Here is a 60,948-nt window from a genome sequence, read left to right on the forward strand (position 1 = left end):
TTTAAAATAAATAAATAAATAAATAAAAATAAAGAGCTTGATTCTGTTTTTAGATGAGTTGGACACCAGCCCACCTGCAATAACAAAAAGGAAGAAAAGTATCCTCTTCTATAGTGATGACATGGTTTTATATCATGAGCTAAGAACAACCACAAGAAGCAATAAAATACTTTGGCTAATTACTGTCAGACAGAACAGTTTAACATCAACTCCACTGAATCTAAATTGTTGTCTTTGGCAGGAGTTCTCAGGTGTAAAAATGGACACTACTAAATAACTCTATCCTGCAAGTCAAGTCATCTTACTTAAGAGTGTACTTTGTAGCCAACTCCTCCTGGTGGGCCAATCAGCTGGTAGCACCACTTAACATCAGGAGCAATTCCGATCTAACACTGAGTTTCTCTTATGGAGAAGACATGTGCGCTTTCATAATATTTTAGGTACAAATAAATTATCTTACACAGAGAACTCTGTGCTATCTAAATTGTCATCCAAACTAGTATGTTAAAATCTCTTTCTTAAGGAAAACATTGTGGATTCATAGAATGACCCTCCTTCCATGAGGGTGCACATCAGACTCCAAAAGTGCACAAGGGAGGCATGGTGTTGCTTTCTGATGTTTGAATGTCTCATGGGGATGGACCTTGGTGCATCTAAAATTTAAATATCTAAATATCTAAATATCTAAAATTTAATCACTGAGTGTGGAATTCAGTCTCAGGTCCTCTAAAATATGTTACAGGAGGCCAACATCTCTGAACTCTCTTAGCTTGACTTCCCTTAATGATGCCTTTCTTGTGATTAATGTTTTGCCCTAATTTTTATCAAAAGTTAACATAAAGAATAATCACCCGAAAAATAATTACTGGCCTTTGGCAAAATCATTGTTGATAGTATTGTCTATCCTATTGCTTACTTAGTGTATCTCTATATAAGATATAGACATTATACTATATATGTATTATATTGTCACTTTAATGAGAATTCACATGATAAGTCCCTCCATGAGTTTAATGTTAGGGAAGAATCTCAACAAATGATCACGTGTGCTTCCATTGAGAGGAAACAGGGACAATATTATCCTTCTTGCTGGGAATTTGAGAGGTAAAGTGTTAAGATGGAGTTCCTAGGCTTCTAGTTTCCTGATAAGATTGACTTTAGAGTCTCTTAACGGCCTGAATTCCCTCTCCATCCTCCTTCAACATCCTCACCCCAGCCTTTCTGCCAATGCACTGATCTCTCTATCCTTACAAAGACATCATATGCATGCCTCTTCTGGCATGTTGCTGATGAGAAATACCCCATGCTTTTAGCTTTTCTGGCAGTTTTTCTGATCATTCTGCTTTGTTGTCAATGCACCCCTACCCCCAATTTTATCCAACCTCAGTCTAATGTTCAGAAGTCACCAAAGTGAACACTTCTCTTGGCCAGATCATCTCATAATGCTTCCTACCATCACTCCTAGCATTGCCCCCACCTGCAGTGCCCTTTAGTGTCTCTGTGACTGGACAAATCCTACCCATATTTTAGGCTCAGCTCAATTCTGACCTTTGTCTACTTCCCTAATCTCACTAAGATCCCCCTCCTTTGATGTTCTATAGCATTTATCTGGAATTTGTAATATTCTGCTTAACTAAGGTTGTAAGTTTTTTCATGATAGTCTCTAGTATAAGCAAAGTAAATGAAGCACGCAAAGCTTAACCGATGATTATAACTGGTTCGAGTGAACTACAATAATTCCTCAAGTTGTGTCATTAATAGCAGCCAAAAGATCTTTATTCTTCCATGAGAGTGGTCTTTTCCTCGTTCCACACTCCATTCCCGGTGCACAGTTGGCATATGGTAGATAGTCAGTAACTATCTGTTGAATGAAAGAAAATTTTCAAGAGCTCCATACTCCTTAGATGAGTTGTCCCCAATCCTTAGCAGACGTAATAATAACTTTTGTATGTTAAAACCTGAGACTCCAGGGGCGCCTGGGTGGCTCAGTTGGTTAAGCGACTGCCTTCGGCTCAGGTCATGACCCTGGAGTCCCGGGATCGAGTCCCGCATCAGGCTCCCTGCTCGGCGGGGAGTCTGCTTCTCCCTCTGACCCTCCCCCCTCTCATGTGCTCTCTCTCTATCTCATTCTCTCTCAAATAAATAAATAAAATCTTTAAAAAAAAAAAAAAAAACTGAGACTCCAGAATACCAACCCAGAGTTACTGGCTTAGTACTTAAGATGCAGTGTAAGGGTCTATGAATATGATTGTTTAAGAAGCATTCCAGGAGATTCTAATAGTTGAAGAAAGACTACCCTAGAAAATAAAGTTTAAGTCCCTTTCCTTTAGGCAAACTCTTCCAAACTTACTACTTAGATCTTATTTTTAACTGTTCCCTCTTCATATGAAATACACTAAACAAATAGAATCATGTATTATTGTATGTGCAGGACCATTTTAGCACTAAAACTCAAACTCCTTTGAACCTCAAACTCCTCCCTCCCCATACTCGGTTTCTTACCCTTAGAGGCCAAATCAAATACTGCCTCTTCCAGGAAGCCTTCTCTCATTACCTCCCTGCGCCTCCTCCCTGGCACCAATGGGTTTGCTCCCCAGTGACCCTGAGTCTTTCTGCTTAGTGCCAAAGTTGTTAATACATCTGATTGCTTTCTCTATTTGGTTTTTTTTTTCTATTTAAAACCTAAAGACAGGTTTTATATCTAATTCATCTTTGATCCCCTGATGTGCTTATCATATTAGATCTGTAAAGCTGTTGCTTAATAAATATTGAGCGAATTAATCAAAAAGCAAGTAGTTCCTGATGTTACTGCACAGCTTCTTTTTACTTCAACACTTTTCTCTCCTCTCTGTGCCCCAGACAGTGACTTTCTGCCCCAGATGATTTGGGGTATGAAGTGGTTAAGCAATAACATCTCACTCCTCTTTCTTCAGAAGCATGTTAATGTTACATAGGAAATGACAGGGCGCCCCTGGAGGGGAGAGCTGTTTTGAGTTGTCTCCAACAAGGAAGCGTTTTCTTCCACCCTGGAGATCAGCTCACTTCTTCCTTTCAACTTCCTTGTAGGAGAAAGAACACAGACATAGAGCAGGCTGGAGAGAGAGTTGCAGGACCAACTTAAGAGACAAAAATCACTTTCTCAGTTAACAAGTAAAGGCAGGCAGCCAGCTTTTTTTGAACGTTTTGGAAAGGAGCAAGACTTCCTTAACGACTGAATTTGAGGTTCACTTTGAGCATTTGCACTGCAAAGACTAAGAAGCTCAAACCAAATGGTACATAGGAGTGAGGTCAGGGGAAAGCCGAGAAAACAATCAAAACAATCAGCCTAACAGCCAGAGAAGTCAGATCAGAGGCGGATTAGCAGTCTTCAGGAGATGCCCAATGAGGAGAAGATAAAGGTCAACAGCAGAACTTCCCAGCATATATTTTGAAATTATTACATATATTTATGTTTAAATAATATAGGCATTAAAATGTACTATGCTCGGGCGCCTGGGTGGCTCAGTTGGTTAAGCGACTGCCTTCGGCTCAGGTCATGATCCTGGAGTCCCGGGATCGAGTCCCACATCGGGCTCCCTGCTCGGCGGGGAGTCTGCTTCTCCCTCTAACCCTTCCCCCTCTTGCGCTCTCTCTCTCACTCTCTCTCTCTCTAATAAATAAATTAAAAAAAAAAATCTTAAAATGTACTATTCTCTTTAAAAGCCTCTTTAGGGGTTGTATTAAATCCAGAACTATTGGCCCCTGGAATATAAGAACAGGACACAAAAGACATTATGGAAATATCATAATGAAGTTTCTGATTGCCCAGACAGCGCAAACTAAGTCAGGAGCACCCTTAGACCATGTTGTCTAAAGAATACTGCATTAGGTTTTTGGTTTTTTTTTTTTTAAGATTTTATTTATTATTTGAGGGCGGAGGAGGAGCAGAGGCAGAGGGAGAGGGAGAGAATATCAAGCAGACTCCCCGCTGAGCACAGAGCCCAACGCGGGCTCGATCTCACAACCCTGAGATCATGACCTGAGCCGAAATCAAGAAGCTGACGCTTAACCGACTGTATCATCCAGGGCCCCAGAATATTGCATTAGGTTTAAGACCGCTTAGTTCAACTCTTGCTTAGCTGAATTTTTTACCAAGATGGGTGACCCTGATAAACACCAAACCTGCTAAACGATAATAAATGTTCAAACATTTTTTTTTCCTTTTTGATACACTATCATTTAACTTTTCATTTTCTTGATAATTCTTATTCTTTTTTATTTCATAAGGTAAAATAAGCAGTAAACCTAGTAAGCCAAAAAAAAAAAAAAAAAAAAAAAAACCTAGTAAGCCAACTCTGGGCCACATTTCAATTGCTTTGAACTTACACACGAATAGACAGAATTTCTCTGACACAGACTTTCCGACGTCTCTTCCCACCACTGAGGCACTGCTTATATTCGATCAGCAGAGTGTAAGCTTTCACATATTAACATCAACCATGTATCATTTCTTTTTTTCCAAGTGCTAAGGCACCGGCTGGAAAATTTAATGAAACACTCACCCTGGCACTGCTACCTGCCTTTTGTCACTTTGAGCCGATAATGCAACATAAACGTTTTCTTACCACCTCTGCATCTGTGGGCTTTAGCAGCCACTGCTGGGAACTTACTGCGAGTGTAAGTAGCTTTAGAAGCCTTGCTGCCTTGGTGTTAACTTTCAATAACTGGAACTGAGACAAGAGCTCCCATATTCCTCCAATGCAAATGCTGAGAAATTTCCCTTATATTCATGCACTCAGAGTCTTGTTGATAAATAACACTAGGGCTCAAGCAAGCCTTATCCACAATAATCTACAGTATGACAAAATGAAGGCTGCAGAATCATTGAGATATTAAATATGAAAGACCTCTAGGATTTCTTTTCAGCATTCCGCAGAAGAGATTTATTAGTAAGTCCTACCTTTATGGTAAATGATGTATAAATGATGGTAAAGGTGGATAAGGAAAATATATGAAAACTCATACATAGAGCATAAATTGGGCGAGAGCCAGATATTCTAAGGGTGAGTGGTTCTGCTCACTTGTTTAGAGTATATCCACCCATGATGGATGCAAAGCTGCACATTTTAGAATGCTATTTGCTACAAGGCAAAGGAAGAGGCTGGTTCTCTACAGAGCTTCTGGTTTTTATATGCCAAAGGATATCCTTTTTCTATTTCAAGGAGGGAGTGCTCAGTCAAGGGCCCCCACTGGGGTTCATGGTTTTTGCCTATGAAGATTGAACTCATTTAAGTCCAAAGGGAATACTTCCTTCCCCAAATCCCACAGCCTTTGCATTGTTTTTGTAAAGAGGAATGTCAATTCCAAGTAATTTTAGAAATAGTCATAAAAATAATAATTTTGTGATCAGAAAAAGTATATCAGCCAAACATCTACAGGCCTCCTACTTCTTCCTGTACTATGCTTTTATGCTGTTTCCAGGGGTTTGAATAGAAATTCAGGAAAACATGTCACTTCTTCAGAGACAGAAAGGCCTTTTCTGATGAAGCCCCCTGTAGATCATCTGTTCACTGGAGGTGATGTCTGCAGCTTGACAAGGACTTGTGACATTACAAAGCAGGATGAGGAGTGGCTTGCAACCAGCAGGATGAATGCTGAGCTGCACATACTGAAAAGTCATTTCCCTGTTTGTCCTTTTTTTTTTTTTTCTACAGTGTCTTTTTCCTTTGTCATTATTTCCATAATATACAATTTTGTTTTCTGCTTGTAATTTTCTGCTGTGGTGATTTCAAAGTTTCAGGATAATCAATTATTGCAAGGGTGATACAAGATATATATTTGAGCTGGCTTATTTGCAAGTTATGAGAAGTTTTCCTTCATATGACTCAGCCTCAAAAATCTGACTAACCGGAAAAGCAAGATGCTCTAGCCTGGCCTTCACAGAGCTCCACCTTCCTCATACTGGGCCTCCTTGCTGGTTTGATCCAGGTCTGAAGAAATTTGCATTTAAAACAATTCAATAATTGATCAATTGATCTCAATCATTTCCCATTATGGCTAAGATGCTAGGGAAAAACCAACTAGTTATTGCCTTCATGACTTGAGAGAGAAAATGGTTTTATTTTATTAAATGTAAGACAAACTTGAATGTAGTTTTCAATAATAACTCTCAAAGCTGGTATTAAGTACCTGAACAGATAGGACAATGATAAGGTCAAGAAAAAGGATATTTAAACATCTGTAGGCTTTTTTTTTTTCTTGCTTCTTTTTTCTATTTAAACTTAAGCTTTTAAATCTTGAAAGTTCATGTCCGGTGCCTTGATCAGAAATGATAAATGAACTACTGAATTGGAAGAAGATGCTGCTATTATTTTAACCAGTAAACTAACTCAGGGTTAATCTGGGTGTTATTTAACCTATTGAAAGTGTTTTGAGTGAACATATGGTTTCTATTGTGAAATCAAGGCACAGTTTTAACTATGAATATAGATAATTATCCTTTAGACTTTAAACATTTATATGTGTCACGTTGTGTCAGAGCATTTTTCATGGTCAATAGGTTGAAAGGTTATAAAGTTGAAAATGAAAATCAGTACTTTCAAGTAAAACTATATAGCCAGCACAAATAACGCAATTCACTACTGCTCTCTCTTGGAAAGAGCTAGTAATAACACTCAAGAAAATAATCACTACACTAACAATAGCATGGATCACAACTGCAAAACGTGATCTCAGTTAAAAACCTAATCTTTAAGTTTAGAAATTCAGCATATTAATATATATAAATTTCATGGATATTTCAATGATTATTTAATCAACTGAATTATAAATGATGGATGTTTTTCCCTTGGTGTAGTGGAAAGAAAGAACATTTAGAATTATTTTCAAACTTCATATAAAATGTGTCTACTTCAACTTTGATTTGAACATTGAATAGAAATGAAAGTTTTGAACAAATATTGAACTTTTACAGCAGGGAAGGTACACATTTTGTAAATTGCTCAGCATGACCTCAATCCATTAGGCCTAAGCACACAACTCCTTGAAATAGAATCAGACAGTCTCACAAATATTCGTAGGTCTTCTGAGTAGATTGATGCCATATATTCTCAAAGTAGCATCCCTCCCTTTGTAACGTAATAACTCCAAATTTTCAAACTTATAGGAGAGAGAGATTGATATGCTTTGGGGCAGGTCTATTTTAAAATTCATGCCACCACTGTGACTAAATATTAAAGAACTGTTTTATCAACAGGACTGAATTGACAGAATGTAGCTATAAACATAGAGCTTATTCTCAAAGTAGCATTTCCGAAGTAGCATTGCACTTCAGAGCTACAGCTCCCATTTTGCCCTGGCTGGTGACTTGCTATGAACAAGAAAAGGCTAAGACAGTGACTCCTTCTAGGCTCTTACCTTTCAAATGGCACATTGGAGGGGGCAGAGAGACAGTGTGTTGCATGCCTTTGGTTTTATTAGAAAGGGAAGGTGCATACATTGCGACGTGAGCTTTGTTGCTCAACTTGTTTGGAACCATTGATATCAGATGTCTTTGTCTTTTTGAAGATCTCATACCCAAAGTTTGGCAAGATGGTATTCCTGTGCTGTAAGATGACAAAAGACAAATCCAACTAATGATGAAGGTCTTTGGAAAATAAGAGCAGATGACAACAATGTAAACAGAGTTTACATGATGCTAGACTGACAGCCAATTCAGGGACAAGTGCAGTCTTTTTTGAGAAACATATTGGCTTTCACTTTCTAACAATAAACACCATGTAAGCCTGTAAGTGCTGATTTGTTTATAGCCTGTTGTATGTGTATGTTATCTCCATCTTTAAAATTAAAGGATTGAAGTTTTTGATTCCCACATCCATTACCATGGTAATCAGAGTGTTTTCCAGAGCTAAGACTATTCTTCCTCCAAGAAAACCATGATTTTGGTCAGACCAATTCCACACTGAAAGGTGAATGACTGAACTTGAAAAGACTGTGATAGTGTCTGAATAATTACCCAAATCTTTCTTTAAACCTCTCCACAGTGAGAAGAAATGTGAGAAGTATACCTCCTCTTATAATTCAGGTCACCATTAAATTGGTCTTAACAGATAGAAGTGAAAGAAAGATGGGAGTGGGGTCAGGGAATAGAATCAGGCTCTTGCACAATATTGTCCACAGTGGATGAGTGGGTAAAACAGCAGGTTATAAGAAACCAATGATTTCCAAAAGAACATTCATGGTTCTCCCAGCCAAAAATTGTTTGCTGCTCCCCCCCACCAATACACTTTTAAAATGGACTGTTTATTAGCCACCCCTTACAGGCAATTATAGACTGAGGGGATAATATGCTTTGAAACACTGGCTTTTTAAAAAAGAGCTCCATAATTAACAATTTGCAAGCCACTAAATGCACTACACATTAAAGAGAAAAATGCGTATGTCACACTGCTAACATGAGGTTGAACCATTTTATGCAACATATTTTTGTGATTTTGAAAATAATATATTTAAATAGGAAAAAGATTTTGGATGCTTGCATAATAAAAGCTATAGAATATGAGAATATAACTATTCTACTCAACTGTTTATATGATAGGTCTTCTCATACTTTTAGAATTTGCATTTTTCTTATTCATATAAATTCTATTTTCCCCCAATAATCTTATCATATCCCCCACCTGCCTTAAAACTGTCAATCTCTTATACATGGAAGTATTTAAAGAGGATGCATCTAAAATTTACATTATTGTCTATGATAATAATACATACAGGTATTTTTAAGTAAATATAGCAAGTAATTTTTCCATGATTTGATCTTTTAATGTTCTTTATGTTTTTATAGAAATAATGTTTATATTAAGTTCCCACAGTGCCTAAGTTTTTTCTTACATTCATGAGATATTTGAAGTATTATTACCCCAATATTTTTCAATTTCCACTCTTGAAAGAGCAACAGGATGAAAAGAACACAAAGGGGGGCACCTGGATGACTCAGTCAGTTAAGCATCCGACTCTTGGTTTTGGCTCAGGTGATGATCTCAGGGTGTGAGGAGAGCCCCATGATGGCCTCTGGGCTCAGCACAGAGTCTGCTTGAGATTCTTTCCTCCTCCCTTTCCCTTCCCCTTTGTTCCTCCCTCCACTCACGTTCTCTCTCTCTCTCTCTCAAATAAATAAATAAAATAAAATCTTTAAAAAGAGAGAGAGAACACAAAGTGTTTAGTTAGCTCAGGCAGAAGGAAACATTTCCTAACAAAATTGTTAACAATTTGAATTATTATAAGAAAAATGATTTAAATATTCTTTCCTTCCATTTATTGTCATTGTTAATGATTTATTAGCCCCTGGTAATTAAATGAAGGTATGTGCACAATTTTCATAGAATGGTGCTTGGAACACAGTGTATCGTCATATGTCTTGTCATTATTTATTCATTAATTCATGTATTCAATAAACATTAATAGAGTGCGCACTTTGGTATTTGATGGTAAACTAGATTAACACTATCTCCCCTCACAGATTTTGCAATCTAATCTGTATTGTAAACTTTGTCTTCACCGATTTTTTTTAAGACTGGTTATATTTCTGGGATAGCTCAGAAGTAGTGTTGCAAAGTAATGGAGCAATGTGTTTAATGGCCTCTCCAAGACACTTCCATTCACAAAAGTCTTCATATGTTCTAATAAACCACTTTCAAAGTAAAATCAGAAGTAGCTGGACAGCTACTCATCACAACCTTGAACTCAATATTGTGCTCTTTAAATAAGCCAAGGCTCAACGTTGGAGTTCAGAAGGGAAACACCCAGAAGTTGGTCTCAAGCAGCAGTTGAAATATTTTATCCTATCCTACTTTTGAGAGATGGTAAAGTCATCTGAGGTCATTTCCATAAAGTTTATAAGCTTCTTGGAAATACAATGATGGACAGAAACCAGATATTATAAGAATTATTCTAGTATTTTAAGATCTATTTATAAGGTTGACCCCATTATCTAGGCTGAGAGGGCCAGTTACCTGATATTCCCAGTGCTTGCTCTCCTTGGGACGGGAAATGACAAAACTGACTTTTAAAATAGTCCTTATTACTATTTTAATGAATATTGAAACATTTATTAAGAATTCATAAAAAACATTAACTAATCTTAAGAAAATTCCTGAAAAAGACTTACACCTGTGAAAACACATAAAGAACCCATGACTGTGGTTCACACTCAGCATTTTATTTTACCACTTTTAATAACATTTGCTGCACTGTATTACATCATAATCTGCCTGTGGCTTGTCTCATGAGGCCAAGCATGAAAATAAAGAAATGGGACCATGTTAAGGGCATTACAAAAAAAAAAATCATGATTAATACTGGAATACTGTTGGGCGCCTGGGTGGCTCAGTTGGCTGGGGGACTGCCTACGGCTAGGGTCATGATCTCAGAGTACTGGGATCGGGTCCCACATCCGGCTCCCTGCTCAGCGGGGAGTCTGCTTCTCCCTCTGACCCTCCCCCCTCTCATGCTCTCTCACTCTTTTTCTCTCTCTCTAAAATAAATAAATAAAATCTTTAAAAAAAATACTGGAATACTGGTAAACTTCTAAAAAAAAAGAAACATTTTTCTGGATTTCTCAAAAGTTCTGGAAATCATCACAGTAATGTTAGAAACATTTCTGGAGAAAAAGAAATGAACAGTATTGATGTTATGTTAGCGTTAAGATATTATTATTATTTATTTATTTTGAAATAAAACCAAAGTGGATGTAATTAGAGTCATTATTATAGAAGACGTTTTCAAAATTGAACCATCAGGGGTGTCTTTCCTATGACACCATTATTATACCTATGAGAAATCTTCCATTTCTTCCAATTCATTTCTTCTTCTTTAAATGTATTAGAGATTGATAGGAAGTGATACACATTAATAATTAATACAGACATGATTTCAACCTATCACATCTCCAAAAATAATATTTATGTACACTGTGACCCATTACTAAAACATCTTTAATAGGGGCACCTGGGTGGCTCAGTCGGTTAAACATCTACCGTCAGCTCAGGTTATGATCTCAGGGTCCTGGATTGAGCCCCACATAGGGCTCTCTGCTCAGCGGGGAGTGTGCTTCTTCCTCCTCCTTTCCCTGTGTGTTTGCTCTCTCTCTCTCAAATAAGTAAGTTAAAAAATCTTAAAAAAAATAAAAAATCTCCAATAGCACACGAGTATGCCACTTAACAGGAGTAAGGTTTGATGCTTATCTGTAAAGTCCCTACACATTCCTAGTACTAAGTATTGAAAGTCCTAAAAATAATATGAGATCACCTTGTTAATCTAATCCCTAATTTATTCATAAAGGGGAAAGTTGCCTTTAAAAAATGTTGAAACAACTTGGGTTTAAACAACAAATTGGGTTTAAAAAATGCTGAAACAACTCTCACATAATATGTAAATTTTCAAAATATTTTGAAGTTCTTTAATATTCTGGTGGATGGAAAAGTGATGACATCAACCGCTTGCCTAGGTTTGAATTCCAATGCTAAATGTCCAATGCTATGTATCCTTAGGCAAATGACTTCACCTCTCTGATCTTCCATTATTTCTTTGTGAAATGGTGATAAGACAATCTCTCACACAGGCGTGATGGATGGTATTGCATGTAACCATCCCATCACGTCTGTTTAAACAATTGTATTACCCCCATTTTTATAGGAATTGTAGTATCACTGTGTAGCAGGGTACATGGCACAACATACCTAGTGTTCAACAAAATGCTAAAGTGTTTTTTTCAGTTTTTATATTCAAAAAATGCTTTCACATATTATCTGCTTAAGTTAAATAAAACATTCTATTCAAGATAGCCTGAAATTAGGGTGCCTGGGTGGCTCAGTCGTTAAGCGTCTGCCTTCGGCTCAGGTCATGATCCCAGGGTCCTGGGATCGAGTCCCGCATCGGGCTCCCTGCTCCGCGGGAAGCCTGCTTCTCCCTCTCCCACTCCCCCTGTTTGTGTTCCTGCTCTCGCTATCTCTCTCTCTGTCAAATAAATAAATAAAATCTTAAAAAAAAAAAGATAGCCTGAAATTAGTTTACAACATCAAATTTAAGCTCTAAGGTGTATTTTAAATGTGTCAATAGCCATCCCATGTGTCCATCACTACTTTTACCCATTTGGATGTCTTGCCTGGTTACTTTAGTCGAAATTGAAAAAGTATTCATGACACTGTTAAATTAAAATCAGTAATGTGGAGGGCATGTGATGTAATGAGCATTGGGTATTATATAAGACTGATGAATCACTGACTTCTACCTCTGAAACCAGTAATATATGTTAATTAATTTAATTTAATTTAAATAAATAAGATATTCATGATCAACAAAATGATCATTAAGGTAATATTGGATCTCAGCCTGAGGTCTGGAAAATCTGTTAGGTTAGAAAAATCATTCGTGGATGAAGAAGAACTGAGTGTACTCCCAATACCTTCATCATTTCAAGTGGACTCCTGTAAAGCATATAGCTCTCTCTTCTTGTCATCCTAAAGCCATAAACCCTCATTGAACTTCATCCTCATATTGACAGTATCTCAATAAAAGTTAAACTGTAAAAAAAAAAATAAAATCAGGAATGCAGTCATGTAAACTGGTCTGCAAATTATATAAAACACATTGTCGTTTTTATCTCAAAAATGTGCTCACTCTATAAAGGATAGTGGCCTTTCACCCTAAACTGTTTCCAAAGTGAATGAAAAGAACAAGGTTTATACCACATAATAGCTGCTAAATTATACTGTTTTTAGCGAGGGAACATCTCTCACAAAGGAACTTCTAACTAGAAGAAACTAAAAAATATAGGCTAAAAGAGCACATGAGGTATATATTAGTCTCTAATTATAATAATTTTAATCCAAGCTCTAAAAAATGTTCTTAAAATTTATTTTTTTGCAATTATTGAAGAAGAGTGTCTCTACAAAAAGTACATAGCTAGTGCCTAAATGCCCAATTTATTTCTATTACTGCCAGAAATGTACATATAAACTAATTTTGCAGGTGGGCTCATTGCACCTGTTTTTCAAATGATAGTCTTTAATGAACTGTCTTCTTCAGAAATATGTGCAGGAATAAATATGTAGGCTTTGTGTCAATATCAAGACACTGGCCGTGTCCTGTTCAAATATTAAAGTATGAGATTTAGGTATTCTTCGTATGTCTCCAATATAATGTAAGTAATCTGTCAGAATTTAATGACAGCAATGATAGCCTGTTTTTTAAAAAAAAATCTTCACAAATGTATCTTCTTTCCCTTTGCTCTAAGAATTCTGCAAGAGACAGGTGATTGGGATAAATTAATATTCATCTCAATTTCTATTATTCAGATACCCAGAATCCACAAAGCTTAGAATTTAACTCTATTAAATTCTCCTCTACTTATTGTCCCATTGCTTTATGTTTTGCAGGTTTCCTAGAAAAATTGAGTGATTCTACACCACACAAATGGTGACTCACGTGCACTCAAATCTCTATACACATCCAGGCCAGTTTTCTGGTTTTTGTTTTTCTGGGTTTTTATTTTGTTTTGTTTTGTTTTAACTAAAACAGTAGATTCACCTAGCAAGAAGTTTGGCTGTGAATTTCTTCTTCTTTAATAAGAAAAGGATTCCCTATGTTTTAATAAGATTTCCTAATTGATAATAATTTTTATATTCTTCCTCAGAAATTTAATTCATAAGATATGCTTCTGTATGCTGTGAAGAAACATATTTTTAGAAATGTGTGCCACTTAATTCCTGTTAATTTTCCATAACAGATGGTATAGGTATTTGATTTATGTGCTCACCTTCATGTGGCCTGCTGACTATTAGCTTTTTGTTTTTATCTGAGGACACTTTTTTGTTCATCACTGAAACCTTGCCTACCTTTTCCACTGCATAAGGTATTATTTCTAGGGAGAAAAAATGAGAGAGAAATTTTCATGTTATTGAAATTGAGCACAATTTGGTGATTAATTGCATTGTTCTCATTACGTTCTCCGCCTGATGTTCAGGGCTCATTACTACAGTGTGAATTCAGTGGAACAGGGATCTTAACCAGGTGTGGGTTATTAAAGTGACAGTGCCCAATTTGAAACTGTTAAAGGAGGTGTATCAAAGTTGATATGCTTAACTATGTTCTTCTTCTAGAAAGAAAAGTAGTGCTTGCTCAGGAAAATCACTCACATCCATCATGTGACAAAGGGATTCAAACTCTTCTCCCTCTGCATAGAGCAGGAGGGAATCGTATCTGTAGTATGCATAGTCCAGCAGTTTCAAAACTGACACAAAATATAGTTTACTGAAAAGCTTATTTTGGGGTATTTACAAAATTATTTCTCACTTTTTACAAAGAAGATGTTTTCCTTCACTTAGAAGAAAATAAAAAGTTGAAAGAGTGCATGAGGTGTATATATTAATCTTTAATAGCAATAAATTTAATCCAAGCTCTAAAAAATATTCTCAAAATTTTATTCACTCTAACTAGCTTAAAGATGAACTAACTTCTTCAGAGAGTTGAAAGCATGCTCAAAAATCAATTGAAAGCAAAGTTTCATTAAATCCCTCATATCTGTATGTAGTTCCACTATAACAACATCAAGGGCAGGCTCAAGTGATAGACTTGGGCACCGCAGTGATGCAGATACACGTCAGATCCAGTTTAGGGCCTTCTCATGGGAATTGCTGGTTCGTAATGTTAGATCAACAGCAAGTTTGGCACAAGTCAGAAAAGTAAGGTGGATGGACATAAATTGAGAGTTTGGAGGGAAAATAGTACGTTGGGTAGAGCTTGGCAGTTTATAAAGCAATTCATAATCCAGTCCTGCACAATCTTTCTGGGATCCAGGTAGAATGGCTCCCATTTTCCACAAAAATAAACTCAAGTTCAAGAGCATAAATTTCTTGCCCAAATCCTATATCTAGTTAACAATAGAATGTGGACTGGAACCCTTCCCTTCTCTCTCCACTTGTACATAGACTGTTCGTAAGTAGCTAAAACAACTTTTTGCAGAGATACAGCATTCTTTGAGGATGTAATTGACACATTTGCCATCTTACTCTCTTACCTGTGTACTGAAAGGCAGTGAAGGGTCAAATTATATTTTGCTATGGTTTCTCAGCAATTGGAGAATGGCAAAAGAAACTGGTGAATGGCCCTGTTACTAGGAAAGATTCGGGGGGGGGAGGGGAATATATATATATATATAGCTTAACCAGAATGAGGCTTGGAAAGGCATTTGCTTTTTATTAATTTTTGTACAAATTAGCTTGTTCCACTACTGATTATATGAATTTGTGTAAGTAGAAAGTGAGGAATTTCTATCAGTTAAAATGAGAATACTGATTGGTAAAAAGAAGAACTGAGATTTCAATTGGTCTCAATTATTTTCAATGAAATGAGTTTATATCCCAGAAGACTGGCTCAAAACAGAGAAGGAATAAGATGGGGGGAATATCAAGTAATGGTGGAGATGGGGAGCTATTTAGAGGAAATTTGAAGTTTTGAATACATATAATTAAAAGGATACCAAGCCTTTGTTAAACAACCACTTTGGGTATTGCAGAATAAGGCTAGTTATAACATATGAAATGTACAGTTTTTCTAGTTCCCAAACAGTTGAATATTATCCATTTTGTATGGCTCAAATTACCAGCAGAAACAGAGGCTGTGTATCTTAGGCTCTGGATATCTGAGCCTAAGAGCAAATATGAACATATATCACAGTTCTGTCCCTTATAAACTATGGAGGCTGGGTAATGTATTTAACTATTGAACCTTAATTTATCTGTGTATAAAATGGAAATAGTACCTATATCAGTGGTCCTTCAGGGGAGAGAGACAAGGTTATATATGTCAAATATTTAGCACCATAGTTGGCAGATATCAATGACTTAATAAATGCTAACTATTATTATCGTTAAGTCCCATGTCTAGGAAGATCCTGTAGAGTGGTTGGGAGAGACAAAATATATACATGATCCAGAATCAAGTGCAAAGTTGGGTAACTGTTATTACAAACACATAGAAAGGAATTGGGAGATAAAATATCCTGGGTGGAGGAGTAGTTGGAAGAAATTTAGGGAGTTCTTCCATAAAGAGATAGCCCTAAGCTAAATGTGGGCCTTCAAAGACCTGTAGGATGTGGAGTAGGCCTGGACAGCTGGGTTTGATGACTCCTGTGAACACAGCAGAAGAGTTTTACAGATCCTGCATCTGAGGGCAAGTACACCTGCTGTCTGAAGAGGTGTGCACATAAACGTAGCTAAAAGGAAGTATATATTGAATACAAACTTCGGCCAAGCACCACTCTATGTGCTTTATAACTAGCACATCAAATGCTTTTAACCACCTCATGAAGCAGGTACTGTGATTATCTCCATTTTATAGACAAGAAAAATGAGCGTAGAGAACTTAATTAAATTACCTAAGACTCTACGCTCAGCTAGTAAATGGCAAAGTGGGGAAAGAGCCCCAAGTTCACATTCCTAATAGATAATCCATATGGTGTTCTGTGTTTCTGTGATCCAACACTGCTTCAGGGGTAGGGTGGGGCAGGGAATGTGGCATTGTTTCGTTAAAATATATTTGGGAGGGTAGTAGCCTTCAGCAACAGAAAGAGGGATATCAACTACTTAAAAATTCAATTTTATCACATCAATCTTATCCTAGCATTTGCTATAACTAGCATTTGCTCAGTTATAATTTGACTAAACCAGCAAAAGAGAAAAATTTGAAATATAAAAATCCCACCTACACTATGATGGCGTTATAAAAACCTGTGCATAGCAAATCATATTTCTATTTCCTCCTTATAAAATAATAACTATGTGGAAACATGGTTGTTGGAATTTAGCTATGTCTGAAAATGGATTTCGCATTGTGGCTAAATCTATCTGCTTCACCATTTGTACTTCATCCCAACTTGGAATAATTTCTAGTTCATTTATTTTATATAGAAAACTTACACTAGAATGATAGTTTAAATATAAAGGGTGGTTCAAATATAGGAAACCTGCAAAGTTCTATTGAGTTCTCAAATAACTCCTGATTTTCCAGATGCAATTTATTCAATTTACCCTCATTATCCTCACTTTATCCCTCCAACAAGAGGTCTTTAGGCCATTTTATGGTCCTGTGGATATTAGCACTCCTAATAGGGGTTGGATACAAAGTAAGAGAAGGTGAAATTTAAATCAGCCTATTTTCCTGCTACTTTATTAGTTTTAAACTGAATCTTTTGACTGGGTCAGAAAATTAGCAGCTCTAATAGAAGTATGATTTATTTTTGATGTAACATATCCAATTTTTGCCCTTTCTTTATTCAGCTATATCAAAAAGAGTTTATTTGATCCCATAGTACCTTATACGGGTCTATGCTTGGCCATGCTCTAGGAAGCATTATGTGAGTTTAATGAAGGGGGTCTGTGCTTTGAGTGTTCTATTCAGTTATACACAAGACAGCCACGTGCACATGGCTTCCCTAACTTCAAGTCAGCCCCTCTTTCTACCCAGATTGCATGTGACAACTTTGGTGGTGACTTAAATTTGTCTCCATTTCTTCTGCCTCTCCATTTCTCAGCCTTCCCCAGTATCCCAGATCTTCTCACGCTGCCATGTTTTTGCACATTATGCTCCATCTTTTTGCACTGCCTTGTCCTCTCATTCTTTTTTTTTTTTTTTTTTCATTCTTAGCTTGCATACAGTCATGTATCCATCAACTGCCTGCTCAAATAATGGCTTTCCTAATTAGCTGGGATATTGACTGTTCTCTGTGCTCCTGTAGGATTCCATTCATACTGTTTATTATTCATCATGTTATCTATCTCCCACATTAGATCATGAGTTCCTTGACATACACTGTATGGTAGCTCAGTGTCTGGCCTGTAGTGAAAGCCCACAACAGGTTTTCTGAATAAAAATTAATACAGCTAACTTGTTTGAGTGTTCCCTCCATGTTAGGAAATGTCAGGCAGGCAAGCAGCTTCTATGCATTACTCATTTACTCCTCAATATGATTCTATGAATTAGGTACTCTTATTATCCCCATTTTCAGATGAGGAAACTGAGACACTGGGAGATTAAGTAAATTGCTCAAGGTTACTCAGTGAACAGGTTGCAAAGCCAGGGATTTCAGTTCTAGTAATGACTTCAGAGCCTTCTTCACTCTCAATGGCCATTCTGAGTGGATGAAGAAATGAATGAATCACTGCATGACTGAATTGCACATTTAGACTTTGCTTATGCATACATGAAAATCTGGTAGCCCCATTTATTTACTGAACATATGTTACATGCTAGACATGGGAGACACAGCTGTCGCCTTCAAAAGATTCAAAAAGAAGGAGACATTATGCCAATAGTGGGTGAAAAGCTGTTATGCTTGTCCTTGAGGCAATAGAGACACAATAGTGAGCAATCACTTCTACACAGTTTGGAATGGTAAAACCTTTGTGGATGACACTTACATCTTAAAGAATGAGGAGATGTTTTATCAGGTGAGACAAAGAGGAAGGGAAGATGAGGTGGAGGGAGCTACAAGGGCAAAAACATCAATGTTCTCATCAGTGCAAGTTCAAAGTATAAATACAAATAAATGACAATCATCACCAAAAAACATTTCCCATAGTTCTGTCATATGTCAGAAACCATCCATCATTCATGTTCATCTTATTTTAGTTCTTGATGTCTAGACTAAGTTCTTGATTTTACTGGATCATCTCATTAACTTTTAAATATGCTCAAGTCTCTCTCATTACAAAGGTAATGAGTAAAAGAGTATGTATTGCATTATTCCATTTATATGAAATTACAAAGCAGACCAAATTACTCCATGATGAAAAATCGTAAGAACAGTGGTTGCCTCTATTTTCTGGGGAGTAGGGGAGTATCTTCTGGTTAAGCAGCATAATTTAGTGAAGAGTTATTAGTCTATGCCCCATCTCCAATATAAATTCTGTACTAGCGATGATACTAACATACTTGTTTTCTTCCTGATATTAGTGAAAATATCTTCCATGTTTCTCACCTAGATAAACTAAGAGATCACTGGAGAAGAAAAAGGAGTCCAAAAATAGAACCACGTTTACATGGTTAATTGATTTTTTTATTTTTGACAAAAGGTCTAAGTAATTCAATGGAAAATAGAAAGTCTTCCCCAAATGACACTAATACAATTGGATAAACATATGAAAAAAAATGAAGCATGATCCTTCTCTCAAACCACACACAAATATTGAGAATGATGTCTAAATATAAGGGAGGAAATTATGAAGTTTAAAGGAGAAGAGATAGGAGACCATATCCTGGTTTTAGGAAAATGTTTCTTAGACAATAAATGAAAGAGAAAAAACAGAAAACGGGAAGATAATTCATAAATTGGGCTCCATTAAATACACTTCTTTTCATATAGCATCACTAAGAAAATTAAGGGGTAAGCCACAGATTTGGGAGAAAATATTCATAATGCATGTATACCTGACAAAGAACTTATATCCAGGATATATTGAAAACTTCTACATGTCAATAATAAAACAACAAACCAATAAAAGCTGAGCAAAGACTTGAACAGATAGTATGCAAAAAAACTTAATAAACAAATGTCTAAAAAGAATATGAGAAATTGCTCAACATCATTTGTCATCAAAGCAAAGCAAATCAAAACTACAATGACATATTACTTTACATGCACTAGAATAGCTAAAATTTAGACTGTCAACAACAAATACTGTCAAGCATGAAGAATAATTGGAACTCTGGTATGTTGCTGGTGCAGTATAAAATGTTAAAAACACCTTGGCAACTGACGATGTCTTGTAAAGTCAATCATACACCTACCCTATGGCCCATCAATTCTACACTTTGGTATTTACCACCTCCCTGCCCAAAAAAACGGAAAACATCTACACACACAAAAAAAGCTCTTTTATTTTGGCTTTATTCATAATCCCAAACTAAAAAGCCCAAATGTTCATAAACAGAAAAATGCATAAGCAAATTATAGACTCATACAAAGAGCGATTTAGCACCAATAAAAATGAAAAGACTTGGACTATAAAAATGAGAACGATGTTGATATAAAAAGGAATATAAGGAAATTTTCCAGGGTGATAGAAACATTCTCTGTATTGATCAGAATGCTGGTTACATGGTTTTATACATTTGTCAAAACTCATTAAAATGTTCTTTTATTTTTTTTTATTTTTTTTTAAAGGTTTTTATTTATTTATTTGAGAGAGAGAATGAGAGAGAGCAGATGAGAGCGGGGAGGGCCAGAGGGAGAAGCAGACTCCCTGCCGAGCAGGGAGCCCGATGTGGGACTTGATTCCAGGGACTCCAGGATCATGACCTGCCGAAGGCAGTCGCCCAACCAACTGAGCCACCCAGGTGCCCTAAAATGTTCTTTTAATATCCTTGCACTTCGCTGCAGGTAAATTCTATGTAAATGTAATCTTATCTCAATATGAAACATATAAAATAGTAAAACTTAATATGCCTTGGAATCCTTGTACATTGCTAGTAGGAATGTAAAAACAGTTCAGCTGATGTGGAAAACAGTTTGAAAGTTCCTCAAAAATGAAGCATAGAATGACCATATGACCCAGCATTTCAACTCCTAGGTACATACCCAAAACAACTGAAAACAAGCACTCAAACAAGTACATTGCACATGCTGTTCTTAGCAGTGCTCTTCACAATAGCCAGAACACAGCCCGGATGGCCATCAACAGATAAATGGATAAACAAATTGTGATATATGCATACAATGGAGTATTGTTCAGCCATAAAAAAAAATGACATACTGATACATCCTACACATGGATAAACCTCAAAAATATTATGCCAAGTGAAAGAAGTCAGACACAAAAGGTCCCATGTTGTATGATTCCGTGTATATGAAGTAGCCAGAAAAGGTAAATCCACAGGGACAGATACACATCGGTGGTTGCCGAGGGCTGGGGGTAGGTGGGAATGGGGAGAAATTGCTTAAGCTTGTGTTGGTGCGCTGGAAATATTTTGGAACTGAACGGAGGTAGTTAATTACACAACATTGTGAATGCACTAAATGCCGCGGAATTGTTTACTTTAAAATGGTGACTTGACTTTAGGTGAATTTCTCCTCAATAAGCTTTTGGTGAATGTCTCCTCAATAAGCTTTTTAAAAGGAATACTTTATATTGCATTGTCAAATTAAAAATTCTGAAGTGTAGTAATGAATGACTAAATATTTGATCAGAGTACTTTCCAAACCTGAGGATCTACAATTTTCTGATGCTTTTATTATGGAGAGAGAAAAACATGCTCTTACATGTTTTCACTTTTTATTGAAGTAAAATATATATACAGAAAAGTACCTAAAAGTATGGCATGACAATTTTTCTCAAACCCAACATACCTTATCACTAGCCCCAATATCAAGACAGCAAGCAGTATGGAAGTCTTGCTAGTATCTTTTGAGAAACAGCATTTCTTGATTTTATTAAAGTTTAATTTATTAGTGTTTTTGTCTTAAATGATTTGTGCCTTTTATGTCCTGCTTAAGAAAAATCTTGGCCTACCCCAAGGTTACAAAAATATTCTACTATATTTTCTCTTTATATGTATGTTGTATTATCACATTTATTTTAGCTATTGATCTAGAATTGAATATTTGGTGTAACATAAGGACCAAGATACTTTTTAATCACATATAGATATGGACTTGACCCAATACCATTGAAAAGATCACTCATTTCTCACTGTATTTCAGTATTGTCTTTATTATAAATTGAGTGGTTATGTAAGTATGGAATTTCTGTCTTATCTAATTGGTCAGTTTGTTTATACTTGTGCTAATACCAATTTGTTATAATAATTACGGTTTCATGATAATCATTGATGTCTGTACTGTAAGTACTAAAGATTGGTTCTTCTTTAAGAATATCTAGGTAAAATTGTACGCTTTGCATATCCATGCTTTTATATATATATTTTTAAAGATTTTATTTATTTATTTGAGAGAGAGAGAATGAGAGAGAGAGAGCACTGGGGGGGAGGGTCAGAGGGCGAAGCATACTCCCTGCCCAGTAGGGAGCCCGATGCGGTACTCGATCCAGGGACTCCAGGATCATGACCTGAGCCAAAGGCAGTCGCTTAACCAACTGAGCCACCCAGGCACCCCATGGTTTTATATTTTTAGTAAAGAAAATTTTCATTATATCACCCATCCTTATTGTGAAATAGGAAAAATATAGAAAGGTACAAAATGGAAAACTATTACTCATATTACACTTCCCAGAATTACCAAATTTTATCATTTGAGACATTCTATTGTTCCTGCTTATTTTTGGAATTCAGATCAAATGATATACTGAAATTGCATTGCCTGTTTTTTCAAACATGAGATTTGTGATTATACAATCAACATAATAATTTTATTATAAAAAGTGGGAAAGAATATTAGAAATATTTTTAAATATTCACTTATCATTATTAAAATTTTGCCAGATTCATTGACAAATTTTAAATGCTTTTTCTCATAAGATTATGATATAATTATGTTTAAGCATCCTGAACTGAAACTTCACATATCATAGTAAAAAGATATAAAGTAGAATTCCTGATAGAAAATGTCTTCAACAGAGTAGTTTATGGACTTCTCACAATTAAAAAAATTCAATGACTCAAGCAATTTTTATGAGTTTTAATGGTGCAGATTTAATGGTCATTGTTCAGGTTCCTTAATGATGAAAATGATAATTATGGTTCTCAAATCTACTTTAATTTTTAGGATTTGAGAAAATGAGAAAAAAAAATGTGTTTTTGGATAATTCTTCTCCAACCAGTTAAACAGTTTAGCCCACTGAAACAATTATTGGATTAGAACATTGTTGGTTATTTTCTAGGTGGAATTCAAATTTGCAATATAGTCTATCCAAATGGGGGGGGCAAGCTGGAAATTTATAAACAAATTTCTTAGAACTTGCAAAATGCATGAGAAAGAACTGCTGAGGAAAGGACAGTCATTTACTCATAGATTATTAAGTCTAGCTAATAGATATTAAATTCTTTAATCTGTGGCCCAAAGTATGAAAAGGAAAAATACCCAGCCCTAATTCTGTTGTGTCCTGTTATTTTATATCAGTCTCTATGAACATATGCATTTATTTAGCATCTCTTGGTCAGCAAGAGTAGTTCTTAACAGGGCGCCTGGGTGGCTCAGTTGGTTAAGCGACTGCCTTCGGCTCAGGTCATGATCCCAGGGTCCTGGGATCAAGTCCCACATCGGGCTCCCTGCTCTGCGGGGAGCCTGCTTCTCCTTCTCCCCCTCCCCCTGCTGGTGTTCCCTCTCTCGCTGTGTCTCTCTCTGTCAAATAAATAAATAAAGTCTTTAAAAAAAAAAAAAAGAGTAGTTCTTAACAATTATTATAAAATTTTGGTTGTGTAGTTTATTTTCTGATTTTCTTTCTGGTATATTGATTTTTTTTCCTATTACTCTCATGTACTTCGCTATATATAAAATCCTTAGGTTACTGCCTTTTTTTATCTCATACCTCTTGGATAGTATTCTAGCATTTATTAGAGTGGAGGCTTTAGCCTTTGCAACTTAGCAATTATTTTCTTAAGCATCTATATGATGTTTTTTTTCCCTTTATCATGGAAAGTAAAATATTTTATGAACTTGTATCTATGTATGGAACTCTATGGATTTATTTTACAACTCAGCCTTTTACTTTGTATATTTATTTTTCCCCCCTCTCCCATGGCTTATATCATTATTTATTGCTTTACTTTCAATTAGCTTGTCTCTTTCTAAGATAGACTTATTCAAATTAAATTTCATTTCATTATCACCCATAGCTTTCATCTTTTCCTTTGTCAGATTCACTTTTGACCATTCTCCCTGCATGATCAGGGAATATTTCATGTTTGTTAACCATGTTACCAATTATGTCTTTAGTGGCAATTATTTTATGTTTTTAATGTTTCTGATGCTTATTTCATTATGCTCATGCACTTATTTTAATTTGCCCTTTTCTTTGCATCTCTCACTTTTGTCTTACACTGATTTGTTTAAATCTTAACAAGCCTAAACTCTCCTTTTCCTCTGATGTCCAACACCGTGTCTTCATGCATTGTATTGAGACTACATTCTCCATGCAGCACCTTGAGTAATCTTTTTAAATCATAAATCTAATCATGTGATTCCCTTGATTAAAATTTCTCAATAAATTCCAATTGCATTTAGTAAAAACAAACAAGCAGACAAAATGTCTGAAAAGACCCAGCACAAATGTGCTCCTATCCATGTTTTTATCTTCATATCTAGCAATCCTGCTCCTTTTTAAGTGTTTCACATATGCTTATTTAATGTGAAAATTATATTTCTATATGCACAGCATCACAAAAGCATATTAATATTTTTAAAAGATATTTCATGCCTTGCACATTGAACTATTAAAATTCAAATACTCATAGATTATTCTCAAGGATTTTTATAATGCTGAGAGTCTTTTGGTTAGAAAATGTCCAAGTATATTAAAGTACAGACTTATACTTCTCTCATAGTATTTATATGTTTGCTTCAGTGTTTTCCTGTATTCCTCTCACAAACAAAACTAGACATAATAAATTGAATAGACTGGCAGTCTCTGATATACTTCAATAATTAGATTAAAACTGACATGATCATAAACTCAGGCCTCCAGGATGTTTCCATTTTTTAATAAATCTTATTTTTTAGAACAGTTTTAGCTTCACAGTAAAACTGAGGGAAAAGTATAGAGTTCCCATGTGTCCCCTGTCCACACACATGCACAGCCTCCCCCACTGTGAACATCCCCCACCAGAGAGGTACATTTGCTACAATTTATAAACCTACAATGACTCATAATTATCTCCTCAAGTCTATAATTTACATTAGGCTTCACTTTTGGTGTTGTACATTCTATAGGTTCTGATCAAGCTATAATGACATGTATCGACCATTATTAAATGATATCATACAGAATTGTTTCACTGCTCTGAAAATTCTAGTGACCCACCTACTCATCCCTGCCCACCCCACCCCCTACCCACAGCCTCTGGCATCATTGATCTTTTTACTACTCCCATAGTTTTGCCCTTTCCAGACTGTCATGTAGTTAGAATCGTAAAGTATGCAACCTTTTCAGATTGGCTTCTTTTACTTTGTAATATGCATTTAAGTTTTCTCTATTTTTTTCATGGCTGATAATTTATTTCTCTTACGTGCTAAAAAATACTCCATTGCATGGATGTATTACAGTTATCTATTCACCAACTGAAGGACATCTTGGTTGCTTCCAATTTTTGAGAATTATTTTTTAAAAGCTGCAATAAATGAATGTGTAGAGGTTTTATGTGTGTATATAAGTTTTCAACTCATTTGGATAAATACCAATGAGTGTAATGCTGGATCATATGGTAAGAGTATGTTTAGTTTTGTGAGAAACTGCCAAACTGTCTTCCAAAGTGGCTGTCCCATTTTGCATGTCCACCACTCGTGAATAAGAGTTCCTGTTGTTCCACATTCTTGCCAGGATTTGGTGTTGTCATTGTTTCAGATTTTAGCCATTGTAATAGGCATGTAATCATTCCCATTGCTGTTTTAATTTGCAAATCCCTAATAACATATGATGTTGAACATCTTCTCATATACTTACTTGCCATCAGTGTATCTTTTTAGTTGATGTATCTGTTCAGATATTTTGTCCATGTTGTAGTAGGGTTATTCATTTTCTTATTGTTGAGTTCTAAAAGTTCTTTATATATTTTGGATAAAAGTTCTTTATCAGACATATCTTTGGCAAATCTTTTCTCCCAGTCTATGGCTTGTCTTATCATTTTCTTGATATTGTCTTTTGCAGAGCAGAAGTTTAATTTTAATGAGGTCCATTTTATCAATTATTCCTTTCATGGATCATGCCTTTGGTGTTGTATCTAAAAAGTCATTACCAAACCCAAAGTCATCTAGGTTTTCCTCTATGTTATCCTCTAAGAATTTTATAGATTTGCATTTTACATTTAGGTCTAGGAGCCATTTTGAATTATTTTGAGGAAGGATGTAAAGATGGTTTGTACATTCATGTTTTTTCTACTAGTGGATTGCTAGTTGTTCTAGCACCATTTGTGGAAAGGACTCTCTCCATTGTGTTAGCTTTGCTCCTTTCTCAAAGATCAGTTTACTATATTTACGTGGGTCTGTTTTGGAGCTCTTCTGTTCTATTGCTATATTTATTGCAAATACCACACTGTCTTGATTACGGTAGCTTTCTAGTAGGTCTTGATGTTAGGTAGTGTCAGTCCTACAACTTTTTCTTCTCCTTTAATATTGTGCTGGTTATTCTAGGTCTTTTACTTCTCAATATAAACTTTAGAATCAATTTGTTGATATCCACAAAATAACTTGCTAGGATTTTGATTAGCATTACATTGAATCTATAGATCAAGTTGAGCAGAACTGACATTTTGACAATTTTTATCTTCCTATTCATGAACATGGAATATCTCCCCATTTATTTAGTTCCTCTTCAATTTCTTTCATTAGAATTTTGTAGTTTTTTACATATAGATCTTGGACATATTTTACTAGATTTATACTTAAGTATTTTATTGGAGGAGTTCTAATGTAAATGATATTGTGCTGAGGTGCCCTGGTGGCTCAGTCAGTTAAGTGTCTGACTCTTGACTTAGGCTCAGGTTGTGATCTCAAGGATGTGGGATCCAACACCACATGGGGCTCTATGCTCAGTGGGGAGTCTGCTTGAGATTCTTTCCCTCTCCCTCTGCTTCATCCCCACTTGTACCCACACATGCACTCTCTCTCTAAAATAAATAAATAAATAAATAAATAAATAAATAAATAAATAAATAAATCTTTTTTAGAAATGATATTGTGCTTTTAATTTAAAATTCCATTTGTTCATTGCTGAGATATAGGTAAGAGGTTGACTTTTATATATTAACCTTATATCTTGCAATTTTGTTATAATCATTTATTAGTTCTAAGAGGGGTTTTGTTTTGTTTTGTTTTGTTCTGTTGGTTAATTCTTTTGGAATTTTTACATAGATGACAATGTCATCTGTGAACAAAGACAGTTTTATTTCTTCCTTCCCAATCTGTACACCTTCTAGTTCCTTTTGACATCTGATATTATTAGCTAAGATGTTCAATACAATGCTGAAAAGGAGTGATGGGAGGGAATATCCTTGCCTTTTTCCTGATCATAGCATAAAAGTGTCTAGTTTTACACTAGTAAGTATGGTATTAGATATGGGGGGGGTTGTAGACTTTTTTTATAAAGTTGAGGGCATTTCCTTCTATTCCTAGTTTGCTGAAAATTTTGAATGGAAGTTAGATTTTATTGAATGCTTTTTTTGCATCTATTGCTATTAATATGTGATTTTTCTTCATTAGCCTATGATGTGATAGATCACACACTAATTGATTTTTAAATGTTGAACCAGATTCACATACCTACAATAAATCACACTTGGTTGTGGTTTATCATTATTTTATGCATGATTGGATTTGATTTGCTAATATTTTATGGAGTATTTTTGTATATATGTTTATTAGAGATATTGGTCTGTAGTTTTCCTTTAAAGCCTTTTTAAGATTTTGATATTAGGGTAATGGTGGCCTCATAGAATGAGATAAGAAGTATTCTTTCTGCTTCTATCTTCTAAAAGATAATATAGAGAATTGATATAATTTCTTCCTTAAATGTTTAATAGAATTTACCAGTGAACCCATCTGGGCCTGGTGTTTTCTGGCTTGGAAGATTATTAATTGTTGATTCATTTTCTTTAACAGATTTAGCCTGTTCAGATTATCCTTTTATTTTCTTGTGAGAGTTTTAGCAAATTGTGTCTTTCAAGGAATTGGTTCATTTTATCTAGGTTATCAAATCTGTGGACATAGATAGAGCTGTTCATTAATATTCTTTTATTATATTTTAATGTCCTATAGATTGTAGTGATGACCCTTTTTCATTTCTGATATTACTAATTTGTATCTTCTGCCATTTTTAATTAGTCTGGTTAGAGGCTTATTGATTTTATTGATCTTTTCAAAGACTCAGCTTTTGGTTTCATTTATTTCTCTATTGATATCCTGTTTTCAAATTTAGTGATTCTGCTCTAATTTTGTATTTCTTTTTTTTCTTGTTAATTTCAAATTTAATTTGCTCTTTTTCTATAAACATCCAATATCTTACAAATATTTAGACATATTGACTTAATCTCCATTTTGGAAGTTACTGGAAATTGCCAAACTGTGCCTTAAGTATTAAGGAAAACTTCATTCATTGAATGAATGCCATATGATTTTCACCACATTGAAATTCGATTTATCTTATTTCATTGGCTACTCATAACACTCCTTGAAGGCTAGACAATGCTATCTCCATTTTATTAAAGGAGGAACTAAAGCTCAGAGAATTTAGCTAACATAACTTTGACAGAAAAAGTAGGAAATAAACTTATCTTTGTCATCAAAAGCTATTTGGTAGACAAGTTTTCTATGTATACTGCTTTATGTGGTATACAAGTTGAACTTTAAATTATTTAAGTAAGTGTTCTGAAAACTAATAAAAATATTAGATTGTTGCCCTAACCTTTATTGCAAAGAAGAGCAGTCATTTATTACAAACATACTCTATGACAGATGCATAGTAATTCACGTCATCCCAACAACAGCCTTATTAGATTAGTTACCCCAGTTTTACAACCTATCAATAAAAGGTCCAAAGAGAGACTAAATAATTTGCTTAAGGTCTGCCACTTTCAAACTGTAGAATATATAATCAAACTCAAACACTTTGGACGTAGAACCACTGGTCTTGCCACTAAGTTACCTAATTATGTCAGCAATAGCTTCTTCTTTTTTTTTTTTTTTAAAGATTTTATTTATTTATTTGACAGAGAGAGAGGCAGCGAGAGAGGGAACACAAGCCAGGGGAGTGTGAGAGGGAGAAGCAGGTATCCCGCGGAGCAGGGAGCCCGATGCGGGGCTCGATCCCAGGACCCTGGGATCATGACCTGAGCTGAAGGCAGACACTTAACAACTGAGCCACCCAGGCGCCCAGCAATAGCTTATTCTTAATATACGAATGATAATAGGGAGAATTTGCAATTATATAAAAATTTGTATGCAAACTGAATATTTTGAAATAGAAAATCAACCCAGTTCATATGAAGCCATCTGAAAGCCCTTAGATAGGTCTTGTCCAATTTATCAATATGATAACCACTTTAATAACTAGAATATTTACTAGGTTTTGATCCTTCAAAATAAAGACAGATGAAAAGGAGCAAATGTTCTTTTACCATCTCTTCTCATTAATATATTTGGATTATACTTATGCAAAGAAAATAGAAGCAAATATTTTGAGAAAAGAGAAGATAATCTAATTACTCATAACCAATAGGACAATTAATTTAGGAAATTGACTCTTTAATAAATGGAAATATTTCTCTTTTAAAGATCACTTGTTAGTTTATAGTGCTTACTATTTTGCAGCTTGATTTTTAAAGAGCCCTTTTATAACTTAGAGTTATCATTACCATGAAACACAAAAAGCATTCCTAAAATAAAAATGGCATTCGGAGCACATCTGTTTCAATGATATGCTTTAAAGAAATTTGCATCTATTGGAATCTGATGGCTTGTTTGTGTGTTGCTTTGAGAAGGTGCTCTGCATGACTCAAAATTAGCCTGTGTATCAGGAGAGATGGGTGTTGCTATGGTAAGTGCACATTTTTTAATTGAATAGCAAACTAATAGGCACATAAAATCCACATAACTTGTTGGCACATAAATTGCCTCTCCTGGGGCTGCAATTAAACATATTCCTCTTCTGAAATATTTTGCTATTTTTTTTCTCGGTTTTGTTTAGATAGTAGTCATACATCTCCTTTTGCAGCCTGAAGCCTCATTTCCTCAACTACCCAGTCTTTCTGACGTCCCTTCATTGATGGAACTGCAATTTTCCTCATGCAAGGAAGAATTACTTCCTGTACAAATAAGGCATTAAGATGTTAAAAGTTATGCAAACCCATGCTCTGATTTCTAGTAAGTGTATGGAATATTCACTGTAAAGCATGATTGGGAGCAATATTAAATATGACTCAAGAAATTCCTCAATTTCATTCTAGAGTTCCCCAGAAAACAAGGATTGCTATATAAAGTGATTAAAAATGACCACCTTCTGATTTTACTAGATAAAAGTCATTGGCTAAATTTGCCAACTCAAAACCACCCTGCTCTCTCAGAAGTCTGGAATTTATTGAGTCTTCTTCCTTACACCGCACCCCACCCCAACCCAACTTATCCTGTCCCTTTCATAGACGCCACAGTAAAAGCTTTTGTCCTTTTATCTTTTTTTTTCCTCCACTTGCATATTATGGACTCACATTTCCTTATTCATCCTTTGCTTCAAAAAGGAAGGCCCTTTCATGGCATTTTGCAGGTGATACAGCAATTTGCAGGATGGTGCCCTGCCTCCCTTTCCCATTTTGAAGATTATTTTTTCTGGTGTTACTTTAATCACAATGAAGCATGTGGAGAGGACAGTCATTTGGACTCCTATCCAAGTTATTTTTGGAAGCACATTGATAAATTTTTAAGTAGACATTGTATTTTACAAAGAATGCTCTTCTGAGATCACTCTGGCTTGAACAATAAGAAAATTCAAGACTACAGGAGGCGAGCACAACAGGATATCCATAAGTAACAACGCCTACTTATCAACTAGGGGGAGCTTAACAGACTTGTTCCTGACTGTGACAAACAGTGAGCAGAATTTTTAGAGAGGCTGTAAGCAGAGAATGAACACAAAAGATAACTTTGGGAAAGATTTGGTTAGTGCACTAAGGCAGCTTCCTGGTGCAAATCAAGAGCGATTTGGAACAATAGTGACTGATCGTTTTCAGCAGCTGCCTCGACTTTCATTCTATCACCTTGTAGAGTTCACCCACCTTTGTTTTCTCACTTTGACTTCAAAGTTCATTTTTCATGATGTTCATTTTTTATGCTGAAAGTGGACCTGTCCTAAAGGAATAGATGAATAGTGCCTCGTGGGTTCAAAGACACCTTCAACGGCTTGGAACTAAAGGAAATTATTATACAGATCAAGGGACTACATGGAAATGTTTCTACAGATTTTAAATAAAATATAAACAGCTGTTAAGAGAAGCATGGCACAATAACAGTTGTTACCAATCCATTAATAATCTGAACACAAATTCGATCCTGTTCATTATGTGTAACCCACATTCCTCTATGGGGAAAACAGTTTTGAATGTGTAAAAAATGGATTCAACAGCAAATCAGAACAAATAGAGAGAAAGGAAATGGTGGATCAAGTCTGAACTTATTATGTAATTTTCTTGAAAGCCAAGTAATCAATATTTTCTAGCTATGTAATGAGTGGTGCTAATAGTGATAGCCTGCTTTTATTGGCTACCATTCAAGGGACTGCCGGTTGAACGATGAAACCCAGCAAGGAACTCTTTCCCTCTGTCTTCTTAGATTTCCTATGCTAATAAAATGAAGTCTTAGTTTCTAATCAGGAGCACTCAGTCTCTCTGGATAGTTGCTGATTAAAACAGAAAAAGTATTTCTCCTTTCTCCTTATAATTCATACATCTAAATCTTAATATGTGACTTAAATTCTCCCAGTAATATGTCTTACCCAAACCCCCAAGGTCCTTCTGATGTGTACACTCTATAGGGTGGAAATAAGTAAGAGATTGTGGTCTTCTTTCTGAACTCTTTATTGACTTGTGAGATATAGAGCCTAAATAGGAAAGAGATTATGTTCCATTTTGCATTAAAAAACCTAAATGCACCAAAAAGATTCACCAAAGCAACTCGATTACTATCAGTTGTATTTGTATTGACATCACATCATACAACAGAATAGAGACTATAGAAATCTGACTTCAGAAAAACCATATGAACTTTTTAAAAGTTGGTACACATGGTTAATGGCATTTGGTTTTAAAACAAAAACTGTGGAAAATGAGAGTGCAAACAGCAACGGGAATGTCTATCCTTCCGAATGGCTGACTTGCTGAAAGTAAAACAGTCCTTCCTTCTTCAGTGTTCTGGAATGCAGCTACTCTAGGTTAAATTAATTAAACAAAGAGGCCATTAGACTGAGGTGGTTCCAGTACTTCAGCATTCTACCTAACCAAACCAAAACCTAAGCCTTTAAATGTCTCAAGGGTAAGAAACCATAACCTAAGGAAAACCAGTCGCCAAAAACAGCCAGGTAGGCTTTTCCAAATAAGGCAACCACGTAAGCTATTGCCAAAGAGGGCGCTTGGGTGGCTCAGTCGTTTGTTTACCTTCAGCTCAGGTCCTGATCCCAGAGTCCTGGGATCAAGTCCCACGTCAGGCTCCCTGCTCAGCGAGAAACATGCTTCTCTGCCCCTACTCTGGCTCAAAAAAAAAAAAGCTATTGCAAATAATTTCCTTGCTTTGCTTCCACCTTTTCTCTATAAAAAGTCTCTCCCCCAGCTCCTGTTTGTGAAGTGCTCCTGAACTCTTCAGGTTTGGCACTGTCTGGTTGGAACCAGTTTTTGCTCAAATAAACTCTTAAAATTATATTAAGCCTCAGTTTATCTTTTAACATCTATCAGCATGAAAATATTTGCTGTAACCATGCTATGCTATGCTAAGCATAGCTTGTAACTATGCTATCCTAACAGAACGCATTTCTCAAATTATACTCCTTTGGAATACAGTTTGAGAATCATCCGTGAGTATTTTATCCTATCTAGCAAAAATCTCCTTAATTTGTAGGTACTCCTTCATATATAGTGTGCACATAAAGAATCCTAACTGATGTGGGAAATCCATGGAATTCGAAGACAGACCACGAGAAATTAACTTAGTTTTGAATAAATGTGGAAGTTAGCTCAAATGTATTTACTAAAGGCAAAGCATTATGATTATAAAATGTTACATAAACATGGTATTAAATATTAAAAAAATCTTCTTCCTTACCTATGAAATAAGAAAAAAAAATCTTGTTTGTGACCTTACCGAAATGTTCATTATCTTCTCCTCTGCAAATTATTTTGTAATTTCTTTCCTCTTCAAGTTTACATCTTTGTAATGTTTGATACTCAGATTTATATCTTTCTAATATTTGTAGTCATCCCATAGGAAAAAAAATTAAATGGTTTTTAAACAGAAAATCTCTTGCCTAAAGAGTAAATAAATGGCTCCATTTTGTAAGTAAAATGAATCTGTGATATGTTCAGAGGTGACCTAGCACATAATGAAGGAAGAAACATATTTAATATGCTCATTAGTGGTATTTATTAGGAGACTTATGCCAGGAAGGAATGATCATTCAGAAACAACATTTTCATCAGGCAAAGTACCCCCTAGAGAGCCTTATTGTCCCCAGGAAGTCCAAACATGAGCCATGTTAACATCTGAACAATGGTATTTCTAAATAAAGTAATTAACAGGCATATGTGTCCTGATGATCTAGACATCAAAGGACAAAAATTTCACATCAAAATCAAACAATAAAAACATCAAATAAGAAAGGGCAGCCACTGTTGTTCTAGTAAATCCGGTCTGATGCATTTTTAAAGTGTAGTTATAAAAACTGTTATACTGAGTCAATATTTGTTTTTTCTCAATGATTTCCATTTCAGATTTTCTGTTTACAAGTCAGAGATGATTTTTCTCCATTTTTATGTTCCACGATCAGCCTGGGATTTGGAAACCAAACTGTATCCTCACCGTCTCCTCTCCTGGCCATTGATAAAGATCTGTAATTCCAATGAGGCCAAAGATTTTCTTGATGATGTCAAGAGGCAAAACACAATGTCCCCTGACCTTTCCTGAACACATTACTCTGCCATGCCACCAGTCAAGGTTTCTTATGTCAGTAAAGCAAAAGGCAGGGCTGGAAGGAATAGAAACAGCCAGAATGCTTCTCATTCTCCTGCACAGCACAACCAAGCTGCACAAACTTTACTGTGTTCTAGAAGAGAAAAACTCCTCTACTTGGTAGCTTTGCTCTCTGTCCTAGCTAGAGTCACATTCCAGTTTGGGGCCAAATTCTAGATCAAAGCCCATCCATTTAACAAAGCCAATAAAGTTGGGCTGATTTTGATTATTCAACAGTTAACATTTGCCACACTCCTTCCTTCCCTCATTGTCAGGGTGCCCTCCTCTGTGCATGAGAGGGAGTATGTGATAGTGGTTAAAAGGTCACGGCCTCTGGAGCCAGGTGGCTGGGATCCATTGTCTGGCTGTGCCATTCAGCAACTATTTGACCTGGGACAACTAACTATATCTCTTAAACCTCATTTTCTGTAAAAGGTGGGTGAATACGTACATTGCAATTTGTTCCTAAGGATTGAATTTATAAAACAACTAGTGGGCTTAGAGCAAGGCTTTGCAGACCATAAGTGCTAAATACATTTAGACCATTGTTGTTGTTGTTATTATTATTTGATATTACTTGTATTGGATGCTGATATTTGGTTCACTTAACATATGTTCCAGCATTTGTTTAGTTTCCTTTTCTTTACTATTTAGACCAGAAAGTTAAACACAAATGTCATTGACTCCCTTCCAGCGAGGCTGCAGGACTGTGATCAGTTTCTTCCAGTCAATGCACCTGCATAACATGGCAACTAGTCAAAGGGAAATCAGATGCTCTGGACAGCATGGTGGAATATGGGCATCCATATGGCTGCATAGTTTCCTAAGAATGAGTATCAACTTCACGGTCATTTGCCCTAAAAGAGTTCCATGGTGTGGTTGAACATTTTTCCTGACTCCGTGAAACACAGTCTGGTTCTCTGACTTCTCTGATGTTCCATAAACTATCAACTATGCCTGAGTAAATTCATTCCTGCTTAAACTATTTGGAATGTACTCTGCTATCTGCAAGAAAAACCCTGGCTGTCACACAACATCATTAAGATTCCATGGAGCAGTATGGCCCTATATCTTATAAGTGTGATTACACTATACAGAAAAAGGACCACTCTCATGCATGTGACCAATCCTGCTCCAAACAGTTGCCAAATAGATGGATCCTTTTCCTGTAATTCTTTACGCCACGGTCAGCTTCAGACTCCCAGAGAATTAGAGACATCGGCTCCAATGATTGCAACACATCCACAGTTTTCCTCCTGTACTTGGTGCTTTTTCTATAGCCTCCCTTTCACGTTAGTAAACAAACCCAATGCCAATTTTGTGTTATTGGAAAGGCAAGAAATTTCAGTATAAACAATGTAGACAAAGTTGGTGAATTCCTGGTTTAGAGATGGTCACTTTCCAGAAATTCCAGAAACTTTCCAGAAACTTCTGGTTCCATTGCCAACCCTGCCGTTTTTTGAATGGCACTTCAAGGCTTATATTTATTTTCCATCCACTTTAATCAGTAAGGTGTCAAGATTGTTCTCAAGGAATCATGAACCAAAACTTCCCAGTTAGGTAAGGACAGAGTTCAGAACAAAACATAGGTCTTGTAGTTGCTTGTTCAGAACTGTTTTTACTACTCTTTACTATCAGTGTTAACCAAACCAGGAGTTATGCTCAGTTCAGGTATGATCTGATTGAGGAAAAGACTACCTTATGCTTTCAGTTCCTTTATATTACAGATACTAAATTATAATTGAAAGCTTTTTAATAGACTTGTCATGGTCATTGACTGAGAGCATCATAACTCTTACCCTAATACAACAGGTAGTAATGTAAGTGTTGCCACTCTGATTAATCTAATTTAATTAAATCTTGGTTATTTTTAAATACATATTTAACCATACCAGCATAGATAATAATAGCAGGACAATATTTTAGTGTGTTATTATATTTATAGCAATTACATTTAATATCAGTTGATCCGTCGGGGTATTTTATTTGTGATTTGCGATGTAAAAATCGAAAGGTTGTCTGGTGGTTAACACAAATGCATCCAGGCATTTAGAAAGTAAATTTCTTTCAAAGAGTCTCCAAGAGTCTTTTGGCATTCTCTCTGTCTGCAGTGCTCTTTCTTGTTCCCAACCTTTCCTTCCCCGCCCTCCACAGTTTCTCCCACTCTTCAAATGGGAGTTATTTTCTTCCCCACCTGGTTCTTCCTCATCACCTGGGCTGGATAAAATTGCTCCCAAAGCACTATTCCCTTAATGCATATGGAATTTATGCAATTTCTTTTCTACTTAATTTTGCTTCCCCATCAGAGCATTAACCAAATCTTAGAAGACATATATCAAGTCTCATGCTTCTGTTCTCTGGTGCCTTGGAATGTCTGGGGCTTTTCACAGAGACAATAAATATTTGATGAAGAACGAGGTCGCAAACTCAACCTCCTAAAGGGGGTGGCAAGTCAACATAACAGTGTCACGAAGCCTAATACAAGGAATACGGGTATAAACTGCTTGTACTATGACCTAGCATAAGGCTACCTACTCACATGGCCTCTAAAACGCAGTGTGGGCTTAATGAAAACAAAACAAAGCACATCTAGATGTCACGTCAAGCCCAATGCCTGCCAAATGTGTCCCTTAAATAAAACAGTCAGCCCTCTTTCCTACAGTAAACATCAGCCAAGAAAGCTAAGCCACTTTTCCTGGGGATTGAGTTAATTTTCTTTCTTCCTCTAATCTCAAGTGAGCAATGTCTGTATAGAGGTTGAAGAGTGTCATATTAGTCAGTCAATGGTTTGGTCTTATTAAAATAAAAGAAATGTTACATTATCGGGCGCCTGGGTGGCTCAGTTGGTTGGGCGTCTGCCTTCAGCTCAGGTCATGATCCCAGGGTCCTGGGATCGAGTTCCGCATCGGGCTCACTGCTCTGCGGGGAGCCTGCTTCTCCCTCTCCCACTCCCCCTGCTTGTGTTCCCTCTCTCACTGTGTCTCTCTCTGTCAAATAAATAAATAAAATCTTAAAAAAAAAAAAGAAAAAAGAAATGTTACATTATCATAGATTTATAACTTACAAAATGATTTCAACATGCATTTTTTTTTTCATGAATGAGAAAACCAAGGATGGAGAAGAGTCAATTGTCTTGCCCAGGTTCATGCACGATAGAAATGTGATGGAGATATCACTAAACCCAGAATATCTGATGTCAACCCCAGGGCTCTTGACACATTATTTCTCTCAGCACCAGAATGCTACTGTTATGTATGGGCCCAGGCTCACCACAGAAGTGAGAGGCACTTCTCATTGAGAGAGGAGCCAGTTATCTAGGGCTTGGGTTTTTCTTTACCTTTTGCGTATTTTTTTCTTTTAGTTGACATACAAGATTCCACATAGTATCACGTGCTTATTTTCCACGTAATTATCTGCTATTTTCCATTCACCATTTATGTGTACATGTTTGCAAATGATGACAATTAACATCCTCAAGACTTTATCCACTTTGCAGTGCTTATCCTAAATTCAAAGACATAAAAACACACACATACACACCATAATTTACCTTTCAGAAGAACGTCTACGTTGAATAAACCAGCAGCCAAATTGAAAATTCAAAATTGCATCTGGAGCTAATGAAAAACAAAATAATCTACAATAATGCCAGCAATGATCAATAGAATCTGTACTATTCAAGGAGTAATACACAAGTGGTTTTCACTGGCTGGGTGGGTTTTGGACATTGGTCTGCCAACCCACTTTCCTTTCTTCCATGGACTCAGGTAAACTTTTCAATTTAGGAAAGGAGTCACCATTTTGTTTTGTTTTGTTTTCCCATGCTTACTCTATTTAGTGAAAAGTTACATAAGCAAGCCTCCTCAAAATTTAACTTGCTGAGGGACTGGGGGAGGGGATCACAAGCATGACACAGAATGACTGAGAGTGTGGATATGCTGCTCTGGAGTTTCAATTTTGACAAGACAGAAAGAGAAAAAGGGGACGGGGTGGGAGTGGGGGAGAGTGGGGAGGGCAGAGAGTTTGGGGACAGCTATAGTCCTCTCAAGGTTCTGCTGTAGTGAACCATGAACACTGGGTATTGGTTATAGTTAGTGAAGAAAGACAAGGGGCAGGAGGAAGCTGAGAGAGAAGCGCAGTGTGGGCTATTTCCTTCAGGAAATTTCCACCGGTATTCACAAGTTTCATCACTCAAAATATAATTATTTCATTATTTTGGTTTGCTAGTTCTTGACAATTATATACCTGTCAGTCCTCAAAGCTGAATCAAGAAACAATAGAAAAATGGAAAGAAAGTGAATATTTTGAAGAATAATGGCTATGTCACCTCTTATTTAGGTGACCTTGACAATATGACAAAACCTTTCAAAGACCAAAATGATATCCAAACAGTTTGGTTCTGGATGTGTTAACTGTGACATTTTATTTGTTTCCATTGACGGTTGTTAAAAAAAATGGCAGAGGGGAGTCTTCAGTTAATCTCTGTGGGTTCTACAGTCTCATATAAATTTGAGGCCCAGAGACCACAGCTACTCAGGAATTTATATTTATAATTATAACTGAATACTTATGTTGAAAGAAAACTAATTTTGCATTAACATAACTTTGTAATGAGGTACTCTGAATGTCACACTCAAAAGAATCCATTGCAGATGTTGGTAACCTGTGAAAAGAAAAAGAATATAGTCATGTTTAAATCTGCCAATCACAGGTTTTTCTTTAAGACAAGTCCACTATAGAATGAGAAACTATCAAAAAAAAAATACTCTAAAGATTGCATATCTGTATGTTAATATAGTATAATAAATAGGAAAACCACCCTAATCATTTAGGGGAAACATCTGAATTATTTTATTTATGGAAAAGAGGTTTTTTAAAATGCTTATAAGAAAAATCAATATTATTCAGGTTATTAGTCTTATTACTGGGTAAGCCCTGAAATGACTATTTCACTGTCCCTGAAAAGTCAGTTATTGTAGTGATTGGTAGCATCTTATGCTAGTATTTTTAAGGGATAAACAAACAAAAAAAATTCATTATGATCTAGATGCGAGAAACTTGGTTTTGGGAATGAAATATAACTTAGGAAAAGATAAAAGAAACAAAACCGGTGGTGTGGATTTACATCAGTGATCTCTTCGCCATTCACAAATCCTATGACAATACTTTTCAGGGCAGAAGGAAACCAAACCACAAATGAAAAGTGATCCTGACACACTTTCCTTCAGGACACTGGATAGAAGCTTTCTCTGCTTTCCTCTGTGAAATGTCATCTGAGCAGAGAAGTAAAGGAAGAGGAAGACATTGGAGAGCAATGGGGAAGGAGGGAAGAAAATGAATCTGTCTGGAGAAGGAAGAAAGAAAGGGAAGGAGAATACCCTAATATAGGTTAGAGTAAAAGAGAGATAGGGAAGAAATTCATAGAGGGACATATGCCCATGAGTTAAAAAGAAAGAAAGAACTAGCCAAATGATAGGGGGGAAAAAAGGAAGAAAAGAAAAAAGAAAGAAGTAAAAGAAACATTGTTTACATTGTCTAATAAGTAGAAAGTATTATGCTATTTTTGCCACTCATAATAGAAATTAGGAAACCAAGGAAAGTTCTCTGTGAAGGTTACACTCAGCTATGTCTCAAACAGGAACTCTAAACTCAAATGATGATTTTGAGGGGGCAAATTATTTAGTGAAGGATAGAGATAAAGAAGTGACTGGAAACTTTGTGATATGTAGTGAAAGGGAAGGATCAATTTACAATTTGTGTTTACAGAATGTAGACATGTTTGTATTTACTTTGGAGTCAGTAGACAGCATGATATGTTGCATCTTGGAATACTTTTTTCCACTGGGTAAAACATGAATTTTGGGAAGTGGAATCCTATGAATAACTGCTTTATTATACCAAAGCTGAACTAAAGTCCCTTGTTGATTTATTTATCCCACCCTGAGAGGCAGCATAGAAGGAAAAAATATTTTACTTCAACATACAGTTAATCATTTCATATTTCTTTGCCAAAACAGAGGTACTTTTAGCCACAATCATGCTCACTCGTGCATCATGCTGCATTCACATGGTGGGAAAGAAAGCCCTGATATACAAACCATCAATTCATGATCCTCTTATGGACACTTTTCTATACCTTTACTAGAAACAATCCCATTTGGTTCCAAAAGTGCTAAATAAACTGTTTATTTACTTTGAAACTTTATCTTTATTATTTGGACTTGATGCTTGTCTACATTCTCACTTTCAAACTGACCAGCTGGGGAAATAAAGACATATCCCGTTCTTAACATATTTCTGGATTTGCTTAGCTTAATAAGACATTGATATCCATACTTTGAAGGCAAGCCACCTCTAGCCCATCAATTTGACTCCATGATCTTTGAACTGCCCTCTTCATCACCTTCACATTAAATGTCTGCTGGGAAGCAATGAGTTGAGTGTTAGGACCTAACCCTTGATTTCTCATAATGCTTTGGCTTAGAGTTTAATTCATGTGCGTTTCTTTGCATGTCTTAACTAGTGTATTCTATCCCCATGATTCTAACAGCAACTGCATTTGTCAAGGGCACTAATGAGCTCTATATTTTCTAATTCAATTGGCATATCTCCAGCCCCATTTTTTCGAGTAACATTTGACACAATCACTTGCTTTCCTTGAAACCATCAGCCCTTTCTACTTCCAATGTGCTTCCCACAATGGAGAGTGTGTACAGCGAGAATTATGTTTAACAGACTTCCTGGAACCCGTGATTAAAAATGGGATTTCGTTTTGAACAAATCAATGCCTTCTCATGTGAATTGAGAGGCAAAACTCAGGGGAGGGCAGAATTCCTACTGTTTTTGCTGCTTCTGCCTGGCAGGCAGAATCTTCAGAGGATTTATTTCTGCCATGGAACCACTGGTAGAGTTCTCAAAGGCCAGCCATTATATTCAAGAGTTTCAAGAGTGAGGTGTCCATTTTGTTTTCATAGAGTGTGTCAGAGAGCTTTGATTCTAGATCTGGCAGTAATAGTTTTCTGAAACATGCCAGTAGGAATGGAATTCTGTAGTCATGTTGCCTGATCTTAGAAGAGACATAGTTCCCATCGTGGCTGGTTTCCCTGTTGTAGCTTGAGAATCATTTCTAGAATTTAGAACTTAAGTCTTTCTTCAGTCACTCAAACAATTCTTAATACTCTGTAATAAAAGCCTTTCTACCCTTAAAACCATCAGTGTTTCCTACATCTCTCTCATTCTCCCTCTCTCTATCTCAGATAAGTATAAGACTGATGTATTGAAAGAACAGAGAGGAGGTGTTGAGTGTAGAGACACCACCTACTCTAGTTTGTATAGGCTCTTCTTTCAACACATCAATCTTGTTCCAACTACCAAGACATTTTTAAGCTGTTTCTTCTGTTTCCAACACTCTTCTTCCAGTTATTTCTTGTCCTTCACTCCTTCTATTTGCAGGTCTCAGTTGAAATAGCACTTTCTCAAAAAGGCCTTTCCAGACTACCAAAATATTCTGACATCCTATACATTCCCTCATTGAAAATGTAAAACCTAAAGTTATATTTACTTGTTGATTATCCCTTTTCCCTCATTATAACTTAACTGTTATAATGGCAGAGATCTTGCTTGTGTTCTTTCCCACAGATGTTAGAATAGCATAGACTCTATAGTTAGCACTGAGTAAATGTTTGCTGAGTGGAAAAAAAGATGAACGAATAAATGAATGGTTTGGGAATGTGTTTACTGTTTTCAGGAATTAAAGACTGAAGCTATGTAGATATTATTTATCACATGATTATTTTTTCTTTTACTTGAATGCACACACATATCCGTATATAAGAAACATATGGAAATTACCATTACTCTTCTTCTTTTAGATCTCTATCTCAACGTAAACCTCAGAAAAGAGAGAAAATCTTCCTTTATTTCTCAATCTTTGTACCTGTCAACTTCCAAGTCCAAGCTTTCAGACTACAAAAATTTGTTATTATTTTTAAAATAAACTTTTTCTTTTAGTGTAGTTCTAGACTTACCAAAAGTTGCAAAACTAATACATAGAATTCCTATATACTCCATGCCCAACTTCCTCTATTATTAACATCTTACATTAGAAAGGTACATTTGTTACAACTAATGAGCCAATATTGCTAAATTAACTGATGGTCATATTTATCAGATTACTTCAGTTTTTACTTACTGTCTTTTTTTCTGTTCCAGGTTCTCATCGAGGATACATTACATTTAGTAGTTGTGTCTCCTTAGGCTCCTCTTGTCTGCAAGTTTCTCAGACTTTCCTTTCTGTTCCAGGTTCTCATCGAGGATACATTACATTTAGTAGTTGTGTCTCCTTAGGCTCCTCTTGTCTGCAAGTTTCTCAGACTTTCCTTGATTTTGATGGACTTGAGAGCTTTGAGGAATACCGATCAGGTGTTTTGTAGAGTGTTCCTCAATTAGGCTTTGGCGTATGTTTTCCTCATGATGAGACTGGGCTAATGAGTTTTAGTGAAGAAGACCACAGAGCAAAAGTACCATTTTATCAAGAGTATATAAGGTCAACATGACTTACCACTGTTGATACTGAATCTGGTCACCTGACTGAAGTAGTGTTTGTCAGGTTTCTCCATGGGAAAGTTACTCTTTTCCCCCTTTCCAGATTGTACTTTCTGGAAGGAATTCACTATGCCTGGCCTGCACCACCTTGAGGACAAATTATCTATATAAATTATTTGGAATTCTTCTGCATGGCAATTTTTCTCTAATCCCCTATTAATGTAGTTACTGAATTATTTATTAATGTAAATATGGACTAATGGATATTTATTTTATACTTTGGGTGATAATCCAGTATTACTTTATTTTGTAGCTCAAATTGTTCCTGCTTTAACCATTTGGGAACTCTTTAGTTGCCAATATAGTTCCTGTGTCCCTTTAACATATTCCCATAATTAAGGGTTTTTTTTTTTTTTTTTTAATTATAACGTCCTTACTTTCTGTCACTACAAGATGCACTAAGCTCATCTTGTGTATTTCCTACACATTCCTAGAATCATTCCTTTCTCCTAGGATACTTGGTTCCTTTTATTGGAGAATGGTATTAGAAATCAAGATTTGAGCATAGTTATGCTCATTGCTACTTGGGTGTTTTTGCTTCTAAACCCTCTCAGCTGACAAAACACAGAAGTGTGTCTATGTGTGTGTGTGTGTGTGTACTAACCCATGTATATGCTCATATCTATAAAAATTTCATATGTAACAATTTATATCTCTTTGACAAAATAAGTTCCAATTGATGTCTCCAATTCCAATCCATTACCATATGAGGCATTTTATCTCCCTCTCCTTGCTGATATGTAATCTTGCAGCATCTGCTGTCAAATCAATGAGCTATTCAATTCCAGTATGTATGCATAATGGTATCAACAAGAGTACAGTGCTTAGTTTTTTGTTCATTTGTTGTTTGTTTGTTTGTTTCTTGCCTTTAGTTTCGAAGATACCACATGTTTCCAGAGTTATTTATGTTGGTGTATTCTTCTCTTACCTCTTTTAGTGAGGTTGTTTCATACATTTGTAGTATGGTTGATTATTTTGCCACATTCTACATTCTATCCACAGATACATCAACTCCTCAATATTTTTTTTTAATTTGTATACACGAGGATTCACTCTTTATACTCTGCAATTCTATGAATTTTGACAAATGCATAGTGACATGGATCCATGATTACAGTGTCATGAAGAATAATTTTAACCCCCACCCCAGATATCTCCCTTGTTTTACCTATTCCAATCTCCCCAGAACCAAACCCCTGGCAATCATTGATATATTTACTATCTCTGTAGTTTTGTTCATACAGTGTGAAGCTTTTTCATACCAGCTCCCTTCACTTAGCAACTTACCTTTATGTCTTTTCATGGCTTGACAGCCCATTTCTTTATTATCACTGAATGATATTCCATGTGTAAAGATGCCACAGTTTATCCATTCTGCTATTGAAGGACATCTTGGTTACTTCTAGTTTTTGGCAGTTATGAGAAAGCTGCTATTACATGTGCAAGTTTTCATGTGGATGGACATAAGGCCACTCCAGAGATAGCCATCAGAGATAAAGGAAAACTGCCCTTTACTTATCAAAGAAGCTCTGTAGCTTTCACCTTCTAAAAAATCTAAGTTTTCAGGTGGCAGAAATTGCTCAGTACATTTTTCTCTTTTAATTATATATATTTACTCTTTTAATTACATATATAATTCTATAAAACCTTTCCTTGGAACATATATAGTTCTGGTTTCATAAAACCTTTCATTGGAACACATATGGTTCCCTTGTTAAGACACCATTCACCCATACGAACATTCACTGATTTATTCCCTGCCAAAAGTCTGTGGGTGTTTTAACCATCATGTATCTGGCAATGTACCATAATACTTCATTCTAAAAACTGAAAGTCATTTAACATTCATGGAGATTAAAAGATAGCTGAAGATGGCAAAGCAAGACCAGAAATGTAGTTAGGTATTTAGTAGAATTTTGTGTTCCTCATTTATTACACGTCTTCAAAATAAACGTGTGGGTGGAAGAGATGTGGATGGAAGTCAACAATATTCACAAATACCAAATAACAAAAATTGAAACTACAAAGGCATATTTATATACTTTGTGTTTATATGATTCAGGGATACAATAAAGACAAAGTAATCTGAAATCTTGTTACACAGAAAAGTAAAATAGAAAATGAAAGTCCATAATCTATGAAGGAAGACAGACAAAGCCAAATATATTGAATAAAGGGAGAAACCATGGAAGGTATCGATCAAAGTGTCATAGATCAGTACATGTAGATGATTACACAAAAGAGCTGAATATTATTCACTGGTAAATCATATTGTTATAAAATCAATTTACATTTAGTTCTCTGCCACATGGTAAGATCATTCATCTTGTAACACTTCCATTTCTGAAGTCACAACTGCATGAGTGGGCAATGAAGTAGAAAGTGAAAATTTAGGCAATATGGACAGTTAATGTAATTATCTAGATAACTTGAATTAAAGATATTCAATTTCCTTCATTTTGAAAATATTTTTAGGTACAGTGAAAAGACTTCCAGACTTTCTGCATTCTTCAGGTCTTATACTTGAAGATAATTCTTTCAGACAGTTTTAATTGATACACCCATGATGGCCTTAGAGGCTACTCTTCCAAATGTTTCCTGAGCATCTGGAAATGTCTTAGTCCTTCTCACTAATTGTACTTGCCTCCTTACAGGTCTATATCGCATACTGAAGACTAAGTTCTCATGGTAGGCATTTGATACATATTTGCTGCTTCCATAAGCGTGTGGTTTAGAGTTGAAAAGACATGGAATTATAAAGACTAACTCTGCCATTTACTGTGAAAACTTAGCAAATTTAAATGAGCTTCATTAGTCTCTGTTCTTTAATAGGAATGATAGTAATTACTTCTCCTAGGATAGGTGTACAGAGTCAATGAAGTAAAATACATAGCCCAAAAAGGATAGTGTCTGGACATAGTAGTTGCTCAATAAAAATTAGTTTCCTCTAACTTTTTTTTTTCTCCAGTGCTGTAATCACTTACTTTACCCATGAAAGGAGATACATTTGTGTTAAACATATTGGTCACTGCCCAGGTGACAGAAAAGTGCTATCAAAACATGAATATTTTGTTTCATCTACTTTGTTAGAATGCAATATATTTATGGATCATTAATTTATTCAAGTTTATCAACGATTGCTCCCAAAATTCTTCCTTCCTCAGTGTTTTCTTTTAATCAATAAATAGTAACACTGTGCCTAATTACACAGAACCTTAAAAAGGAAGTCATTCTTCAAACCATCCTTGCCCATCCCCATTTTCAATTAATCACCCAATCCTGTCCATTTCACCTCTTAAATGTCTCCCATCTCTGTTTATTTTCTCCAGTTATATTGCCATCACCCTAGTCCAAGCTTCTATTAGAGTTTCTCTGAATTATAGAAATGGTTTCCTAACTAGTCTTCTTTACTCTTCTAATTTTCAATCCAGAAGCACTCTTTTTTTTTAAGATTTTTTATTTATTCATTTGAGAGAGTGAGTGAGTGAGAGCACAGCAGGGGGAGAGGAAGTGGGAGAGGGAGAAGCAGACTCCCCACTGAGCAGGGTGCCCCACACGAGGCTTGATCCCAAACCCCGGGATCATGACCTGAGCTGCAGGCAGATGCTTAACTGACTGAGTCACCCAGGCGCCCCCAAAGCACTCCTTTTAAAATGAAAATATGGCCATGTCAATCTTTATTTAAAACCTTTTTATATCTTCTTGTTGCTCTTAAAATAAAGATCATGCCCTTTGCGTGCTAATAGAAAGCACAGCAGAGTGGGAGCTCCCTTACCTGCCGATCATGTTCCATTATCTCTATCTCCTGAGACCCTGACCTTCCCCGGGCCATCCACATCAGGAGGTTTGCATATGCTGCTTTCTGTACAACACTATTTCCATCAATTCATACTTCTTTTATTCACATCTCTCCATCCTTTAGGGATCAGTGGAATTTCTTGTCTCAAGGAAACATGCTTTAACCCCAGACTATATCAGATTCCCCCAATTATGCTCTAAGCACACTTTACCATCCTCAGGACCTCCAATCTCAATTGTAATTTAATGACCACTTATGAAATTAATTGTTTGGCCCATGTGCTCTCCTTGAATAAGAGCTTTAGGAGGGCTAGGGCCAAGCCTGTCTTTTTAATGCCTGGATCTCCAGCTCTGGTTTACATAATGGAGTCTCAATAAACATACTTTTAATGAATGAATGGAAGAATAAATGAACAAATGAGAGTAATTGTAAAGAAGTCTGGGTGAGTAATTGTGCTTAATTCCAGATAAGCTTTTAAAAAGAAATATTGTCTTCAGTAAGAAAAAAAAAAGACATCAACTTTAGTTATCACAGTTGGGATATTATGTCAGTCCTCAGTGCATATCTTTTATTTATAGACTTCTTACTAGAGAAACTGCTTTTTCCAAGCTGAATTTTGAGCACAGGTACAAATTTGCTATTGATACTTGAAATCATCCTACTCTAACCCTAAGCTTTTGGATTCTAAATGATACCCACTCCAGACACCTTGAAATCTGACTGTAACATTGCTTGTGCATCACCTCGTGACCTTTGCTCAGCCAGTAAATTGAAGTTTTATGTCCCTAGATTTAAGTTGGAATAAACCGGAAAATAGAGTTTCCTTCACTATTAGTTCTAGCCCATCTAATCTTGCTCAAGGGATTCACCTCAGTTCAATTATCACATCCAGAAAAAGATATGAGTCTTAACCAATTGTTCATCATCCAACAATTTCCAATGGGGTCATTGATATCCACCAGCCAGAGCCACTGACTGCTCAACCTTACCAGAACCCAAAAGACTATAAAATACTGTGAGATGTGAATTGTGTTTTTTTCTGTTCATAATTTAACTTTTCTAGGCCTCTCAACAGTAGTGGTTGACAAAGCAAATTGATGCTTTTATCTAAGTAATGTAACATAATTATTTAATGTCTTAGATCATAATCAAGTCATGATTTCAGTGAGTCCACACCTAACTAAAGCAGGTGTGATAGTAAGATCGACCCATTAGCCAGTAAAGAGATTAAGAATATGTCTACATTTGACACATTTTTAGTATAAAGAGAAATCATCTGTATGGTTAGTTCCCCAAAATAAACTCAGTCAACTGGTTTAAAAGAGAGCTGGACTTACCCTCTAACCAGATCACACATTCTAGTACCAAACTGCGTGGCAGAGCTGTTTCAAGTACAAGTATCATGTTTGTGACTTCGCTTTGTTTTTCTAACAACTCTTAGGTAGAGATCATGAATTATTATGTAATCCATCTCTGCTCCAAGAGACTATTTGATAAAAAATATTGTGAAGAATTCAGCAGCAAGCAAGGAAGTAAACAGCAAAGGGAACCAAGTGAGGTAGGAAAAGACTCTCCCCCAGCCCCAAACTGCAAGTGGCTTTCTAAACACAGAGCATGTTTCTCATATTGTAAATCAGCAGGGTATACAACAAAACATCAAACTTGGGAAACAAACATCTTCTGCCTATTAAAGCATAAAGAGAAACATCTTCCTGTAATCCAGTAAAGCTTTGCTATAATAGGATATATAGTCTTAGTTGCTTTAATCTATATCACCCTGATGATTCTTAACACTTATTTCTTGAACTGATCTGTTTTTTCCATTCAGTAATTAACTTCCTTGTTAATAGGGGCAGGATTTTACAGACCCTCTCTAACTCCCCAGCATCCAGCATAGTGCTGGGTGCATACTACTTGCTCAGTAAATATTATAATATTTATAATAGAATACAATTTTATCTCAGTAATAGAATAATTAGTTTTGAACCAGAGTGATTATACAGTAACATGGCAAGATAGAAAAGACACTATCTGCTGCTCCTAGCTTTACTACTATTCTCTCTGCTTAGAATTCCTGTCTGCCCCTCTTTCATTTGACCAACTCCCTAGGCATACCTCAAGTACAACTCAGTATCACCTTCTCCACATAAAATCTTCCTTAATATCCATAAGGTAAAGATAGTATGCCAAACTTTGTGCCCCTGTAATTCCCTAATCATCAATCTTTTAGCATTTACTGACAAAATAAAAAGTATTTGTGAGTACTCCCCTTTCATCCCAGATCGTGGGTCTGTTGGGTACAGAGGTATACCTTTTCTCATCTTGGAACTGGATTTTAAAAAAGGGTTAATGTTAGAAATAGATTTTAAAAAAAGAAAGAGATTTTTAATGAGTCAATAAATCAAGGAAGAGGGATGATGCATGCTGATGGTTATTTACATTAAATTGTAGACCTAATTTTTACTCTTCTTTTGTTTTCATTTAAAAAAAATCTGTGGGGCTCAGTTGGTTAAGTGTCTGCCTTCAGCTCAGGTCATGATCCGGGGGTTCTGGGATTGAGCCCCACATTGGACTCCCTGCTCAGCAGGGAGTCTGCTTCTCTCTCTCCCTCTGCTGCTCCCCTCAGCTTGCTCTCTCTCTATCTATCTCAAGTAAATAAGTAAAATCTTAAAAAAAATAAAAATAAAAAATCTAAGTATTATATCTTCACTCTAAACGTGAAATACACTGTTATTTAAATATTCATATAAAATTGCTTAAATAGCAAAGTTTATCTTTTAAATACAAGTATCTTATTTAACATAAGAATTTAGTCAAAATCTAGAGAGGAGGAGCAAGATGGTGGAGGAGTAGGAGACCTAAATTTCATCTGGTCCCAGGAATTCAACTAGATAGGTATCAAACCATTCTGAACCCCTACAAACTCAACAGGAGATCAAAGAAAAGAATAGCAGCAACTCTCTGAACAGAAAAGTGACCACTTTCTGGAAGGTCTCTTCTGATTTGTTTAGTGTATATTTTTCTGGGTTTGTTGTTACCTTGTTAGCATTTTGTTCTCTCATTCATCTGTTCTCCTCTGGACAAAATGACAAGATGGAAAAACTCACCTCAAAAAAAAGAACAAAAGGCAGTACCAACTGCCAAGGACCTAATCAATACAGACATTAGTAAGATGTCGGAATTAGAGTTCAGAATGACAATTATAAAGATACTAGCTGGGCTTGAAAAAAAGCATGGAAGACATTAGAGAAACCCTTTCTGGAGAAATAAAAGAACTAAAATCTAACCAAGTTGAAATCAAAGAGGTTATTAATGAGGCGCAATCAAAAATGGAGGCTCTAACTGCTAGGATAAATGAGGCAGAAGAGAGAATTAGTGGTATAGAAGACCAAATGATGGAGAATAAAAAAGCTGAGAAAAAGAGAGATAAGCAACTACTGGATCATGAGGGCAGAATTTGAGAGATTACCATAAGACGAAACAGTATTAGAATAATTGGGATCCCAGAAGAAGAAGAAAGAGAGAGAGGTGCAGAAGGTATATTGGAGCAAATTATAGCAGAAAATTTCCCTAATTTGGGGAAGGAAACAGGCATCAAAATCCAGGAGGCAGAGAGAACCCCCTCAAAATCAATAAAAATAGGTCAACACTCTGACATCTAACAGTAAAACTTACAAGTCTCAGAGACAAAGAGAAAATCCTGCAAACACTCAGGACAAGAGGTCTGTAACCTACAATGGTAGAAACATTAGATTGGAAACAGACCTATCCACAGAGACCTGGCAGGCCAGAAAGGACTGGCATGATAGATTCAGAGCACTAAATGAGAAAAATATGCAGCCAAGAACACTATATCCAGCTAGGCTGTCATTGAAAATAGAAGGAGAGATAAAAAGCTTCCAGGACAAACAGAAACTAAAGGAATTTGCAAACACGAAACCAGCCCTACAAGAAATATTAAAAGTGGTCCTCTAAGCAAAGAGAGAGCCTAAAAACAACATAGACCAGAAAAGAACACAGACAATATACAGTAACAGTCACCTTACAGGCAATACAGTGGCACTAAATTCATATCTTTCAATAGTTACCCTGAATGTAAATGGGCTAAATGCCCCAATCAAAAGACACAGGGTATCAGATTGGATAAAAAAAAAAAAAAAAAAGACCCATCGATATGCTGTCTGCAAGAGACTCATTTTAGAACCAAAGACACCCCCAGATTGAAAGTGAGGGGGTGGAAAACCATTTACCATGCTAATGGACACCAAAAGAAAGCTGGGGTGGCAATCCTTATATCAGACAAATTAGATTTTAAGCCAAAGACTGTATTAAGAGATGAGGAAAGACACTATATAATACTTAAAGGGTCTATACAACGAGAAGATTTAACAATTGTAAATATCTATGCCCCTAACATGGGAGCAGCCAATTATATAAGGCAATTAATAACAAAGCAAAGAAACACATCAACAACAATACAATAATAGTGGGGGACTTTAACATCCCCCTTACTGAAATGGATAGATCGTCTAAGCAAAAGATCAACAAGGAAATAAAGACTTTAAATGACACACTGGACCAAATGGACTTCAGAGATATATTCAGAACATTCCATCCCAAAGCAACAGAATACACATTCTTTTCTAGTGCCCATGGAACATTGTCCAGAATAGATCACATCCTAGGTCACAAATCAGGTCTCAACCGGTACCAAAAGATTGGGATCATTCCCTGACTATTTTCGGAACACAGTGCTTTGAAACTAGAACTCAATCACAAGAGGAAAGTCAGAAAGAACTCAAATTCATGGAGGCTAAAGAGCATCCTACTAAGGAATGAATGGGGCAACCAGGAAATTAAAGAAGAATTAAAAAAATTCATGGAAACAAATGAAAATGAAAACACAACTGTTCAAAATCTTTGGGATGCAGCAGAGGTGGTCCTAAGAGGAAAGTATATAGCAATACAAGCTTTTCTCAAGAAACAAGAAAGGTCTCAAAAAAAAAAAAAGAAAGAAAGAAAAGAAACAAGAATGGTCTCAAATACACAACCTAACCCTACACCTAAAGGAGCTGGAGAAAGAACAGCAAATAAAGCCTAAACCTAGCAGGAGAAGAGAAATAATAAAGATCAGAGCAGAAATCAATGAAATAGAAACTAAAAGAACAGTAGAACAGATCAACGAAACTAGGAGCTGGTTCTTTGAAAGAATTAACAAGATTGATAAACCCCTGGCCAGACTTACCAAAAAGAGAAGAGAAATGACCCAAATCAACAAAATCATGAATGAAAGAGGAGAAATCACAACCAACACCAAAGAAATACAAACAATTATAAGAACATATTATGAGCAACTCTATGTCAGCAAATTAGATAATCGGGAAGAAATGGATGCATTCCTAGGGATGTATCAACTACCAAAACTGAACCAGGAAGAAATAGAAAACCTGAACAGACCTATAACCACTAAGGAAATTGAAGCAGTCACCAAGAATCTCCCAAGAAACAAGAGCCCAGGGCCAGATGGCTTCCCAGGGGAATTCTACCAAACATTTAAAGAAGAATTAATACCTATTCTGAAACTGTTCCAAAAAATAGAAATGGAAGGAAAACTTCCAAACTCATTTTATGAGGCCACCATTACCTTGATCCCCAAACCAGACAAAGACCCCATCAAAAAGGAGAATTACAGACCAGTATCCCTAATGAACATGGATGGAAAAATTCTCACCAAAATACTAGCCAATAGGATCCAACAGTACATTAAAAGGATTATTCACCATGACCAAGTGCGATTTATTCGTGGACTGCATGGTTGGTTCAACATCCACAAATCAATCAATGTGATACAATACATTAATAAAAGAAAGAACAAGAACCATATGATCCTCTCAACAGATGCAGAAAAAGCACTTGACAAAGTACAGCATCCTTTCTTGATTAAAACTCTTCAGAGTGCAGGGATAGTGGGTACATACCTCAATATCATAAAAGCCATCTGTGAAAAACCCACAGCGAATATCATTCTCAATGGGGAAAAACTGAGAGCTTTCCCCCTAAGGTCAGGAACACGGTAGGGATGTCCACTATCACCACTGCTATTAAACATAGTACTAGAAGTCCTAGCCACAGCAATCAGACAACAAAAAGAAATAAAAGGCATCCGAATCGGCAAAGAAGAAGTCAAACTGACTTTGCAGATGATATGATACTTTATGTGGAAAACCCAAAAGACTCCACCCCAAAACTGCTAGAACTCATACAGGAATTCAGTAAAGTTGTAGGATATAAAATCAATGCACAGAAATCAGTGGCATTCCTATACACCAACAACAAGACAGAAGAAAGAGAAATTAAGGAGTTGATCCCATTTACAATTGCACCCAAAACCATAAGATACCTAGGAATAAATCTAACCAAAGAAGCAAAGAATCTGTACTCAGAAAACTATAAAATACTCATGAAAGAAATTGAGGAAGACACAAAGAAATGGAAAAACGTTCCATGCTCATGGATTGGAAGAACAAATATTGTGAAGATGTCAATGCTACCTAGAGCAATCTACACATTCAATGCAATCCCCATCAAAATACCATCAACTTTTTTCAAAGAAATGGAACAAATAATCCTAAAGTTTGTATGGAACCAGAAAAGACCCCGAATAGCCAGAGGAATGTTGAAAAAGAAAAGCAAAGCTGGTGGCATCACAATTCCAGACTTCAAGCTGTACTACAAAGCTGTAATCATCAAGGCAGTATGGTACTGGCACAAAAACAGACACATAGATCAATGGAATAGAATAGAGAGCCCAGAAATGGACCCTCAACTCTATGGTCAACTAATCTTCAACAAAGCAGGAAAGAATGTCCAATGGAAAAAAGACAGTCTCTTCAAGAAATGGTGTTGGGAAAATTGGATAGCCACATGCAAAAGAATGAAACTGGGCCATTTTCTTACACCACACACAAAAATAGACTCAAAATGGATGAAATACCTAAATGTGAGACTGGAGTCCATCAAAATCCTAGAGGAGAACACAGGCAGCAACCTCTTCGACCTCAGCTGCAGCAATTTCTTCGTAGAAACATCGCCAAAGGCAAGGGAAGCAAGGGCAAAAATGAACTATTGGGTCCTCATCAAGATAAAAAGCTTTTGCACAGCAAAAGAAACAGTCAACAAAACCAAAAGACAACCGACAGAATGGGAGAAGATATTTGCAAATGACATATCAGATAAAGGGCTAGTATCCAAAATCTATAAAGAACTTATCAAACTCAACACCCAAAGAACAAAGAATCCAATCAAGAAATGGGCAGAAGACATAAACAGACATTTTTCCAAAGAAGACATCCAAATGGCCAACAGACACATGAAAAAGTGCTCACCATCACTTGGCGTCAGGGAAATCCAAATCAAAACCTCAATGAGATATCACCTCACACCAGTCAGAATGACTAAAATTAACAAGTCAGGAAATGACAGATGTTGGTGAGGATGTGGAGTAAGGGGAACCCTCCTACACTGTTGGTGGGAATGAAAGCTGGTGCAGCCACTCTGGAAAATAGTATGGAGGTTCCTCAAAAAGTTGAAAAAAAGCTACCATAAGACCCAGCAATTGCACTACAGGGTATTTACCCCAAAGATACAAATGTAGGGATCCGAAGGGGTACATGCATCCCAATGTTTATAGCAGCAATGTCCACAATAGCCGAACTATGGAAAGAGCCAAGATGTCCATCAACAGATGAATGGATAAAGAAAATGTGGTATATATATATACCACAAAAGTTGATGGTATTTTGATAGGGATTGCATTGAATGTGTAGATTGCTCTAGGTAGCATTGACATCTTCACAATATTTGTTCTTCCAATCCATGCGCATGAAACGTTTTTCCATTTCTTTGTGTCTTCCTCAATTTCTTTCATGAGTGTATATAGATATATATGGAATATTATGCAGCCATCAAAAAAACCCAAAATCTTGCCATTTGCAATGACGTGGATGGAACTAGAGGGTATTATGCTAAGCAAAATAAATCAATCAGAGAAAGACATGTATCATATGATCTCACTGATATGGGGAATTCTTAATCTCAGGAAACAAACTGAGGGTTGCTGGAGTGGTGGGGGGTGGAGGGATGGGGTGGCTGGGTGATGGACATTGGGGAGGGTGTGTGCTATGGTGAGCTCTGTGAATTGTGAAGACTGCTGAATCACAGACCTGTACCTCTGAAACAAATAATACATTATATGTTAAAAAAAAAAAAAAAAAGATAGTAGGAAGGGAAAAATGAAGGGGGGGATATCGGAGGGGGAGACGAACCATGAGAGACTATGGCCTCTGAGAAACAAAATGAGGGTTCTAGAGGGGAGGGGGTGGGGGGATGGGTTAGCCTGGTGAGGGGTATTAAAGAGGGCACATATTGAATGGAGCACTGGGTGTTATATGCAAACAATGAATCATGGAACACTACATCAAAAACTAATGATGTAATGTATGGTGATTAACATAACATAATAAAATATTTTTAAAAAAAAGGAATTTAGTCCAAATCTAGAGAAATGAAAGGTTGCATGACTGTCGTTATCAATCAACTACAAACTGGTTAAAACAAGTTTCTGAAGAGAAACTTGAGAGTAGCTTTTCCATTCTCTTTTGTTGTATCTTAATTTAATTCTTTCAAATATAACTTTAATACAGAATTCTTTGAGAACAAATTTCTAGTGCTCTCCTTTAATAAACAGGATACCAATGTCACATTCTGAAGGGCTTTTATTTCCCACATTTTTCAGAACATGACAATAATAGTTTTGTGCATTTATGTGTTTTAGTTATTATTATTTTTTTAAGGTTTTCCAAAAAACAGTGATTTACTTTGTAAATAATTTTCTACAACTCAGGATTTCATGAAAAATCCTAAGTTTATATGGCATTAGATTTTTTTTTTTCCCATATTGGTCTCTGGGGATATATTTTCAAGACTTTTAATGTCTTATATTTATAAGCTTCACCTCCATGTTGAAGTACCTCGAATCCTCTTAATGCCTAAGGATTCCTGGCAGCTTATATTTGTATGTGTAAAAGATAGGCCAAATCTCCATGGGAGAACATTCAAAATAGAAACAAATGTACCCCTGCTTAGTTTATGCATTAAACATTTTTCTCCAAATATTTCAGGAATGAGAGAGTTTTTAAAAATTAATATCCTTAGTATTTTAAAATAATGTTCTTTTGTTAACTATTAATTTTTCATATTACGGCAATTTAACATCCGTGGGGATCTGGTGTCTTTATAAATTCTCTTCTATCCTTCTCCCATAGAACCCGTTTTCCTATGAAATCATATGAAATATTTTTTATGAATACAAATTTACTTACACTCCATGATTTTATTTTAAATTAAAAGCTCAAAAGTTTTAAGTTAATAAAAATCTCAACACATCACGTCTACCTTTATTGGGTAAATTTGAATTAACGCAGATATGGGCATTTATTATTTTTCAGGACAAACAAGAAAACCTAAGTTGCTTTAAAATAGTCAGGCCCATGTGAGGTCTAAGGCTTTTAAACAACTGAAAAGTTACATTAATTACAAGGGAACCTCAATACAAGCATCTGGAGTTACTCAACAGATTTCTTAAGGAATGTCAATTTTGTACCTGGACATGAGTATTTTCACTTCTGCAAATCATTATGCTTAATGTTGGCTCTAGGTCCTTTACTCATAGATTATTGCACATTAATGGCACCATTCAAATGCCATCCCTAGCTGGAATGATGCACCTCCATGCTCTACTGTTTATAGTTTTCTAGGCACCCCTCTATCAATCTCCAAACCTGTTCAGATACATTTGAATCCTATTTTCTTACAACAGGTTTCTCACTTTCGGACTCAAGAACGTAACGGCCCAGAATTTCTCCCCTGCCATCTTTAAAATCAATAACCTTAAAACAATCTTATTACTCTCTTCTGACTTAGGACCAAATCTATATTCCAGCTGAAGTCAGACAAGCCACATAACACATACACACACATGTACATACATGAGAATTTTTAACCACAGTTTCTCCTTGTGTGGGAACATGGGATTTCAATCATGTAACTTCTAGATGGGGAAATCTGATGCCCTGGCTGTTCATTTTTTAGGAGCATTGAAAAGCCATTAAAAGTATGTTTCTTTGGACAGCTATAAGACAGTGCAGATTTTCCATCCTACTTTCCTATATGCAATTCCTTCTTAAATTGTATTATTCACAACATTTCAAAGTCAATGTCCTAGAGGGACATGAAAAAGGTTACAGAGAAAGAAATGCACATTTAAGAAGCTCCCTAGAGAATCACAGATAAGACGTTTCAAGTTTATTTAGACCCCATGTATGCAAGATTCTATACAAGTAAATTAGGGGATTGGAGAAAGATAGGCAAAATACCACATCTCCATCCAGCTTTTGTTTCTTCATAGTATTGTTCATTTATTTATTTATTGTCTCTCTTTATGCACCAAATTAAAACCTTGTAAGAGTTGGGGCTTTGCCTGTTTGTTCACTACTCAATTTGGCCCTGGAATAGCACCTTGGACATTATATATACTCAAGAAATATTAGCACAAAGAATGAATGAATGGACATAAAAAAGATTCATATTCAAAGGAAGCTGTCTGATTTCCTTTCATAGTATTGAAAGGATTTTATCACCAACATAATCTTTCCTTATAGAACGTAAATGGTAAATGAAGACTAAATATCTCAAGAAATACAGCTCAGTGTTCACTAAAAGCAAATTCTTATTTACTGCCTGAGAAGCAAAATAAAGTAGGGAAAGGAAGACTTAGTTATTAAGCCAGAGGCATTTTGTACTGTGTTGAACAACACAATCATCACTGGTACTGAAGGCAGCTTTGAAAATCAGAAGCAGGGGTGTAGAGTTCTTCTATACCATGAGCTGATGATTTATGATTGCATTGTGATAGAAAAAGCATCAGATTCAGAGTTCTATCTCAATTAATGAGTAAGCCATTAGTATTAATATTATATTTTTTATTATTAGTTATACTATATATATGTATGTATTTATATATTACTATGTATAATAATTATGGAAGTCAGTTGGATTTGGTTTCAAATCCTAGCTCTGCCACATGCCAGCTGGTGACCTTGGCAAGATACTTAAGCTCTCTCAATCTAATGTTCTCATCTCTTTCCCTGAATCATTGTAAATACTAAGAGACATAATGTTTAAAGTGCTTTACCCATGTCTGATATGATAAATGGTGATGATGATGATTATAATGGCAATGTTGATTCATACAAATTAAAGTCAGGTAAATGGAATGAACTAAAGTATTGACATATTAAGGAAAGTTTTCTTTCCAGGCAGAAACATAATTTGTGAGAAAGACCTTCAGAAAATCTACATTTCGTTCTATGTCCTTGATATAATTCTTAAGAGTGGATGATGTGACCCTAGATATCACCGAGAATTATTGCAACTGAAAGAACAACAAAAAAAAAGAAATACAGAAGAGAATATATATATCTACTGTTTTATGAACAAAACACAAATATTTCAAAGATCTTTAAAAATAAAAAATATTTTAACAATAACTCAAAGTTGTTATTTTCAACTCACTACAACTATGTTGGTATATCTTAACATAAAAATTCTTTACCTCCAGGCCTCAAAAAATATATTTGGCCATTCCTCTGTTTGGAGTTTATTTTAAGGCTCAGATATAGACTGATGAGCTTATTAATGGTCCTTGTTTTCTCCTTGTTCTCCGAGCACTGATTTTTTTTTCCCAATGGATAAAGGTTTGTTGTATATTTTCATACCCTTTAAACACACATATGCTTGCACATTGATTCTATTTTCAGTCAGGCAATATATTATTTTAAATTGTCACTAGTATATATCACAACTTCATCAGATACCCCTTCTTATAACAACAATAAAATACATATACTGGAGAATATGCTAGTAACCCTGTCAATGAGCAGCTTAACCCATAAACGAGATGCATACAGCTATCAAAACTTAAAATATAGGGCGCCTGGGTGGCTCAGTTGGTTAAGCGACTGCCTTCGGCTCAGATCATGATCCTGGAGTCCCTGGATCGAGTCCCGCATGGGGCTCCCTGCTCAGCAGGGAGCCTGCTTCTCCCTCTGACCCTCCCCCCTCTCATGTGCTCTCTGTCTCTCTCATTCTCTCTGTCTCAAATAAATAAATAAAATCTTTAAAAAAAAAACAAAAAACTTAAAATATAAAGAACAAAACAGAATCTCAGCCACCACAGTGGCAAAGACATTTTTTGTATTCATACATTCCCTAGGATTAAGCAAGAGTTCTTAGTGCTCATCTGGATAGATGACCATAAGGTAAAGAACAACGTTTTAAAATAAGTCAATTTTCCCTTGGTGTTCTTCACTTCATGTTTTGAATCTTTTTAAATTCCTGTCTCCAGTACCTGAAGACCATACCAGGCCTCCTGGTTACCAAAGACCAGTCCCAATTTAGTCTTCCAGCAACACTGCTTCAGTGGAGAGCGCCCAGGCTACGGAAGTCCGTACGGACCACACATGTGCCCTGTGTCCCTTGCCCTTATGACACGATTGTCGTCCAACTACAGATTGCTTTAAATCAGCGCTGCTGCTCATATCAAAGCTTGACCATCTAAGGCCCGGAGGCCAAATCCAGACTGTCATCTCTGCACACAGGTAAAGTGTCACTGGAACACAGCCACACCCATTCACTTACACATTATCCATGGTTTCTTTGGTACAACAATGGCGGAGTGAGTAGATGCTGCAAAGACCCTATGGCTCACAAAGCATAAAACATTTACTTGTTAGCCCTTTACAGAAAGCTTGCTGACCCTACTTCACCACTGTACTGCAATCCCTCAGACCACATCTTCTAGATACTGTTTTAGGGTCGCTTCCCAGGCTTCCTCAGGATCTGGTTCTGAGGACCTCAGCTTTGAAACTCTTATCCCATCTCCTCTGACTTACCTTTTGCCCCATGGACATGTTCTCTGAGACAATTCCTCTACAACCCCTCTGGCTCCTCTCTTCAACTGTAATGCACACCCCTTGGACTACAGCTACTCTCATTCACTTGAATGCCGGCCAAGCCTGATCCTGTCTGGCTTCCACTCAGCTTCAGCCCACACAGCTGGAATTCCTTTTAGATTCACCCGTTCCTTCAGATAAGGCCTCTGGCAAGTGTACTGAATGTCAATGCATTAGCTTTCTAAATTAACACATACAGCTGTAGAAAAACATTGTCCTGCCTGATCTTCTCTTGCCATATGACTTTTTTCTCCTTTGAAACAGTAGACAGGCTTCAAGCAGTTATGTTTCCAAAGAAGAAATGGCAAATTAAATTTCTTTAACTTGCAGGGTCCCTTTAAATAGAGTAAATTTAAAGGATTCAGGGAATTTGGGCTAGAAAGGACCTGTCTTTTTCCAAGTTCACCTGTGGCTCCCTCATTCATCATGGTGTTCAAGTTCCTGCCATATTTTCTCAATTTGTTGTATATTTATATCAGAGAGAAACATACTAAGGCTTATAAATTGGAAACTGATTCATAGAGTCATTCATTTTGGTTGGGATTAAGTCGTTTTCAGCTTAAAAAATATTTGTTTGGGAACAAATTCACCTTAGTTTAATATACATATTATTGCCTGTAGTAAAAGACAATATATTTGAATTTCACAAGTTTCTAAGAACTCTAAACTCTCTTGCATTGCTTGGTATAGGTTTCAACCTCCACCATTTTTTTTTTTTTTTTTATAGAAGGATAAGTTTTCGAAGTGAAAAAGCCTAGGAGCCTTAAGGCTAATAAATAGATTATCATGACTTACAAATACAACCGTGATTAATGAATTTTTCTAATAGCCATTCCCTGATCTCTCTCTTTAGACATGACATTTACTCCCAGATAACAACTTACTTAAAAGTTTCACCAAAACTTAAAGGAACAAAAGACAGCATGAAAAGGCTTTCATTTTTGTATTTATCTTTTTTTTTTTAATGTTATCACCACTTTGTACATGGCTACTCTGTTTGCCTACAGACTCCCTACTCTAAAAGCATCTCATTCATTATTTATAAAGAACATTAGGATACTTTGAGTGTGGAAGATGCTACAGAAAACCAATTCTCCTCTTCTTATTGTGTTAATCCTGGATTAAAATTAATGAATTTTATAGCAGAAAGAAAATGAAATAATACATAAAGCTAATACGGCAAATATAATGGAATTCAGAAAATTAATTTTTAATACATTTTACTTTGTAACTTACTGGTTGAGTAAGATGTGATGTCCACCTTTATTCTGATGTCTCTATGGTAAAAATTATTACAGTGTATGATCTGTGTTCACTAACCTAGCAATAGTGAAGCTGTCCTAAGATGAAATATGGATTTAACCACAACAATGAATCAACCTGCCTCAAGCCATCATGTATACCCTTTATTCCTATAATATCTATGCTCTGCACTTTCCCATCTGACAACTTCATGTTCAAGTTATTAGGATTAGAGGTTATTTTACAGCATCGGACTCATGTTATAGGAAACATCATCTAAGCTCACAAAATCTCGTTTAAGTGAGCATTTGGAACAAATATAGGGAAAAACT

General features: G+C 36.0%; 1 long non-coding RNA gene across 1 annotated transcript; it reads right to left on the minus strand.

The window, feature by feature from the left end:
• Positions 1-38,261: 38,261 nt before the first annotated feature.
• LOC135364002 (uncharacterized) lies at positions 38,262-59,396 on the minus strand. The gene is made up of 3 exons (XR_010410431.1): positions 59,315-59,396; positions 42,093-42,384; positions 38,262-38,564 (listed from the first exon to the last, which is right to left on the minus strand). It is a non-coding gene; the product is annotated as an uncharacterized LOC135364002 (long non-coding RNA).
• Between the last annotated feature and the right edge of the window lie 1,552 nt (positions 59,397-60,948).

This window comes from Mirounga angustirostris, unplaced genomic scaffold, assembly GCF_029215605.1.
Source record: "Mirounga angustirostris isolate CCGP_5_RB_7025 unplaced genomic scaffold, mMirAng1.0.hap1 SCAF_4, whole genome shotgun sequence".
NCBI classification, from domain to species: Eukaryota; Metazoa; Chordata; class Mammalia; order Carnivora; family Phocidae; genus Mirounga; species Mirounga angustirostris.